Source organism: Triticum aestivum, chromosome 1B (assembly GCF_018294505.1).
Source record: "Triticum aestivum cultivar Chinese Spring chromosome 1B, IWGSC CS RefSeq v2.1, whole genome shotgun sequence".
NCBI classification, from domain to species: Eukaryota; Viridiplantae; Streptophyta; class Magnoliopsida; order Poales; family Poaceae; genus Triticum; species Triticum aestivum.
In genome coordinates, this window is record NC_057795.1 from 452,437,026 (window position 1) to 452,509,114 (window position 72,089).

Here is a 72,089-nt window from a genome sequence, read left to right on the forward strand (position 1 = left end):
CGAGCACCCAGAGGATAACGAATCGATCGAGTATGGTGTGCCGTTCGTGAGGGTCCAGAGCCAGCCGGAGCCACAGGAGTACTCGTTCTCCCACCGCAAGAGGAGGCTGGATGGCGCGACGCCGCTTCCCCGCCATTCTCCATGGTTCCCTCGACACTCGACTCGTTTCAACGGTGGCGTGGTAGGGTTTAAGGTAAGCTTCGCACTAACCTAATCTTCCACCTACTCATGCTTATAGTCAGTGTGACAACTAATGAAAATCATGCTTACAATCAGTCTTCGAGTACTACACCAATCACCCTAAAATAGCTCTGGACCTTTGGGTCAAAGTTGTGACACAATGTACAAATAAAGAAAAATAGATTGGTGCTTCTTTCAGAAAAGAGTACTCCCTAGAAAACTGCCAATATAAGCTACTAGTATTTGGTTAGAGGATTTGTTGCCGAGAAAGGTCCTCCATAGAGAGCGCCACACATCCCACTGGTGGTGGTGGATGCCAATGCGTGCATGGAGCATGGTTGCTATCGGTAATTTTTACTTGGCACACCTTGCACTCTGCATATATGCTGGTTCCATACATACATTTGTGCAGTTCCACCAAAATGCAGCTGAATAACCCTGTTTGCACAAATCATGAAAAAGCATGATTACATTATAGTGGCACTAGTTGATGAAACACAAAAAATAAATAGAAGAAAATATTGCGATAGTATCATAGTATGCCATGCTGCGAGGGAGAGATGGTCCCGGCGACGCCTCATACGGTACGCCTCATACTGGAAATTGCCCCAAGTCTCCCAGATACACTTTCTGCCTGTGATGAACATCAGTGTACAACGGTAGTACAAGGAGGCGCCTTGAGACATTAAAATCTCTATTTTTGTGCAAATCAACTAAAATTAAGCACCCCAGTTTGTAGAAATGATTAAACATTAACAATGGGTCTAGTTGATGAAACATACATTAACAAAGAGAAGCACTTTCTTTATCTACATAGGAAATGAAATGATAGAGAGGACACTCGCTCTATTTTAACTACATTATTACTTCATTTTATCAGTGACACTAGGGTCGAGCAGGTGGCAAACGAGGTGTACCGTGCGTCGCAAGGATGAAGGCCGGGGGTGCTTAGACTGGGATGCTGAAGCTGGCTCTTTTAGTCACCAATATGGATGATTCAATTCATGGGACCTTTTGGTGCAGTTCACCTAAAATGAAGCAATGTCTCGTGAGCTAGCAGTTTCTTCTTCATTTTTTAAGAAAAGGGCTCCAGCCCTGGTTCCATTTCCATCTTAAAACGAAACCCACAGAGCTTCTGCTTCATTAGTTGCAATAAAATTGAGCAACATCAAGGTTGGTTGTGAAGCTCCTGGAATGTTCAACTATAATTTGGATATCATTTGTGCAGTTCAACTAAGATCGAGCGTGAAATGTATATCTCTGTTTGCACAAAAAAGGTGGAAAGGAGGGTGACTAAGAAGTGATGAAACATGCATCAAATGAAAAGAAGCATGTTCCTTATCTAAATAGCAATCCTACAAGGACAGTAGCAATTTCTGAAGTAGCAGCATTGCTAGATCTTAGTGTGGGTATTAGGATTAACTATGACAACCATTAAATACGACATTACTTTAATGGTGCCCTTGCTTCATTTTACCAGCAACATTACATTAACAACTGCTATAGGGTCGGTATTTTGGCGCGGGAGAGTAGGCGGACCAGGACAGTTGCATTTCTAATGAAAAGAAGCAACTTATCTTAATGGGAAATTTAGCAGGACATGTAAAAAAGTGCCATTGATTCATATTACTGGAGGCATTACATTGAAAACAACATTGGTTTAATGTGTCCTTACTTTTAACAGTGCGACAGCTACATTTTACCAGTGGCATTACATAAGAGTGGATCGGGGCAACAAAAATCAGAACAGGATATCTGGGTTGGCCCCATTTTTGTTCGGTATAGCCACCTTATATTGTGTGAGGCTAGCATATCTAGTGTTGGACTTACTCTGTTGACTTGTCCCCCAATCCTCACTTTCTTTCCTTTTTCAACCAATAGATCGGGTTTATATTGAGTTTGTACTGCATTTCCCTTTATTCCCCTATTAGACCTAGAGACCAGTTGGATAGCCAGTCTCTGCTACTTTTCGCCCCCATTATTTCCTCTTTCGACCAATTCCTAGATTCAGGTAACAGATCTTCCCCCACCCCCACCCCCTTTCTTCCTTGTTTGAACCAACTAGTACTAGATTCGAGTGCACGAACTAGTTTTACCTCTTAACCATAAAAATTTAGGTGGTTTTCGAACAACCGATCTATCCTATCTATGAGGGGGCCTCAGAAATAGTAAAAGATACAAATGTAGCGACGTCAGGAGCTTGGGAAGTATAGAAAGGCCGGTTCCGAAGGAAGTTATACCTGAGACTCACCGGGATGTCTCTAGGTGGGCGGCGGGAGGCCGGATCTGCCCACAATACGACAGCAAGGAAGAAGGGGTCAAAGGACCTCCCTCGCCAGCCGTGCTTGGGAGAGAACGGCAAGGCATGCTGATCGGGACGCGCCGACAGTGGGTAAGAGCCATCACCGAGGACGACGGCATGAATGTTACACCTTCTCACCTTTCCCCGCGGAGAGGATCCGGCTGGATCTATGACTAGCGGTGAGCAGAGAGAGAGAGTGTGTGGCCACCGCTGTCGTGTTTAGATCTAGAGAGGACGAGACAGTGTGAAGAGAGCAACACTAGCAAGCAAGCACGGAGGCTCTTGCCTATATAGTGGAGTACTAGTTTTCTTTTGTCTACCGGAGCCGGCTTGACCTCGTCAATGACTATCGAGAAGTCTTCATGCACGTGGCCCGGAGGCGCAGTTGTCGTCATTTTGATCTGAAGCACCGGATTATAACATATAACATGAAAAAATGCCACATGACAAGAAATCATAACCTCACTGCCCAAAGGAGACAACATGAATCCCGACGGACAAACTAGACGAGGATCAAAGCTCAAATTAAAGATAAACTCGTAGAAAAGGGGTCCGTCGATAGATGTCCTAATTAACATAGCTGGCTTGACCTAGATGGCAGCCGAGTAGTCTTCGTGCATGTGCCCCCAATGACTAGCCCAACTCAGTTGTTGCTGTTTAACCCTCGCAGTGATCTGAAGCACATGACACCTAATTTTGCAAGATGACAAGAAACCTTTTTTAGATTTATCACCAGAACTACAGCCCTGTACAACGCAGCCTGCACGATATGTAGACGATAGCCAATCCAGGCGTGTCTGCCGGAGTCTAGTCACATGCATGGACAAACTGATCTTCCGTGTCTTGTAGGGATCATCCAAGAACAAACATAGTACAACACTTCTCTAGTACTATCGCTCATCTCTCTCTTCTATTAAGTCACCCGACTTGCGGGGCCGGGGAGTGTGCCTATGGTTGGTTCTCAATTGCGGTCCCACATGTGTGTGCAAACGCAATATGACGCACGTTCCATTCTGAGAGCAGTGTGCTAGACCGACCGACCATCTGGGGTGCGACGCGAACGTGATGGGCGTGCTGTATACTCCGTACATGTATACTGCCATTTTCTTGAGGCTTTGCTCCATGGCGCAATCCATGGATACAAAATTAGTATACTGTACTATTTAAAAGTCGAGGGCGGGGCTTTTCCTACGCGGTAGGCAGGGTCGTTCCGCCTAGTCGGTTCGACAGAGACGCGAGAAGATGAGGGAGTAGGCTGCTACAAATGTAGGGCTGTGTGATTTGACAGCGAGTTACTGCTAGACAGGTGGGGCCTCATGATTTGACTTGCCATTATCATTTTAACTGTGGTGCTACGACCGACATGAGTCTCCTAATACCTGACCACCTCCATACATGTGCCTCTCCCAATGCTCCACCATGTAGAGGCTGGCTCTTGCATGAGAGCCCACTTCTCCACTTTTTCGTTGCCTCTTTCCTCCACATATGCAAAAATGCCATGTAAAGCGGGCTTATAGCCCACTATTGTACTTACTTGCTCCTACAGGTGCTAAGCTTGCCACATAGGCATAAAGTCTGATGTGGCAAGTTAATTAAGAAGAGAGAGACTAGTTTGCTGACCCAAGGAAGAAACGGTGCTAAGCGCGTGTACCTAGGTGAAAAGATAATTTTGAGTCTATAGCTAATTAAATGAAGCAAACTTAGCAAAAAAACTAAGCACCTATGCATTGGGGACTTGATTGCTAAGCCATTTAATGCCATTAGCACCTCATCTAAGCACCATTTCATTGGAAGAGGTCACTCCTTGGCAAATGCAATAAATACTACGAAGAAAGAGATAGAGAGAAGTAAAAAAAGTACACTTATAGCCAACCTTATAGCTAACCTTGTCGTAGTATGAGTGACTAAGTGATGACTATGTATGACATGCCCACATCACATAGCCTAACGCACCATGTTAAATCTCCAAGGGCGCGACCGCGCGAGCAACGCGACGGTCGTGGTAGGCGCGACCATGATACGGGCTGCTGGCAGCCCTTGGATCTGAGATCGAACGGTCGCATTCTAAGTTGCTGAAAATTTGCAGAATACCCTCCATAATAGGATATTCACCTATAGGTCTAGAATCACGCTATGCAACCGTTTGATCTCAGATCCATGGGCTCTCGGAAGCCCGTATCATGGGAGAATGGAAAGCCACTACCCTGCCATTCGCACGCTGGTAGTTTGCTCCTACTTGTCCCCGCATGTCCTTTAATGTTACAGCGGTTCGCTCCTAGTCGTCTCGTCCTTTCACATTACGGTAGTTCCACTAATCCTAACCCTCCTCCCAAATCCATGGCGTCCCAAATCTCCATGATCAGAGGTGAGTACAACGTTAGAACCATCACCAGCGATGAGTTCGACGTCATCAACACCCGTTCTTCCGCGACAGTGAAAGGATGCCTTGCTCGCTTCAGACGGATGTTCAAAAACTCAAATAATGAGTGGGTCGCTAGGCTAGATGTTGAGTACACCACATTCCTGGGACGAGAGAAGGATCTAAAGGAGGAACAGAGGAAGAAGCCCGCCGTGATCCAGGTTTGCGTGCATGACTTATGCTTGGTCTACCGCATATGCCATGCCGACGTTGAATGCCAGGATTTTAAGAACTTCCTCAAGAGCGACCTAGTCAATTTCGTTACTGTAGGCTTTACGAACGACAAAAGAGTAATGGGTCAGATAGTCCTCGTTTTAGGCAACCCCTTGACCTCCAGAAGAATGGGTTGCTGCCCTCCAGTGGTCAGCCTTCAATGCTAACCCTGGCAGGAACCATGGTTCATCCTTCATACTGTAAACTGGAGAAACCTCATTACACGTTTCATTGTCATGCATGGCAGTGGAATGTACTAGATATAGGCCACATCCACTATGCTGCAATGGATGGCTACCTTTGTTTCAACAACTACAAGGTTTGGATGAACAGCAACAACCAAGTGTGCAGTTCAAGCAAAGAAGTGTCGGCCAAGAGGAAGAGGGACATGGATGAAGTCGAGGACGTGGACGAGGACTCCGAGTAAGGTGGCAGTGTCGTTGCTCATGGTGGTTCTATTGCAGTGTCTACCGAATTAGTTGCATAGTTTAATTTCAAGTGTGCTTACTTTAATTTGAGGGGTGTGTTGTGCTGAGCCCCAGCAGAACTATGTTATGTTTCTTCTCGTTACACTAACTCTTCAGTACGTACATACTAGTATTTCTTACATTTCATCTTTTAGTTGGTATAGTACTACCACTCGTTTGTTCACATTATATACGTACAATATATATGGCCAACATCATATAGCCAGCAGTTTAGTTGTCAAAGAATTTCAGGGTGGTTAGTTTTGTCAAAGAATTCGAGGGTGCTAGTTTTATTTGTGGGATGGGTTGTGCTGGACACCATTATTGTGACTAGCTTTTTTAATAGTACTATATGCATAGGGTCTGTCTAGGACACATCTAGATGTGACATAGTTATGTCACATCTAACTTGATGTTCACTATGTTTGTGAACTATTTTTTTGTCTCAGCTTTTTTTTGTTCTTTGTTGCTGCGTTATTTGTTGGAGGTTAGATGTGACATCCTTAGAAAACATCTAGATGTGAATTAGACAAACTGATATGCATAATTTGGCGACGAGCGCTCTCTATATGTACCACCTTCTTTTAATTTCAAGTTTTGCTCCATGGTGCAATCCATCAATACTACTACTGTACAAAAGTACAAATTTTTTAAAAGGCTAGAGTGTGGGGCAGTCTAGCTTGGTAAGTTTCATGAGAGGCGAGGGCCTTTGTGATTTGACGGCTCATTACTGCTGGAAGGTGGGGCCTTGTGATTTGACTGCTCGTATAAATGTGCCGACGAACTGAGGAGGAGCAAAAAACTGTGCGGTATACTCAAGTTTTCCCTGGAGTAGTACTACGACGAAGGAGCACGAAACACGGTAGCCCAGTGCCATATGGCGATAAAAATGATCTAATTTGCTAGTCATCTCATTGTTAGCATTGTTCTATTCATGCCTCGCTAAGAACGTGACACGTGCGGCGAAACACCCGAAGCAAAAGATGAAACACAGGAGCAAAAGAAGAAGGAAGATTATCACCCCAAATGATCTAATTCACCACGGAGTTGTAACTGCTTCTTCATCGCCTCCACAACCTCCATCTCCTTGCACGTCTCCTCCGCCATCTTCTTAATTCTGTCCATGACGGGGGATTTCTCGATGCGAGCCTTCATCATCTGTTCCACAGCCGCATTACATACCTTGACAGCAGCCGGGTGCTCGATGCGGAGCTTCGCCAACTCCTCCTTCTGTTCCATGACGAGGGACTACAGCATTTTCATCGAGGAACTACTATTCTCATGCAGCTTCTTCCACCCGGCGTTCTTCTCCTTCAACAGGTCGTGCTCGTGGCAGAGCATCGCCTTGTCCTCCTGAAGTTGCAGGATTTCGCCAGTCGCCTTCTTATTGAGCTTCAGCAGCATCACCAAGCCGGCGGTCAACTCCCCCTGCTTATTGAGCTCAGCGGGCATGTCATCGAGGCTCTCCTTCAACAGCTCCACCAAGCCGTGGATGAACTCCTTCTGCTTATTGAGGTGCTTATTGAGCTGATCGGGCATGGCGTCGAGGGATAACGACTCCAGTGCTGCCGACTAGGCATGTTCACCTCCGTGGCTAGGGCGCTCCTGGGAGCCATCGCCTACCCGTAAGAGATCTTTCAAGGTCCCTGCGTGGCGGCGAGCCCTCTCTTTTTTTCGCAGCCTTGGTTGCCGCTCGCTTGTTACGAGTAGTTCTCGGCCTAGAGCTCTGCTCACCGGCTATGGCAAGGACGGACGAAGAAGAAGCACTTATGAGGAGGAAAGGTAGAGTAATTTTCGGTTAGGTAGTTCCCCTTTTTATAACCTAAGTACTAGCACTAGTACTAATACCGGCATAGTGGGAACACGTTCTGGTTTGGTACGTACTAGTAGGTGTGAGCAGGCTTTCGAATGTGATGGGAACAAGGTAAAGATTAATTGATGGTTTTGCTTTCGAGGCCCGAGACGGCTCCCGATGAGTTTAATGGAACATAAATTTCAAGTAGACTACACTGCTCAAATGCTTAAATATTATGTTACTGTCAAAAATTGGCACAAAATATGAAGGAGACCAATGGAAGTACTACTAGCAACCCATGATTTAACTACTCGCATGCGCGTAGTGGAGTAGTAATGTCTTTCTTGACCATCAATGAACTGAACGACTTTATACGCGTCAAATTATCACATGCGGTGGATCTTGGTACAAATTGCGTCCGCCCGTGTACCTGCGTGTGCATGCGAGGGAATGAGTGTGTGCGTGGCGTGAGTGCACATCTTTGCTTCATGCATGTACTGACAGTATGGCTCGGGGAGGACGAGTACATTCTTCTGGAACCAGCAGCACGTCACTGTGATCAATCCACACAAGGAGGTCGCGACAACGCCTCCACATGTGCCACATGGCTTCATGAACTATAAGAAAGACACTGTGTAGCGTGCCATTGGAATTCTAATTTACGTGTTTTGCACATACTCGAAGTACTAGTAAGGTACACGTGCATTGCACGCATTAGATTTTGCAACCAAATTATGAATAAATACCACACTATAGCATGTAAGCTCTGAGTCATATATTCCTGATGTAGACCTTTGTTTAATTCTTATAGTTCATCTCATTCAAAATCAATTATTTTTTATAAAAAAAGCCAGGGCCTCTTGGATTCGTAGGATTTCCAAAACGTGGGAACAGGAAAAACATGGGATTACAGTGAAATGTCGTCTTGAATCCTATAGGATTGTACGAGTGTTTGATTGTGCATAGAAAAAAACGCAGAATACTTTCAAAGAGGTTTGAGTGGATGGGATGTTTCCTATGAAATCTAGTGCAAATGACTCATATGGGAAAATTCCTATGGTTTACAATCCTACGAATCAAACAACCAAGATAGGAAAAATTCCTAAGGATTAGAATCCTCCAAAGTTCCTTTGAGAATCCTTTGAATCAAAGAAGCCCTTAATCTATTATACGATTCATGGAGTTGTGCATTGTAAAGCATAAAGTAAAACAAATAATGGCAATTCAACTAGAAAAAAGTTTGGGCAGTTATGATACAGAAGATTCTAGAACAAAGGAGAATCACTGTTGTTTTGAGGTTTGTGCATTATGATTAAGTTCAACCATGGAGTCTGCTAGATTGTACATGTGGCAAAATCCGGTGGGGGGGCTTGAAGATGGTGCGGGGGGGGGGGGGCGAGGGGGGGGAGACTATGAAGGAGTGCACTAGTGCGAGATCGATATTTAGAGAGAGGGGCGAGAATGTGCGCTGTTGCGCGCAGTGGCGGAGCCATGAAAAATAAATGAGCTAGGAGGCCAAGCATTGCTAATCCTTTATGAGGAGGGCCAATTCATGAACTTAAACCATTTTTACCAGCAATTGTCTAATGATCACATTCATATTAGCCTCGATATATAGTGATGTTAGGGGGGAGGGCCCTTGCTGCCCCTGTCTTCGCCATTATGCGTGCGTCTGAGAGATGAAGCGGAAGGCATGGATGATGAGAGGGGGGCATTGGATATATAATTAATGTGCTTGTATGTGAGGACCCCGACTCAATGCCACATCGATCTAGCATGTAACACCTCATATCACCTTGCGGCCTCACGCACGGTATTCCCACGGGTGTCGCCTTACCTTAACCCGGGACCGTTTGCGCCTTTTGGCACACGTATATGACAGTGTCGCTAGCATCCATATGATAAGGAGCCCGGGCTGACATGGCTAGTCGTAAACCCAAAGTGGCACAGACCTACAGGGACAGGCATCCATGACCCAGCATCGAACGTGTCGGTCATCAGCGAGTGAATCCAGGCTGTAGCACTGGGCTAGCAGGACTCCGGTGAACCGGGCTGTAGCGGGCTAACAGGACTCCGGTATTCATCGCGTGACATTTCCCCGAAGGGACAGACACAGGAACGAAGAAGGACACATGCCGGCCAGCCTAAGTGTTCCGGAGCAGTAGCAAGCTACCATGGCTCAGTGGAAACACTAGGAGACATTTCCCGGTAAGAGAGGCTACTAAGGATAAACAACTAGATAGTCAGATCCCACATATACCAAGCATTTCAACAACATACACACAATATGCTCGATATGTGCAGATACAACATGGCATCACAACATGACTCTACAACTCAAGTAATTAATCAATAGGCTCCGAGGAGCGAGATATTACAAACATGGGTCTCATGACCCAACACTCAGAGCATACAACTCAAAGCACAAGCGGAAGCTATCATGTCTGAGTACAGACATCTATAAATGAAAAGGGCTGAGAAGCCTGACTATCTACCAGATCCTGCCGAGGGCACAAGATCGTAGCTGAGGTAACAAGATAAACGTTGAAGTCCAAGCGGAACTACTAGTGAGACTGAAGTCTCTCTGCAAAAACATAAAATAGGCAAACGTGAGTACAAATGTACCCAGCAAGACTTACATCAGAACTAACTACATATGCATCATTATCAACAAGGGGGTGGAGGAGTTTAACTGCAGCAAGCCAGCTTTGACTCGGTGGCTAACCTGAACTACGACTGCAAGTAACTCTTTTGAGGTGGCGCACACGAGTCCACATATTCACCATATCAATACACCACTATGGATCCGCTCCCGTCTCCCTACGAGAACGCCATCCATAGCACTCACGCTTATCTTGCGTGTTTTAGAGTATCCACTTTCACTTGTCTATGAACTGTACAAGGGGTCCAAGTTTCCATATCCGAGGAATCCGGCTATTCGAATAGATAATGATAACCCTGCAGGGGTGTACTTCTTCACACACGCTTTCGCCACTTATCGCCCTGTACACGTCATGTACCTCGGCAACCTTCAAGCGGAAGCCGGGCGAGGGAGTCGGCCACGACCTGACTAACCGAACAAGTCTCTAGTCCAGGTTTATCGCCTATTCGGGTTCCATCCGCAAGGAGATCCGGCCGGGGTGTCGCTCACGGCCCCAAACGATGTGTGCAGGGTTCCTAGGCCCACCAACCGGGTGCCACTTGGTACACCGTGCCACTGTGCCTAGTCTATCCCAAGCCCACTTGTACCGGGTGCCACTTGGTAGACTACTAACACTACCTACAAACGCCAGAAACTAGTTGCAACTCCTGGACAGAGATCATGTTGATTAATAAGTCGAGAGGGGTCGAGTTACCGGAACCCAATGTGTGGTAGTAACTGGTCATGGATCACAAACACAGAACTCAGTTCCTGAGGACGGCTGCAATGAGACAACCCACCATGTACTCCTACATGGCCTCTCACCGCTACCTTTACCAAATCGTGTTCACACGCTTAGCTCACACACCGTAGGACATGTTCACACACCTCTGATTCATCCCCGGTGAATCAGACCTGACTCAACTCTAAGCAGTAGCAGGCATGACAACAAGCATGAATGAGTAGGCACATCAGGGCTCAAACAACTCCTACTCATGCTAGTGGGTTTCATCTATTTACTGTGGCAATGACAGGTCATGCAAAGGATAAAGGGGTTCAGCTACCGCAGCAAGTATCAAATATGTCGTTGTTGTCCTAATGCAGTAAAAGAGAGCAGGAGCGAGAGAGTGGGATTTTATCGGAATGAACAAGGGGTTTTTGCTTGCCTGGCACTTCTGAAGATAATATAGCTCTTCATCGGTGTCATCGATCACAACGTCGGAACATCGTCTACCGGGAGGGAACAGATACCGACAACAAAGAAGAACACAATCAATGCAATGCAAAAAATGATGCATGCTATGACATGGCAATATGAATGTGTTTTGAGCTAATGCAACTAGCAACAGATTAAATGAAGTTGGTTTGAATACAAGATTCAAATTCAAACTCCATATGTGATTATTCAAATGCCATTTAATTCATTTGTCCTAAACAGTAGTGATAAGTTGTTCTAACATGCATGAAAATGGTACAGATGGATTCCTTGAATTTTTCTGATAATTTTTCATATATAAATTATTTAATTTGGAGTTATGGTTGAATTTCTATGATTTATTGAAGTTTTAGCTATTTTCTCGAATTTCCTGATTATTTTTAAATCCAGAAAATACTTATTGCGTCAGCCCCACGTCACAGTGATGTCAGCAGGGTCAACTGGGCGGCTCGGGTCAAACCTGACGTGTGGGGTCCACACGTCAGTGACTAACTAACTAACCTAATTAATTAATGTTAAATTACTGCTAACTAAAATGTCAGTTGAGTTAATTAGACTTAATTAAAAAGACTAATCTAGGATTAGCTGGGCCAGGGCCCACTTGTCGGCGACCCAGGGGAGGTCAACCCCTGGTCAGCCGAGGCTAATACGCCGGCGGCTCGTCGCCGGCTACAGCAGGCGCGGCGGAGGGCTCGGGTTAGCTCCTCCGGCCACCAAAACGACGGCGGAGAGGCTCTACGAGATGCCCAGGCTCGCGCGCATCCATTGCGGCCAGAGGCAGCAGCTGAGGTGCACTACAGCGACGGCGGCGATGGCAAGTGCGGCGGCCGGAGCTACGGGTTCGAGCGGGGCGAGGCCACAGAGGACGGGAGGGATGGCTAAGGGACTCACCGAGCTCCTAAGGATGCTAGGAGCACGGTGTCGTGCTCGGTTTCGAGCCTTACTGGCTGCAGTGACGGCGGCGACATCGCCGGCGGCGTGGAGTTCTCGGCCAAGACGGGGCTATGGCCTAGAGGTCGAAAGACACCAGGGGAGAAGGGGAAGACGACTCGGGGGCTCACCGTGAGTCCGTTTGGAGGGTCAGTGGGCTCGGGGGCGGCCGGAGTGCAGCGAATCGACGGCGACGATCTCCGGTGGCTGGCGAGGGGAACGGTAGCGCTTGCGGTGTCCAGGGGCTTCCGGCGTCGGGCGGCTCGGTGAGGAGGAAGAGAGGGACGAGGCGGAGCCTCTGGGCTAGTCGGGGGAGCGAGGGAGGCCCGGTGGCCGTGGTTATGGCGAGCGGCGGCGACGGTCGCTCTCGGGTGCGTGCGAGAGAAAGAACAGAGGAGGAGATGGGGACGAGGGAGTGAGCGGGAGGGTTCCAGGGTCGAGGCGGCGCCGAGGAGAAGGTGCGAGGCGTCGTGGTGGCCTCAGGCGAAGCAGACGAGCAGGGTGGTGGCGTGGCGAGCTCGGGCGCGTGCGCCGAGTCTCTCCTCTGCCTACTGGCGCGAGGAGGAAGGCGACAGGGAGGAGGAGGTGGGCTGGGCCGCACAGTGCTGGACCAGCACGGGAGCTGGGCCGGCTCTGGTGGGCTGCACGGGTAAGGCCAGGTAGGCTTTGCTCTTTTTATTTCTTTTTCTGTTCTGTTTATTTATATTTAATTTATTTTGCCACTGTTTTGAATTTTAAAATAATTCAAACAATGCCAAAAACTCCTCTGAATATTTTATATTGCTAGATGGACTTTTCCAAAAGCTTATAAAATATTTAAGGGGTATTTGAAATTATATTCTAATTATATGAATATAATTCAAATTCAAATAGCTAATGATTTAAATTCAAAGTCCCAAAAATAAATCCTTAAAAATGTTCAATATTTTGGTTGGGACCAGAACCCTTGCCAAAAATTACCAAACATTTAAGAAGAACATTTTGGAACAATGAATGAGATTTTAGGGTTTTTGCCCTTCTTTTATTTAGGGTTTATGAGGCTTCCAAATTTCCTCAGTTCAAGTTTCAAAAATTTAAACATGATGCACAGATGGAAGCAAGCATAGGACAGGCCAGAACTAGGGATGTGACAACTCACCCCCATAAACAAGAATCTCGTCTCGAGATTCAAGCGTAGGGTAAGATGAAGGGGAAACGCAACTAGTATAATCTTCACGATCTAGGGTGCACTTCATAGGAACGTTGATTCGATCACCATCATTTTCTTGAAGTCTTGCCTTGAGAACTCCAACTATCATGACAACGAGAGGAAAGGAAAGACCCTAAAAGAATTGTTCTTCTCGAAGGTCGAACAACTCAGGATTAACCCACGGAATGAGACATAACAACATCTCTCGAGCTGAGAGACGAAGTACTAATCCATAGGAATTGGAGTGAAGCAGATGACAAAGGTTCACTAGGTAGACAACAATTCCAGACTCAAGAATGTGGTAAACGATTGTCACGTAGCGAGGAGTTGAGTTGCCATGATACCATAACGATACACCTTAGGGAAGGTGACTCGTAGAGATATCCCCTTAAGTGGCAAAAAGAATTACTTTTGATTCAGAGATCATTGAAACTCTTTAACCAGCCTAAGACAATTCTCGAGCGATCGTTTGGAGGGGGTCGGTAGAATGGCATACTCAAACTTGGATGATGTGGATTACCTTGTTGAAGACAACGTAATGGATGAATTTGCTTACCACCGGAAATGGAAGAGACCCATGGTAGAATGGCACAGTGGCGGTGCAAGATGGGAACAATATGCAAATGCTGGGAATGATTCTGGTAACTGGGGAAGAACCCAACAATAGAGAGTGAGTTCACTGTTTGAAAAGATCATAGCATTGCCGAGGAAACGGAGAGGATCCCCAGTTAGTGCCGAAGATAACACCTAGCGTTTGTGCGTGCTCTCAAGAACTTGAGCATTTCTACAATCATCAAGGTTTTACCAATATCCGTGTCAAGGATCCTGGCAACACAACATACCACCATGATGAACAACGATGGACGATGCAGATGCAAAGGAAGATAACACTTTCTCAGATTTCACCCTTGGCGGGGCCAAGGAAACAAAATCTGGATGATCGACCGAGAGACATTTAGCACTCCGCTTCTAATGTTCTCCTTGATGTGCTAGCGTAATCCATAGATAATTATGATTTGATATATAGAACATCAAGTAAAAGGTCGGACTTCGGGAGCACAAGAATCCATAAGGAATAACTACGGAGGTAAATCCTGCGAAACCCTTATGGGGAGGTGGCCAACTTCTTCGATCAAGATACTATAATAATAGGTCTTTTGGCTTGGTGGTGCTGGCCACGACATCCACTTTACCAGTTATCGGGGGACCAATATTATAGTTCTTGGGGAAATGTTACAACCATCATATCTGCCTGAGATTCAGATCTGGTTGGTGTCAGGATATTCCAGACTCACCAAGTCTAGAAAGAAAAATGAAAGTTTGCAACACAAATCGACGAGATGACGTTGCGAGATTCTCGGGAAATGAACTACGATAGCAAGCTCCAAAACATGAGTTGGTTCTGCTATAAACATGTGAACACGTTGTCCCAGACAAGCATGCCCACATGGTAGGCTTACAATAAAACACTACCGAGTTCTGGTTGGGAACCATCAGAGAGGATATCGAAGTTCTGTGCATGACCTAGGATTAGCACATCAACTCCTTTTCCTGAACAAATCAATCAGTGGCTTGGTGTGCTAGGGAATACATATGGAGTGGAGGTAATTAATCTACCAAACCATAGTATACTTTGCACATGCATGACTGACTTGGGACGATTCCACAGGAAGCAAAACTAACTTTCTCGAACCCACGGCGGCAACTTACATCAAATGCACGTGAATCAAAGAAAGTCACTTCTTTCATCCAGCATATACTTCATGAACGGGGCATGAAGAAAATGCCTATAAAAGTTTCCAACACTAGGTTGATGTTCAACATGAATCATGGGGGAGACAAAATGCTGCTGATGGGCTCAACAACAACTCATCGGAATTTCCATATCACTGGACTTCCACCATCATGTGAACACGGTGATAGCATTGGTCAGATCCAAAAGATATAATGGTGTATGCTCGAGGGATCAACCACGAGTAGGACAACATTACGAACATCGCTGGTTCTAACTTGATTTGACGATAGCCCACACTCAAATCAAAGGATTGATAAGACAATAGGTCCAGCAACTGATCACAGGGACCAATCGATGAAGATATCATCTTTCTTCAACACACACTACACAAGAATATCCCTTTGGAACGAACTAAGTCAGGCAAGCTTTTATCTTCCAACCCTCCAAGTTGTCGTTTAGCTTAACCAGCTAGCTCAGGGATATCTAACACCGATTCTTGGAGAGAAGGTGGTTCACAAGAAACCAACTTGATCACGAGCTCAACATAGCGGTCAGGTGACAACCTGGTAATACTTCTGAGAAGATATTCAGAAAATCACGAACCACCGGTATGTTACCAAGCTCGAGAACAATCTTGCTTTTCAGGGCAAGACGATATGATCAATAGAGCAAGGATTTGAAATAATCCTAACTCATCGATCGAGGAGTGAACCAGGAGAATGGACTAGGTAGCACGATCAATCTTAGAATGATGATTCAATAACCAACACACTAAGAATGAAATTATTGTCCTTTAACTACCCAGCAACGAGGTTGCTAGGCGTATTGATTTCACACATCACAATTCATTTGTCGGTATTGCGGTTGCATCAACACGAAGACCGAGGAATGACTAATGATGGCAAGAAGTATCACTGTACCAAGAGTTCATAGGATGGTGTGCAATTCCTATAACAATCCCGATATAAAGATGGTAATGCTCCAAGGTAGAACAGACCAGAAGCTGGATTGCAACTTGATCTGCGGAATACAATTGCTTTGACCCAATCCTAGATATGGATGAGGTTCTGGAGTTTGTTTCTCCTATTCATCCTGAATGGAATGGCTTGACAGACCACAAGAGCAGTGGCAACGATGAACACGGATGCATAACTACTCCTGAATATCAATTGATATACAAGGGCCAGAAAACAACTAAAGATGGACAACTCAAAGGAACATACGATTTTCTGAGTTGTGGATGCATGGTTTAGCATGTCGAACGAAGTTCAACATATTTCTTCCGGATAACCCATGCAGAAAGGTAGAACTGGCAGAGCCACAATATAGAATGGAGAACCCATCGAGAGCACTCCTGTTGTGATACTTCAGTTCAACGAGGAACTTCTGCCATAAGTAGTTCATGGTATTTGGAAGAAGAAGATACCACAGACTTCAAGGACTATCGCAAAGGTTACTAATAACCTAAAGGAACTAGCAAACACTATCTACATGAAGTAAGTAGAGTGAATCTCGGGTTCAAAACCCAGAAGTGAAATGCCTACTAACTAAGTGGCATCACGGGATGCTTACAAGAATGATGGCCAGAATCATCACACTGGGACACAAATCATGGCTAAATTACTAGATGATCCCCTAAGACACCTAGGGTCATAATACTAGCTCCAACATATATGTCAAGGCAATAAAGTACCTCAACTCACTGATTTGTGTGATTAATCTGACCAAAGGCACCACGGAAACAGGAGGAAGGGATTTGCAAATGCATCCGACTATTTAGAAACCTGGGACGACTCGGACAGCATAACGGCTGTAAATGCTCAGAAAAGATTTGAGACATTCACCAAAATGGTGGCATAACCACTCAGAAGCACAATATCAAGGTTTCGAGATCCAATTAACATACGGAGGTAGGAACTGAACTGAGGCTTAATCCAACAATCTTATAAGTCTACGGATTAGTAACACGTGATCCTGATAGAAAGAAGAGATAGCCTAGTTCTTAATCCCCGTAGGAAAGATAAGATGACTCAGATCAGAAGGGCATAAGGTATAAGGAGTAAAAAGAGCCTTACGTTCCATCCCACAATCAATTCCCTTACATATAACTAAAGCATTTCTAGACTCAACTTCGACCAGTTTGGCTTGGTAATCCTACAGGCAGTCAAGCTCTGATACCAGCACTGTCAGGACCCCGACTCAATGCCACATTGATCTAGCATGTAACACCTCATATCACCTTGCGGCCTCACGCACGGTATTCCCACGGGTGTCGCCTTACCTTAACCCGGGACCGTTTGCGCCTTTTGGCACACGTATATGACAGTGTCGCTAGCATCCATATGATAAGGAGCCCGGGCTGACATGGCTAGTCGTAAACCCAAAGTGGCACAGACCTACAGGGACAGGCATCCATGACCCAGCATCGAACGTGTCGGTCATCAGCGAGTGAATCCAGGCTATAGCACTGGGCTAGCAGGACTCCGGTGAACCGGGCTGTAGCAGGCTAACAGGACTCCGGTATTCATCGCGTGACATTTCCCCGAAGGGACAGACACAGGAACGAAGAAGGACACATGCCGGCCAGCCTAAGTGTTCCGGAGCAGTAGCAAGCTACCATGGCTCAGTGGAAACACTAGGAGACATTTCCCGGTAAGAGAGGCTACTAAGGATAAACAACTAGATAGTCAGATCCCACATATACCAAGCATTTCAACAACATACACACAATATGCTCGATATGTGCAGATACAACATGGCATCACAACATGACTCTACAACTCAAGTAATTAATCAATAGGCTCCGAGGAGCGAGATATTACAAACATGGGTCTCATGACCCAACACTCAGAGCATACAACTCAAAGCACAAGCAGAAGCTATCATGTCTGAGTACAGACATCTATAAATGAAAAGGGCTGAGAAGCCTGACTATCTACCAGATCCTGCCGAGGGCACAAGATCGTAGCTGAGGTAACAAGCTAAATGTCGAAGTCCAAGCGGAACTACTAGTGACACTGAAGTCTCTCTGCAAAAACATAAAATAGGCAAACGTGAGTACAAATGTACCCAGCAAGACTTACATCAGAACTAACTACATATGCATCATTATCAACAAGGGGGTGGAGGAGTTTAACTGCAGCAAGCCAGCTTTGACTCGGTGGCTAACCTGAACTACGACTGCAAGTAACTCTTTTGAGGTGGCGCACACGAGTCCACATATTCACCATATCAATACACCACTATGGATCCGCTCCCGTCTCCCTACGAGAACGCCATCCATAGCACTCACGCTTATCTTGCGTGTTTTAGAGTATCCACTTTCACTTGTCTATGAACTGTACAAGGGGTCCAAGTTTCCATATCCGAGGAATCCGGCTATTCGAATAGATAATGATAACCCTGCAGGGGTGTACTTCTTCACACATGCTTTCACCACTTATCGCCCTGTACACGTCATGTACCTCGGCAACCTTCAAGCGGAAGCCGGGCGAGGGAGTCGGCCACGACCTGACTAACCGAACAAGTCTCTAGTCCAGGTTTATCGCCTATTCGGGTTCCATCCGCAAGGAGATCCGGCCGGGGTGTCGCTCACGGCCCCAAACGATGTGTGCAGGGTTCCCAGGCCCACCAACCGGGTGCCACTTGGTACACCGTGCCACTGTGCCTAGTCTGTCCCAAGCCCACCTGTACCGGGTGCCACTTGGTAGACTACTAACACTACCTACAAACGCCAGAAACTAGTTGCAACTCCTGGACAGAGATCATGTTGATTAATAAGTCGAGAGGGGTCGAGTTACCGGAACCCAATGTGTGGTAGTAACTAGTCATGGATCACAAACACAGAACTCAGTTCCTGAGGACGGCTGCAATGAGACAACCCACCATGTACTCCTACATGGCCTCTCACCGCTACCTTTACCAAATCGTGTTCACACGCTTAGCTCACACACCGTAGGACATGTTCACACACCTCTGATTCATCCCCGATGAATCAGACCTGACTCAACTCTAAGCAGTAGCAGGCATGACAACAAGCATGAATGAGTAGGCACATCAGGGCTCAAACAACTCCTACTCATGCTAGTGGGTTTCATCTATTTACTGTGGCAATGACAGGTCATGCAAAGGATAAAGGGGTTCAGCTACCGCAGCAAGTATCAAATATGTCGTTGTTGTCCTAATGCAGTAAAAGAGAGCAGGAGCGGGAGAGTGGGATTTTATCGGAATGAACAAGGGGGTTTTGCTTGCCTGGCACTTCTGAAGATAATATAGCTCTTCATCGGTGTCATCGATCACAACGTCGGAACATCGTCTACCGGGAGGGAACAGATACCGGCAACAAAGAAGAACACAATCAATGCAATGCACAAAATGATGCATGCTATGACATGGAAATATGAATGTGTTTTGAGCTAATGCAACTAGCAACAGATTAAATGAAGTTGGTTTGAATACAAGATTCAAATTCAAACTCCATATGTGATTATTCAAATGCCATTTAATTCATTTGTCCTAAACAGTAGTGATAAGTTGTTCTAACATGCATTAAAATGGTACAGATGGATTCCTTGAATTTTTCTGATAATTTTTCATATATAAATTATTTAATTTGGAGTTACGGTTGAATTTCTATGATTTATTGAAGTTTTAGCTATTTTCTGGAATTTCCTGATTATTTTTAAATCCAGAAAATACTTATTGCGTCAGCCCCACGTCACAGTGACGTCAGCAGGGTCAACTGGGCGGCTCGGGTCAAACCTGACGTGTGGGGTCCACACGTCAGTGACTAACTAACTAACCTAATTAATTAATGTTAAATTACTGCTAACTAAAATGTCAGTTGAGTTAATTAGACTTAATTAAAAAGACTAATCTAGGATTAGCTGGGCCAGGGCCCACTTGTCGGCGACCCAGGGGAGGTCAACCCCTGGTCAGCCGAGGCTAATACGCCGGCGGCTCGTTGCCGGCTACAGCAGGCGCGGCGGAGGGCTCGGGTTAGCTCCTCCGGCCACCAAAACGACGGCGGAGAGGCTCTACGAGATGCCCAGGCTCGCGCGCATCCATTGCGGCCAGAGGCAGCAGCTGAGGTGCACTACAGCGACTGCGGCGATGGCAAGTGCGGCGGCCGGAGCTACGGGTTCGAGCGGGGCGAGGCCACAGAGGACGGGAGGGATGGCTAAGGGGCTCACCGAGCTCCTGAGGATGCTAGGAGCACGGTGTCGTGCTCGGTTTCGAGCCTTACTGGCTGCAATGACGGCGGCGACATTGCCGGCGGCGTGGAGTTCTCGGCCAAGACGGGGCTATGGCCTAGAGGTCGAAAGAGACTAGGGGAGAAGGGGAAGACGACTCGGGGGCTCACCGTGAGTCCGTTTGGAGGGTCAGTGGGCTCGGGGGCGGCCGGAGTGCAGTGAATCGACGGTGACGATCTCCGGTGGCTGACGAGGGGAACGGTAGCGCTTGCGGTGTCCAGGGGCTTCCGGCGTCGGGAGGCTCGGTGAGGAGGAAGAGAGGGACGAGGCGGAGCCTCTGGGCTAGTCGGGGGAGCGAGGGAGGCCCGGTGGCCATGGTTATGGCGAGCGGCGGCGACGATCGCTCTCGGGTGCGTGCGAGAGAAAGAACAGAGGAGGAGATGGGGACGAGGGAGTGAGCGGGAGGGTTCCAGGGTCGAGGCGGCGCCGAGGAGAAGGCGCGAGGCGTCGTGGTGGCCTCAGGTGAAGCAGACGAGCAGGGTGGTGGCGTGGCGAGCTCGGGCGCGTGCGCCGAGTCTCTCCTCTGCCTACTGGCGCGAGGAGGAAGGCGACAGGGAGGAGGAGGTGGGCTGGGCCGCACAGTGCTGGACCAGCACGGGAGCTGGGCCGGCTCTGGTGGGCTGCACAGGTAAGGCCAGGTAGGCTTTGCTCTTTTTATTTCTTTTTCTGTTCTGTTTATTTATATTTAATTTATTTTGCCACTGTTTTGAATTTTAAAATAATTCAAACAATGCCAAAAACTCCTCTGAATATTTTATATTGCTAGATGGACTTTTCCAAAAGCTTATAAAATATTTCAGGGTTATTTGAAATTATATTCTAATTATATGAATATAATTCAAATTCAAATAGCTAATGATTTAAATTCAAAGTCCCAAAAATAAATCCTTAAAAATGTTCAATATTTTGGTTGGGACCAGAACCCTTGCCAAAAATTACCAAACATTTAAGAAGAACATTTTGGAACAATGAATGAGATTTTAGGGTTTTTGCCCTTCTTTTATTTAGGGTTTATGAGGCTTCCAAATTTCCTCAGTTCAAGTTTCAAAAATTTAAACATGATGCACAGATGGAAGCAAGCATAGGACAGGCCAGAACTAGGGATGTGACATTGTATTAGCTATATATGTAGGGGTTGTTTGGTTCTAGGCCTAGGAGTGCCACACTTTGTTATACAATGTTGCCAAACTTGCCTAAGGTTAGTTCTTCAAAATGAGAGCCACAAGTTGGCAAGCCTAAGGGTATCCTGCCACACTTGTAGTGTGTATGTGATGTGGGATCATAGTGTGGCTTGCCTAAGATGTGGCTTGAACCAAACACACACCTAAGTTGGTCAAATTTGCCTAACCTTAGGTGTGGCAAGCTTTGGCAAACTTAGTTTCAAACCAAACAACCCTGTAATCCTATATAGAGAGGTATAGATTGATCGATGTGGACGTGGGAAAGAGGGTGAGACCTCACTAGATATATAGATGGATTAGTTTGTGTGGAAAACTATGAAAGACCTAACTATATATACACACACACACATAGAGGAACATCGATCGTTGCACATGCACGCGTAAGAGATAAAGAATGCCCGATATGATGGAGAGGGGGGTGTGTGGGTGTATGCCTTCATGGGAGACCGACATGAAGAAAAAGATTGCATGTGTGCGATGGATAATGCCGACTGGTAGTGTGTATGCATGCATGCATGAGAGAAAGTTAGTGGTACAATTATAAAGAGAAGACGACTATGTGGGTGTAAAAGACTAGGTGAGGTCATAATCAATGTAAAGTTGAATTCAAATATTTGAATAAGAGATCATGATGTTTGAAACCCATGCATGCATGAATATAACGGAGATCTGCGCGGTGTGGTTTTGAAACAAGCATGTTGTAATGTATACACATTGAACAAGGTCAGATTGATTTGAATTTGAGATACCGATGGCAGACATCATTTGGCCATATTGCATTCGTGCATGGACACACTATTCTAATTGGAGATGATGGGTGGCTTTCGCATCACATATCTATATCTATACCCCTATGTGTATATATATATATATATATTATATTTTATGTTTTTATATTGTGTGCAGGTAACTTTAACTTTGAAAGATGGTCGTTGGATGAGGCGAATCCGATGGTGCAGAGATGGCAAATTTGAGCACTACTGGCCATTGGATATCATCTAGATTCCACCAGATTTCGCCACATGTACAATCTAGAAGACTCCATGGTTGAACTTAAGCATAATGCACAAACCTCAAAACACAAGCACTTCTTCTTTGTTCTAGAATCTTCCGTATCAGAATTGCCCAAATGTTTTTCTACATGATATGCCATTATTTGTTTTTACTTTATGTCTTACAATGCACAATTCCATGAATCTTAATATAGATTAGCTTTCTTATAAAAACTAGATGATTTTGAATGAAATGAACTATAAGAATTAAATGAACATGTACATCATGCATATATGACTCAAAGCTTACATGCTATAATGTGGTATTTATTTATAATTTGGTTGCCAAATCTCATGCGTGCAATGTACGTGTACCTTACTAGTCTAAATGGTGTTTGTGTGTGTGTTGTGCGTGTTGAGGTGCAAATTGTCTTTTTTGGGGTACATGTTAAGCTTGTTCTCTCGAAATTTCAAGCCGCGCCTTGTTATGCCGAAATTTCAAGCTAGCGTCTCTGTCTATCGTGCTACGAAACTCCCGCCTCTTCAACCCGCGCCTTGTTAACCCGAAATATTTTAGATATATCTTTGTCTTGTTGTGCACCGACAACTCCCTCCATCTCAACCCGCGCGCGAAAACTCCCACCTCCTGTGAATTCCCGACACGCGAAATGCCCATGGTACCCCTGAACCGAAAGAACCGCCTCAAATCGGTGGGGGTACTTTCGTAACTTACCCCACATTTTGGACAAGCGCGTCCCTAAGCCATGGTTCCCCACTCCCATCCCATCCGCCCACCCATTCGTACACCGAGTCCGCGAAAACCCGCGAAGCCCCACTCCCTCCTTCGTCCGCCCCACACCCTCCTTCGTCCGCCACCCAGCCGAAGCCTCTTCCCCGACAACGTCGTCCACAGCAACACGTCGACGTCCCTCATCCACCATACCAGATGAGGATCCATCGTCGATCTCGTCGTCCCGCCGGTTCAGCCACCCCGTCCTCCACCTCCAAGGAGCTGCCCCAATGTTCCCCTCGTCTTTCGCGCCACCTCCATTCCCACACCGTCGTCCTCACGTGCACCACCGAAAGAGCATCATCATCACCGTTTCCTCAGATGAAGCTGCGGTCTAATCGGCTCCACCAAAGAGGTTGTACACTAATCGCCGCATTTTCTTCTTTATTCGATCTCACGGTGCTGTCGGCGCTCGGTCCCGAGCCGACACGGCACGACTCCATCCATGGCGGCGTCACCAGCCACTTCCTCCATGGCGTCGCTCCCTTGGCGGCGACGTCCACATTAGTAGGAACTGCTGCTGCTTTAGCTCTCGCTCGCATTGCTGCTCTGCTCTTGCTCTCGGTCCCCTGCCTGGTCTGCTCTTGCTCTTGCTATTGCTGACGATGCTGCTCTCGCTCTTGCTCTTGCTTGCGATGCTCCTCCGATTTAGCTACACTTCAGTCGACTGGATCGACTTTTGGGTCATTCGGTTTTCAGGGGGTGGGGGGGCTCGCCGGAGTTAAGGAAGAACCAGCCGCAGCGGGGAGGGGGGCTCGCCGGAGAGGTACCCCACTATCTATCTTAGGGTTTAGGGTTTGGGCGGTTATCGCCGGTGGTGGTGGGGCGGTGGCGTGGGGATCGCCAGAGAAAAAGCTCAGCACGGGGGAGGGGCTAGAGGTATGCCCGGGGCGGAGGCAGACCAGTGGTGGGGAGTGTTTTTGGGGCGGGAGGGGCGGCGGACCGCCGGCCACGGGCGGCGGGGGCGGTTTTTTGGCTGGTGGTTGCTGGCAGCTCAGGGGGGTGGACATTGAAGATGAACTGCAGGCCCTTGATTTCGTATCCAACGGCTGCAAAATCGACCGACCAGAGATCAACAAGTTAGTCAACTGACGTGCAGCCTCACGTCTAGTGCGTTCAGTTTTGATAGTAAAATTCAGTTTCGACAGCTAAGTTTAGTTTTAACAATTAAGTTCAGTTTGGACAGTTAAATTCAGTTTCGACAGTTAAGTTCAGAAATGAGCGGCTGATGTATTTTACATCTAGCACTTTGTGGTTATGTATTTTACGTCATCTATTGGAGATACTATTAGAATTCCACTCAGGTTAACGTTGTCTCTCTTGTCCTGCTTTAGCCTCGGCATCATACAACGCACCGGAGTTGCTCCAACGACGAAACCCTCCATCACAGCGGAGTAGTACCTCGGGCTCCATCTCCAGACGCCTAAGATCTTCTTCCCCTCCTCGGACAGCCAAGTCAGCCAGAGCATCCTCACCGGCCAACCCACTCACGCTGAGATCGACATGGCTTCGCCAAAGAGGTTGTACACTTGTTGCATCTCTTTTTTACTCTATATGTTATATATATTGTCCACTGAGCACACGTAGTAACTTGAAATACGATTATTTTATCCTACTATATGACAAGCAGTGAGGTACCACGCAACTTAGCTATCTGTGATGGACTCTCTTGAATGCCATGATAATTTATCTCTGCGCATTTGAGTTGTGCATTTGTCGATGGGCCTGGGAGTTGAGCTAGTAGGGCAGTGGCATGGGTCCAAAGTAATAGAAGTAGCACAAAAACATTTTTTTAGTGTAGGATTTTCCTTGCTCAAGCCTGCCTACTAGAATCGCCAGTGCTTGAGAGGAAAAGTGAATGAAAAACATAGGATTTGGAAAGTTTCCTATGGTACTACTTTTCATGAATTTGGTGCAAAGGAATGGAGCAAAGGAAAACTGTAGGATTTGTTCCTTTAGTGTCTCCTTAAAATAAAAACCATAGGAATTCTAATTTCCACTTGTCCTCCTTTTCATATTCCTATTCACGAAGCACTAGACTAAGAGATAGTAGCATAATAGCATTATAACCGTACATTTTCTTGTGGTTTGACTTAATTTCACTATGCTTCTTTGCATCCTGTGATCTTCCAATTCTTATGAATCAAGCACCTAGATTGGCAGAGATCCCGTGTTTTTAAATTCTCTATTTTGCATGTGCATTCCTATCCTATTCTTGTCTATTTCCTATCCCTGCATTGTTAGAATCCTCAAATTCAAACAAGCCCTTACACAACTACTTCTGTTACAGATATGTGTCGAAGAAAACGTTGTGTTGTTTGTCCTGCTCCTGCGGTGTTGTGTTCCACCCCAGCTTAGATGCTCCAACGATGGAAGGGTTCACCACAGCAGGGATCCGCTCTCCAGACTATCTTTCGCCGCCTCGGATCTTCTTCCCCACCGCCGGCAGCCACGACAACTGCATTACCATCATCAATTGAGCAGATGACCTCGAGGACTACACAGGTCCGTAAGAGAGGTCGCACTCTTCCGTGTCTGCTTACGTTATGCATTGCTTAATATGATGACATGCTACATTATCATCGTGTTCACCTATTAGACTCCGAGTCAGGTCCAAACTAATGCTGAAACTTGAGTTTTTAAATGATTGTGGGGTACATATTGAGGTAGCAATCAGTACTATCTGTCTACTATCTGGTTAATCTCGAGTGTCTACTATGAGTATCATGTTGGGTGCAAACAAAGATTAAAGGAGCCATTATCTGTATTTTTTAACTAAAGCTATTATCTGCCTGTTATCATTGGTTTTGGGTCTATCCACAGTTTGCTACCATCACTCTGGATTTGTGCATGCACTCCTTACATAACCTCACTATGTTTTATTCCTATGCATGCCAGTTATTGTACACAATGGAACTGATCATGTAGAGCAAAAGAGACGAGCCTTGCATTTCAATAAAATTTCATGCAGACGTCGCTCCATGGTGGGCGCAAAGGCAGCGCCCCCTCCACCCATTTCGGATCGTAATCAAGAGGAAGATAATTGTTCCGAGGGGGATTCAGAAGGAGAAGACCACTCCTATTTACCCCATGAGGTCTTCGCGCTAACTTGGCATGCTGATGTTGGTAATATCATGCATATGGTGCCTTGCATTGCTTAGTGTATACATCAAAGATGTCATCTGCTTAGTTTAGACATGCTTTGTGTCAATGCCATCTGTTTAGTTTCTTTATCATATATGTGAATCATGCAATGCCATCTTGTTTAGCCAGGCATCATAGATGTGAATTTTGCAATACCACCCTGGTTAGCCAGTCATCTTATATGTGAATTATATCATGCCATCATTTTTTATAACGTGTTAAATTTGTCAACAATTTTAGTACATTCAATTACTCTTCCTGTGCATGAGCCATTCGGCACGGTCATGAAAAAATCTGGAGTGGAAACAAGGTCTTCAGAGCAGACAATGCTATCTGACGAAGCGCATGTCTTGCTGGTTAGAGATAGCTCCTCGGAGGAGGATTCAGAGACAGATGACCAGTCCTATCCCCCCCCCCCGAGGTGCATGCTCTAACTTGGCAGGGTTATGTTTCTCATATCGTGCATATGGTATCTTGCATTGCTATGTCATTTGCTTAGTTTAGACATGCTTTGTGTGAATGCCACATGTTTAGTGTCTAATTATCATAGTATTTGAATTATGCAATGACATATTGTTGCAAGACATTATATATGTGAATTATGCAATGTTATCTTGTTGCAAGGCATTATATATGTGAATTATGCAATGCCATGCTGTTTAGGCAAGCGTCATATATGTGAATTATATCATGTCGTCCTTTTTTTGTATTTCTCATTGCTTTTGTCGACAATGTTTGTATATTCAACTGCTCTTCCTGTGCATCCGCCATTTGAATTGGTGATGGAGAAATCTCGAGTGAAAACAAGGTCTTCAGAGCAGACAATGCTACCTGCTGAAGCAGATATCTTGCTGGTTACAGATAGCTCTTCAAAGGAGGATTCATAGGCAGATGACCAGTCCTATTATCCCCCTGAGGTGTATGCTCAAACTTGGCAGGGTTATATTACTCATATCATGCATATGTTGTATTGCAATGCTTAGCTTTTACATCATATACACAATATTGAATGCCATCTCCTTAGTTGACACATCATATATGTGATTGCCCTCTGCTCACTTCCTTAGTATATAAATCATATATTCGAATTATATCATGCCATGATGTTTACATAGACAGCATGTATCTGAATTATGGCATGCCAACCCATTTTCTAAAGACATAATATAGTTATATCATCTCATCTTGTTTACATAGTCATCATATTTTAAATTATGTCATTCTATCCATGAATTATATCATGCCATCATGTTCCATCGACGGCATGTGTGTGATTTATGGCATGCCAACCACTTTAATAGACACATCGTATAGTCATATCATGTCATCATGTTTACATAGTCATCATATTTTGAAGTATGTCATTCTATCATGTTTAGTTAGCCATCATACATGTGAAATTGTGTCATGCTATCCTGTTTAATTAGCCATCATATATGTGAAATTATGTCCTGCTATTCTGTTTGGTTAGACAACATAAATGTCAATTATTTCGTGCCTTGTTTTCTTCCCTACTATCCATTGGCCTATCTATCTTACAATATATGTACATTCAATTACTTTTCTTGTTTATCAGCCATTTCAATTGGAGGGGGTGGTGGCAGTATCTGTGGGAGTAAAAACACGGTCTTCAGAAAAGATCGTGCTACCTGTCGATGCAGACAGAAACACGGTTGTACTTGCCCAAGAACCAGCCCCACCACACATAACCCAGACTCATGCAGATTGTACCCCTAGACAGTTGGATAGAGAACTAGCTACACCCCTTCTAACCCCAACCCCAGCAGATAGTAACCCAGTTCCCGTTGACACGGCACCGTCTCCACCACAGAGCACCCAAACACGAGTAGTTAGTAAGGCAACTAAAGTGCCCAAAGCATGAGGACCACCACTCCGAACCCCAAGTCAATGCTTAAAGCAGAAGAAGAACTGTTTTCAGGTCAGGTTCCGTAGCTATCGTTCATACTACTTTGCTCTTGCATCACTGTATTTACTCATACCAACTAATTTCAAATTTGAAGGATGCAATTGAAACTCCAATGGCGCAACAGGTATGTTTTAAACCTGTTTCTTTAACGTGTTTGCTGTTGTAACCTGCTCTATGTTGATTTCAGTTTCAATTGAATAAATAGTTATGTTCTCATGCCATGCACATTACAAGTGTTGCTATTGCTGTGTAGTTTCCCACACTTATATTCTGTCTATGTTGCTTTGTCTTAAATACATATGATTCGAACTGTATCTATCTTGATTTGGCAACATAAACTAGAATGATATAGGCCATACAGTGGCCATACTACATAGATATATGTTTGTTTCATGCTGTTATCCTGTCCACCTTACTACTGAACTGGTTTACCAAAATGTGTTTCATATACTACATTGTAAACCTGTGATGTGTTTGTTTGTTTCTCTTTTAGAACGCGGATAAAATATTGGAGAAGAGTACCCCATTATGCAATGGTAAAGGAAGTAATGCAGATAAGGTTCAAGATAGTGAGACATCCCTGTTATCTCCAAGAAAGCTGATAAAAACTATATTGAAGACACTAAGACAACCCCAAAGTCCTGTCTTGATGTAGTGTTCAAGTTACTGGCTACTACTACTGGCACCAGCTCTTCGAACTCGTTGCCTGAATCAGTTCGGCTTCTTGAGTCTCAACTTCAAGTTGAAAGACATCGATCAGATGTTATGCGACAGGAAGCTGAAGGACTGAGGAAGTCCCTGCAGAATTCAGATGCATACTTTCTGGTGCAATAGCAAGTGCTGGAGGATTTGAGCGCCAAACAAGAGAAAGTTAATAAGCTTGCTAAGCATCTTGCCAGTATTATGGGTACCCAGGATATTGTTTCTAGAGATCTTATGAAGTAGTTTCAGTTCTGGACTTGTTTTGCTGCGGCGTTTATATGCTGCTATGTTCCCTATATTTGCACTGGTGGCGAACTTTGATGACCAGTGGATGTAATATGTGTAATAGTCGTGATAGCCTAGTGTAAGTTGCTTGCTTATTTATTTCCTTATTGTCCTGTTTATTTCTTTGCTTGTAGTCAATGCAGTTATTTTTCCACGGTTTTTCTAGTGGCCGGAATAACCTATTTTTTAAAACTAGGCCACAATAACCATGGGCTACACATTTACTGTAGTTACCATTTCCCTCCTATGGGCCATAGAAACAATGGGAATTCTATGGATCGTAGAAACAATGGGCCTTATACGGGTCATAGACACAATGGGCCTTCTACGGGCCGTATCATCAATGGGCCTTCTACGGGCCATATGATCGTTTAGCCAAACATGGTCCAATAACAGACCGTATTATGGCCGTAAACGGGCTAGAGTTGGAATCGTCTGTTCATGGGCCGACCATAACGGGCCATCATTAATCGGCCGTATTTGATGACGCTATGAAAACGGCCCAATGTATTAACGGGCCACAAACGGGCCGACTGTAACCTCGGGCTGAATTTAGCCCACAAGCAGAAAATGACAGTAGCGGGCCGTAAGTAAACGAATGCTGGAAATGAGCCCAAGAATAAATGGGCCCTGAGAAGGCCGAAAGTTAACATGGGTTGGAAACGGCCCAATGGAATAACGGGCCGTTAATGGGTATAAAGTGATACACTGTTCATTACGGGCCAGTTTCACCATGGACCGTTAATGGGTATAAAGTGGTACACTGTTCATTACGAGCCAGTTTCACCACGGGCCGTTAATGGGCCAAGAGTTACAAAGGGCCTCATATGGGCCGAAAGACGTCATGGGCCATACATGGGCCAGAAGTTAAAACGGGCTGGAATCATATTGGACGGCCCAGATGACGCTACTGGGCCTAATTCGAATAGGTCGTAACGGCCCCTGGGTTAGCGGGCTGTAAGTGGGCTATATGCATGCGAACAGGCTGTTAACAGGCTTTCCATGGGCCGGCCTGCCTCCTTTTGACCAAGTCAAACGGTTCGACCTTTTCACATGAATGGGCCTCTGTTGGGCCGTGCCACGTGTCAACGTATCATAGGCGCCTTCTGTCCAATGAGTGGATGACATCTGTCCCAACAGTGAGCCGACACGTGTTTCCTCCAGCCAATGATGATTTTACACATGGAAACTCCCCATTGGTCGGGGCTGTTAATGGGTCATCGGATCCAAAACTGGACCCGATAGCTTAACGGCGTTCTGTTATGGTGGATGCCACGTGTCGGTCACCCTTGACGAAAGCACATCTATGACGCGCGTTTTATCGTCATGGAAGTGGACACTTCCATGATGATAATTTTGGTAATGTCATGGAACACTTCTACGACAGCACAAGTATGACTATCTTGATTCTGTCATAAAATCGTCATGGATGTACATGCATGACAGAAAACATGACCTACTGTGACAAACATGTATCATCAAGTAAGTGTATTTTTTTGTAGTGTAGGCATATGTGCCTTTTATATCTTTATTTATATGTCGATGACACGCAATGTCGTTCAATATTGGGGTCATATTAAATGCCCAAAGAAAAAAGGAAAAGATTTTACATAAGGGAAATCTACCGCAGGGCCTAAAAATCATAGTTCGGAAAAGAAACTCCAATGATGCCCTGCCGCACATCTGCGGATTTTTTCCTTAGCAGCGAGTCCTTTGAGAGGAGTATTTGATGGTTCGGTACGCGCCCGCCTTAAAAGGGTCTCCTGCGACAAGCATCCTGCAAGTAGAGCTCTTGATGAACCTACGTTTCAAAGAAATAGGATATATGCGGCCCAATTATGGTCAAGCCATGTAATGGAACTATTCCGCAGTGTGCCTCCGGCGCCGCCCAAGTTATTTTTAATGCGTAATTATGTACGCGCGGTACACAAGCCGCGACCTGGTGGGGCAATCAGCGGAGGCCGAACTGCTAATCAAGGTCCGGATCCGTTGACTTATTGCTATTATGAGCGGACCGGACCCATTTGGATACATCGCTCGCTTTGTAGGCCGGTGAATTGTTCGGCTTTATAAGGCCGTTGTACACTTCGGCTGCTGGGTCGCGGTGTGCTCTTCAGTATGGAGTGAGCGCTCCATATTACCATTGATTGTAATAACGCCATGAGGTCCAAGCATTTTGAGCTTCAAGTAAGCATAATGCGGGACTGCCTTGAAGCAGGTGGAAGCAGTTCGTTCGAGCAGTGCATGATAGCCACTGCGGATAGGGACGATGTCAAAGATTGACTCTTCACTGCGAAAGTTATCTTGGCAGCCGAATACTACCTCCAGTGTGATTGAGCCCGTACAACGGGCCTCCACTCCTGGTATCACACCTTTAAAGGTAGTGTTACTAGGCTTGATTCATGATGGGTCGATCCCCATCTTACGGACAGTATCTTGATTAATCAAACTGAGACTGCTTCCTCCGTCCATAAGGACTCTAGTGAGGTGGTATCCGTCAATGATTGGATCAAGGACCAGGGCGGCCGAACCCCCGTGACGGATACTGGTTGGGTGATCCCTGCAATCGAAAGTGATCGGGCAGGCTAACCATGGGTTGAACTTGGGGACGATAGGCTCTACGGCATAGATGTCTCGAAGTGCGTGCTTGCGCTCCCTTTTGGGAATGTGAGTGACGTATATCATGTTCACTATCTTCACCTCGGGAGGAAATTTCTTCTGACCCCTGGTGTTCAGCTAACGGTGCTCATCACCATCTTCGCTTGGAGGCCCTTTTCCCTTGTGTTCGTTATTTAACTTATCGGACTTTTTGAAGACCCAATAGTCCATGTTGGTATGATTTGCAGGCTTATCGGGTGTGCCATGAATCTGGCAGGGTCTCTCAAGAATTTTATCTAAACTAGATGGCCTGTCTTTATTGCCTTTGAACGTTTTCTTCCGCTATCCGGACTTAGAACCGCTGAATCCGGCATTGACTGTTGTATCGTCTGCATTGTTGTTGCTGCTGTTCCGATGTTTGTTTTTATTGCGGCGACATTTACCATTGTCGTCCAGTACCTCGGAGGTGCCGGGGTCGCCTGAGCTATTGCTTCTATGAGTCAACCAGTTGTCTTCGCCCACACAGAAGCGGGTCATGAGTGCCATTAAAGCTGCCATGGTCTTCGGCTTTTCCTGCCCAAGGTGTCGGGCAAGCCATTCGTCATGGACGCTATGCTTAAAGGCCGCTAAGACTTCGGCGTCCGGACAGTCTATGATCTGATTCTTTTTTAGTTAAGAACCGATTCCAAAGCTTACAAGCTGATTCGCTAGGCTGCTGGATTATGTGACTCAAGTTGTCAGCATCCGGTGGCCGGACATAAGTGCCCTGAAAGTTGGCCCTAAAAGCATCCTCCAAGTCTTCCCAGGTTCCAATGGAGTTTCTCGGGAGGATGTTTAGCCAGAGCCATGATAACCCACAAGTATAGGGGATCAATTGTAGCCTCTTTCAATAAGTAAGAGTGTCGAACCCAACGAGGAGCTAAAGGTAGAAAAAATATTCCCTCGAGTTCTATCAACCACCGATACAACTCTACGCACGCTTAACGTTCGCTTTACCTAGAACAAGTATGAAACTAGAAGGACTTTGTAGGTGTTGTTGGATAGATTCCCTCAAGTATGAAGCTAGGGGCTGTTTAGATAAAGAAGCAATAAAGTTAGTATAGCGAGTGTGGAGAAGTGGTGGAAGGAGTTGTGGAATTGTCCCTAAGCAATTGACTACTTTACTAGACCGATAGCAAGTGTTATGTGGGAGAGGCCACTACTAGCATGTCATCCCTGACTTGGAATTCTATGCACTTATGATTGGAACTATTAGCAAGCATCCGCAACTACTAACGTTCATTAAGGTAATACCCAACCATAGCATTAAGATATATTGGTCCCCCTTCAATCCCGTATGCATCAATTTCTATGCTAGGTTCAAGCTTCTGTCACTCTAGCCCTCCAATACATAGTCCTATCAATATACAACTAACCCTATGGTGTGATTCACGCGCGCGCTCATATGATGGGCACCAAAGGACAACAACATAACCACAAGCAAATTAAACCAATCATAGCAATTCACCAATTACCGATAGGACAACGAAAATCTACTCAGACATCATAGGATGGCAACACATCATTGGATAATAATATGAAGCATAAAGCACCATGTTCAAGTAGAGGGTACAACGGGTTGCGGGAGAGTGGACCGATGTAGATAGATGGGGGAAGGTGATGGAGATGTTGGTGAAGATGACGGAGGTATTGGTGTAGATTGCAGTGATGATGATATGTAACTCCGATTGTGGCCTTTCATCGTTTCTTATATTCCCGGAGATCCGTAACTTCGGTTGGGCTGAAATTTTAACACGATTTCTATCCGGATATTAGCTTTCTTGCGGAGAAAGAAGGGCACCAACCGCCATCCGGGGCGGCCACGAGGGCCCAGGGCGCGCCTGACCCCCTGGGGCACGCCCCCTGCCTCATGGCCGTCTCGGGCATCGTCTCGCGTTGATTCTTCTTCCCAAAAATCATAAATATTCCAAAAAAATCTCTGTCAGTTTTTATCCCGTTTGGACTTTGTTTGATATGGGGTTTCTGCAAAACAAAAAACATGCAACAAACAAGAACTGGCACTAGGCACTGGATCAATATGTTAGTCCCAGAAATAGTATAAAAAGTTGCCAAAATTATATGAAAGTTGTAGAATATTGGCATGGAACAATCAAAAATTATAGATACGACGGAGACGTATCAAGGCATGCTAGGCCTTTCAGCTTTAGAGTAAGATATTTGATGGCATGGAGATCGTCTCCTCGAGCCATATGAATGTGGAGAAGAAAATCTTCGATCCAGACGGCTAGATCCGTTGTTCCATCATACTATTCGATATTTATGGGTTTAAACCCTTCCGGAAATTAATGTTCCATAACCTCATTGGTGAAGCATAGGGGGTGTGCAGCCCCTCTGTATCGCGCAATGTCGTGAAGGAGATCGGCTGACATATGAGTTCGGTACTAATCCCGAACATAGTAGTGGTCGTCACGCCGGGCTTCATAGCCATTATCTCGTGCTGGGACATGGCCCCTTGATCCGTAGATTGATCTGGTCTGACCAGCTTAATTGGCTAGGTCACGTTGCAAGTCGTATGTATATCCCGCGGCTACCGTCTCCCTGCCTCTTCGGCGAGGGGGTGCGAGTTGGTATTTGGCTTGATATGTTGTTTTGTCCCATCCACGTGGTGGTCTGCCTGATTGTATTTCGACGGTACTGGTTCAAGGACTTCATCGTCGAATTGAGGCAGCAGCTTGCACCTAGGGTAACTTTTGACAGGTCGCTCTTGGCCGTATTCCTCAGCGGCGAGGACCTTAGTCCACCTTTTATTCAGCGTGTCTTGCTCTTCTTTGAGCTGTTGCTGCTTCTTCTTCAGGCTCCGGGCTGTTGCAATGAGTTGTCTCTTAAAGCGTTCTTGGTTGAGGGGTTCCTCTGGGACAATGAAGTCTTCGTCACTGAAGCTAACCTCCTCTTCGGATTCTGGCATGTAATTGTTGTCCTCCGCATCTTTGTTGTCAGTGTGTCCGGGGCTATATTCACCTTCTTCCCTTTCATCTTGTTCATACGTGGGCTCGACGGGGTATTCGGGATCTCCGGCATCATCCAGAGTCTCATTGTCTCTGGTGTAAATATTATTATCCTTTGCCCGACGCGATCGTGAGCGGCCCCGCTGACGCTGGCGCTTTGGTGGCTTGTCGACAGGTTTGTCCTCATCTGGGCTAGGGTTATCCTTGTCGTTCTTAGGAGTGTCCACCATGTACACATCATAGGTTGAGGTTGCCGTCCAACGCCCTGTGACGGGTGGGGCTTGGCTTGGTTCAGTGTCGGCATCGTTTTCCATGCCTTCGATGTCTTCAGATGCATAGTCCAACATGTCGGTTAAGTCCTCGACTGTGGCTATTAAGTGGGTGGTGGGTGGGGCATAAATTCCCCGCTCTCAGCCCCTAGTCCGAGCTGGGTGCAATTCGGAGGTAAGGCCTCCGTGATGGCGAGAGACTGCATCAGTCCCAATGCTTCGTCTAAGAGCGAAAGTGGGACCGGAAATTGTGGATCCGCCGAGCTGAGTTCGGCGTGGAACGCCTGATCAGGCACACTTAGTGCAGACCTCGGCGGTTCGGGATGGTTTCCTAGAGCCAGGTCTAGGATTGCAGCTGGGTCTTTGGTCACGAGTTCCGCAAGGGGAAGAAATCCGGCGGGGCTGAATGTCCCGTCTTCGGATGATGAGACCTGCCCCGGATCTATGGCCGAGGTAGGTTTTGGTGTTGACCCCTAGATGGGATCTGACAGGGGGTTTGAAGAATCTTCCTAGCAGGTACACAGAGGTGCGGTCGAGGCCATGAACCCGTCGAAGAATAGGTCTCCTATAATGTCGGTGACATAGTTCAGGTTTGCAAACCTGATCTGGTGGCCGGGGTGTAACTATCGACCTGCTCGAGGTGGCCAATTGAGTTGGCACGAAGCACAAAGCCACCGAACACAAAAACTTGTCCAAGAAGAAAGGTCTCCCTGGATGCAGCGTCATTGTTGACAAAGAGGTGAGCCATCGATCCTTCTATTGACGACACAGTGGAGCTCTCAATGAAAGCATCAATGTCGGTGTCAAAACCGGCAGATCTCGGGTAGGGGGGCCCAAGCTATGTGTCTGAGGATCAATAGTAACTATGGAGAAGGGACACAGTGTTTACCCAGGTTCGGGCCCTCTTAATGGAGGTAAAACCCTACTGTTGTTTGATTATATTTGAGGGTATAGGGGTTACAAGAGTTGATCTACCTCGAGATCGATGCGACTAACCCTAGAAAGCTAGCCTAGTAATGTTATCCTCCTGCCTCCGATCTATCCCTCCGGTTTATATAGACACCGGAGTGGCTTAGGGTTGTACAAAGTCGGTTTTGCAGAAAGGAATAATATATCCAGACACCTATACATGCCATCCACGCATGTGAGAGTCCCCACCGGACACGAGAGATGATATTCTTTCTTGTATCTTGACAGCCCATCAGTCTGGCCCACATCAATAGACCAGTCACCCGAGGACCCCCTAATCCAGGACTCCCAAGGAGTGCCCCCAATGCCTCCCCACCTTTATATAGGCGTGGAGGGGGCCGGTGGCTTGCCCTCCAAGTCCCTAGGGTCGTTGGTCAAGGGGGGGAGGAAATCCCTCATTTCTTTCCCCACCAATCGCTATCCCCTTTTTAGGGATCCTGATCTTATCCCTTCGGGATATGATACTCTATTACTTTTAAGGGAGGATCTTGGTGCGCCTAGACCTGGGTTGTGGGGACTTTCCCCACTACCCACGTACATGTGGTTCTCCCATGCAGGTGGGGCTCACTCCGGAACCTTCTAGAACCTTCCCGGTACAATACCAAAAAAACTCAAACTTTTTCCGGAACCCTGATAACAACTTTCCATATATGAATCTTTACCTCCGGACTATTCCGGAGCTCCTCATGACTTAACAGATCCCATCTGGGACTTTGAACAACCATCGGATTTTCCACTATTAATATCTCAATACTACCCTAGCGCTATCGAGCATTAAGCGTGCGACCCTACGGGTTCGGGAATATGCAGACATGACCGAGACTCCTCTCTGGTCAATAACCAATAGCGGGACCTAGATGCCCATATTGGTTCCTAGATATTCAACGAAGATCTTTATTGGTTGAACCATGATGTCAAGGATTCAGCTAATCCCGTATGCAGTTCCCTTTGTCCAACAGTATGTTACTTGCCCAAGATTCGATCGTCAGTATCTCCATACCTAGTTCAATATAATTATCAAAAGTCTCTTTACTCATACCGTAATACAAGATCCAATGGCTAACTCCTTAGTCACATTTCTCGCAAGCTCATTGTGATGTTGTATTACCAAGCGGGCCCTGAGACACCTCTCCGTCATACAGAGTGACAAATTCCAGTCTCGATCCATGCCAACTCAACAGATACCCTCAGAGATATCTGTAGGGCATCTATATAGTCACCCAGTTACGTTGCAACGTTTGATACACATAAGGTACTCCTCCGATGTCAGTGAGTTGCATGATCTCATCGTTTGACATACAGAAAACGATAGCAATAAACTTGATATGGCCATATGGTATGCTTATAGTTTGGGTCTTGTCCATCACATCATTCTCCTAATGATGTGATCCCATTATCAAATGACAACTCATATCTATGACTAGGAGACCATAGCCATCTTTGATCAACGAGCTAGTCCGGCAGAGTCCCACCAGGGACATGTTGTTGTCTATGTATCCACACATGTATTTGAGTTTCCAATCAATACAATTATAGCATGGATAATAAACGATTATCATGAACATGGAAGTATATTAATAACCATTTTATTATTGCCTCTAGGGCATATTTCCAATAGGAATGCCAATATGATAGGACGCCCATTGTCAATATATATATATGATAGGACACCCGAGTGCAGGACTCGCTTTTTAACGAGCGCATACTCATACGTCTCGAACATATCTATAATTTTTGATTGTTTCGTTCTATTATATTATCAGTCTTGTATGTTTTATATGCCATTTTATATCATTTTTGGGAACTTATTAACTCAGTGCCCAGTGTCAGTTCATTTTTTTGTTTATTTCTTTGTTTCACAAAAAAATCATATTAGGCGAAGTTCAAACACGATGAAATTGTACGGTGATTTTTTATGGACCAGAAGAGACTCTAGAAGCTTCGTGGGAAGGTCAGAAGACCTGCAGGTGGGCCACAAGCTCAAGGGGCACGCCCCTAGGGGGACACCACCCACTAGTGCAGTGACATGGTATACAAATAGTTTTTACCCCCTGTACACGACAGAGTTTTAAACCGTTGCCTTGCGTGTTTGTGCGATAGGGGTCCATCCCATACTACCCAGAAACCATCGGTGATAGGTCCTCCGGCCACACACGCGGTACAAAAAGAGCTCGAGTGTGATCGAGCAAGCCATCTCAAACAATTATACATGCCCAATCATTTCCGTTCGTATGTCCATCCCACACAGTGAATCCCACAAACGTTTCCGTTTGTATGTGCATCCAACACATTGAATCCCAGCCAAACTTTTCTGTTCGTATGTACATCACACACAATTTTCCGTTCATGTGCGATTGCGGGAGATAACGTAGACGCTTTCATAGGGCAAGCTATGGGAGATCGTGTTGCCATCCCACACAGTAATTATGGAACAAACTTTTGTGTGGCATACCACATCACACACAGTTTTCTGTATAGCCTCGTTTGTGATACGTGTAACGATCACAGACGCTCTGCCTCGGTTAACCGTTTCCATTGTTAAAGTAAATCACACATGATTCGATTAGAAAAACTGTATGACATTGGGCTATCCATCACACACGCTTTTACTGCTAGAAATGTTTGTAAAATTTCATGGCCCATTTAGCGAGTTTATTAGTTTACTATTAATACCTCCAGTATTAAGAAAATTCACATTTCATACCAAACAGCTATTTACCACTTTCATATCAGGCACGCAAATATATTTTAACATCACAATACGGTAGCTACGAGAATAGAGCACAGTACAACATATAGCTAGTTCACCTTCAGAAGCACAAAGTATGTTGTGCACAATATTAGAACAATATATTCATTTACCTAATTGACTTATGCATGCTCATCCAAATTCGTCTTCTCCACCTATGCTTTCAGTTCAGTAAGAACCTATTTTGCACCGATCAACTGGGAAAGTGCCTCCTCCTTGGCAAACACCATCTTAGCAAAGTCTAATTTAAAAAATCTGAGCTCATTATCCATCTTCCTCTATTTTCCCGTATCTTGAAATATTCTGCAGCGTTGACAACATTTTCTCTAAGCCTATCTCTATTCTCTTCCTCATACATGGTCCAAAGCTTGCTAGGCACATCTTCAAAGATTGTGGCCACTCTCGATCAACCCACTCCAGGTAAGAATACTTTCATACATCCTATAATATTTAAAACTACATTTACAATTGAAGGGAAAATGAGTTTCTAACAACATAGAAAATCGCTACATATATATTTTGAAAAAACTGAATAAACACGTTAAGTATGACATATCTTCTTAAAAAGATCAATGTGCAAATGAATTAATTGCTATTGGGAAAACAGCCAAATTCAGGAATATCAGAAGCTATAATTTACTACACCAATGCTATAAGTTCTTAGTCATGTACTATAATAACAAATTGACCGTTTCATGAGGAAGCTAAATATAACTGCAACAACACAACGACAGTGTTTTAGTGACATCAAGTTAATACTAACATGTATGTGCATGCACAAATTTAATAACATAGAACTAATAGCAATAAGGCCCACCACTATGTAGCAATAAGGCCCTCCACTATGTAGGCCAAAACAGGGGTCAAATCGACCGTTGCTACATTTGGCACCGATGCCCTACACCGCCGAGCTGATGTCAGAGGAAAACTTAAGGGAACCGGAGAACCTAGTTGCTCGGATGCCCAGTTCCTTCATGCCATAAAGTATTAGCATTCTACTACTTGGTTGCTCAGATGTGTGGAGCAAAGTTGGCTACACAAACTGCTGAATGGTGCCAAATAATTTTCTCAGTGCACCGCTGATGAGATGGGAAATTTTTTACATACTAGGTAGAAACTATGACAATGTCTTAATCACGGCCAGATTAACATAGCCGGTGATAGTGTCTGAATCACATCTAACAAATTATTTGTAACAATGAAAGTCGGGCTAAACTTTTATGCACATGCCAAAAACTTCCTCCCACTATCCACAGATTCAAAATCCACAAACTTCATGCATGGAGATTGATGGTGACAACAAGCAGGTAGATCTTTAGCTATCTCGCTCCATTCCTTGTCAATGATGGTCCTAGGGAGCTACAAGAGGAACAAATGGCTCAAATCGACCGCCGGGTTAAAATCCTTGATTCAAATCATAACCCTAAGCCTAGGGGGTGACAGAGAGGAGAGAGGCATACCCGGCTGGTAACATAGTCGTCACCATCGGAGGAACCGCTGGAGAGGTCATTAAAGAAGACCATGGCGTCCACGACAGTCGGATGCGAGATGGCGAGAGCTAGGAAGCAGTTATAGCTTAGGAAGGAAGGAAGGAGAAAACAGGGGAAATGTGGCTCGTGGTTGGGGAGAAAAGGGGGTGGGGAGGGGGAGAGTTAGATATTTCGGCGGTAGGCAAAAAAATTGAAAGGTGGAGGGAAACTTGGCACGCAGTGTCATCGGACACCATTCACTTTGAACAGAATGTGTGCATCACAAATGATTCTTCTGCTTACACTTATGCGATGAGTTCAAATACACAAATTTTGGTCGAAAATTCCCTGGGTACAATGCTAATCCACATCATTGCATAATTTTACATCACTTGCTAATTTGGGCACACAAAAGAGCCCACAACACACAGACCAGGCTTATTAAATCGAGCAATTTTAGTAATTAAACAGAGCTAGTTGACCTAAACATTGCTCTAACAAAAGACCTACGTTATAAACAAATGCTAAGGACACATATTTTTAACAAAGCCGCCGCCGCACCGCCGTATGTATTGCCGGTGTAAGATGAGATGTTTATGACTTGTCCAGGAGACATGCCCCCATTGGTGGACTCCGCATCCCCCGAGCTGAAATTGACTGTGTCATTGTCCTCATCCTCATCCTCAATCTCCCTCAAGGTTGTAGTACTCGTAGCAGTGACAGTGCCAAAGCTCGCGTTGGTACTCCACCGCTGATTCCTCAATGGACATGCACTTCTCTACCTCCTCCTTAATGCTACTTGTGAGCTGCATTGGGATTTCCCCGAACAAGAGGGCATGATGCAGTACAGTAGAGATAAGTATTACCCCCAGTTATGAAACCAAGGTTATCAATCTAGCAGGGGAAGCAAGCAACTCCTCATTAACAACACCTGCACACAAGATCATAAATCTTTGCACCCAATGCGAACGAGGGGTTGTCACTCCCTTGGCAGTTATTTTGAAGGTTAAATTGTGTAGTGCTTAATAGATAGATAGATAGATAGAACAAAAATAAAAAATAAAATATATAAAGTAAAATTGCTGCAAGGTATTTTTTGGATTTTTAATATATCATAAAAGTAGATCTGGGGGCCATAGTTTTCACTAGAGGCTTCTCTCTTGAAGATAGCATACGGTGGGTGAACAAATTACTGTTGGGCAATTGATAGAAAAGCAAATAATTATGATGATATCCAAGACAATGATCGTACATATAGGCATCACGTCCAAGGTAAGTAGACCGACTCCTGCCTATGTCTACTACATCGACCGCTATCCAGCATGCATCTAGAGTAATAAATTCATAAAGAACGGAGTAACGCCTTAAGCAAGATAACATGATGTAGACAAACTAAACTTACACATTAATAAACCTCATATTTTTATCCTTAATAGCAACAATACAATGCGTGTCATGCCCCTTCTATCACTAGGATTGAGCACCACAAGATCGAAGCCATTATGAAGCAGCTCTCCCATTGCAAGAAAAAACACTAGTTGGCCAAACCAAATTAATAGATCAGAGAGAAATATGAAGCTATAACAATCATGCATAAAAGAGTTCAAAGAGAACTCAAATAATATTCATGGATAATCTAATCATAAACTCACAATTCATAGGATCACAACAAACACACCGCAAAAAGTGATAACATCGAATAGAACTCCAAGATAATCGACGAGAACATTGTATAGAAGATCAAAGAGAGAGATGAAGCCATCTAGCTACTAACTATGGACCAGTAAGTCTATGCTAAACTACTCACACATCATCGTAAGGGCGACAAGGTTGATGTAGAGCCCCTCCGTGATTGATCCTCCCCCCAAGTAGAGTGCCAAAGAATGCCTCCAGATGGTATCTCGCAAGAATAGAGACTTGCGGCGGCGGAAAAAGTATTTTTATGACTCCTCTATTGTTTTCCCGATTTTAGAGAAATTATAGAGGTGGAATTAGGTCAAACGAAGCTATATGGGCCCCACGGGCCACCAGGGCGCGCCCTGGTGCCTCGTGGGCTATTTCTCCATCTTTTGGTCCTCTCTCGAAGCTTCTGGGTCTCTTATGTATAGAAAAATATCCAAAACATTTCATGGCATTTCAACTTTGTTTGGTACTGATATTCTGGAAAACCAAAAACAAGCAAAAAATAGTAACTAGCACTCGACACTAAGTTAATAGGATAGTCCCAAAAAATGATATATAATTGCTTGTAAATATATATAAAACATCCCAGATTGATACTATAATAGCATGGAACAATCAAAAATTATAGAAGCGTTGGAGACATATCATGCATCCCCAAGCTTAATTCCTGCTCGTCCTCGAGTAGGTAAATGATAAAAAACAGAATTTTTGATGTGGAATGCTACCTATCATATTCATCATATAATCTTTTCTTTTGTTGCATGGGTATTTTGACTTGAATGATTCAAAACAATAGTCTATAATTTGACATGAAGATATATATACTCAAGCATACTAACAAGCAACCATGTATTTCAAAATATCAATGCTAAAGAAAGTTATCCCTAGCCCATTATGCTCAATCATTGATCCATTCATGAAACACAATCAATATTAGCTACATCCATGCACAAGTATGACAATAGTGTTCCCTAGTTGGTGCTTTATAAGAGAAGATGGAGACTCAAAAAATTGCATAAAAGTAAAATAGATAGGCCCTTCACAGAGGGAAGCAGAGATTTGCAGAGGTGCCATAGTTCAAAGCTTAAGTTAGAGAGATAAAATTATTTTGAGAGACATGCTTTTCCTGTCAACGATATGGCCGAAAGTTCCCAATATCTTCCATGCTAGACACATTATAGGCGGTTCGCAAATAAAAAATAAAGTTCATTTACTTTCCATCATTCTTTCACAATCCATGGCTAGCCGTATCCACGGGTGCCTTCCATACCAACAAGTTTCAAGGAATTTATTATTCTCACCATTTTTTTTCATTTAGGGACTGGGCATCACAATTACCTGCCACTCTCTCGTGCAATGACAAGTGAATAAACGCTCATCGTGAGAATAACCCACCTAGCATGGAAAATATTGATCACCCCCTACCACCACATGAGTGGTACGGGCATACAAAATGGAAATTTATTTTGAATAATTGGAGTTGGCACATGCAAATTTACTTGGAACCGCATGGAAATACTGCATATAGGTAGATATGGTAGACTCAATTGGCACAACTTTGGTTTTAAGGGGTTGGATGCACAAGCAGTATCTCTGCTTAGTACAAATGAAGGCTAGCAAATAGATTGAGAAGCGACCAACCAAAAAAACGAAAACGGTCATAAACATGCATTGAACATAACTAACACTAAATAATGTACCATAAGTAGGATGTAATATCGTTGCATAACTATTGGCTTTATGTGCATGCATAGGGAATCACAAACCATAACACCTATATTCTTACTAAAACACAATTAGTCACTAATATGACTCACATATTATCATCTCCATATCGCAAAACTATTGCAAGGAATCAAACTTATCATATCTGATGAATCCATATGAAAGTTTTTAGTGTATCCTTCTTGAATATTCATCATATTGGGACCAAATTCATATCTTGTGCAAATTACCATTGCTATTATAAACTCTCAAAAAGATATAAGTGAAGCATGAGAGTGCAAATATTTCTTCAAAATATAATCACCGCTGTGTAAAAAATATTTAATTGGAGTACTAGAGCAACTTCCTAGGTCAAAAGATATAAGTGAAGCACAGAGAGTATTCAAATCATGATAAATGTGTGTCTCTCTCAAATAGGTGTGTTCAGAAAAGATGATTGCGACAAATTAAAAAGCAACAAAGCAAATACTCATATGATACACGACGCTCCAAGCAAAACTCATATCATGTGATTGATGAACAAAAATATAGCTGCAAGTAATATTACCAATGGTCGGTAGAAGAAAGAGGGGAGTCCTTGAACATACCTTGGGGTGCCTCGGCATACCCAAGCTTAGGCTCTTGTCACTCCTTATTCCTTCATCCATCGTGATCTCACTCAAAACTTGAAAACTTTAGCACACAAAACTCAACAAAACCTTCGTGAGATCCGTTAGTATAAGAAAACAAATCGCTACTTTAAGTGTTATTGCAAACCCATTCATATTTTATTTTTGCATTATACCTACTATATTCTAACTTCTCCATGGCTTATACCCCCTGATACAATCCATAGTCCATTGATGTCTGCTAGAACTACGTCGGTGTTTCCCCAAAGACAACGGGATGATGTAGCACAACGACGGTAGGTATTTCCCTTAGTGATGAGACCAAGGTTATTGCACCAGTAGATGAACCACGCAACACAGCGTAAACAGCTCCTGCACACAAATGATAAATACTCGCGACCCGACGTGTTAAAGGGTTGTCAATCCCTTTCAGGTAACGGCGCCACAAAGCACGTTGACGAGAGAAAGTTGTAGTAGATTGGATAAATAGATCGCAAATGAAATAAACTGCAGCAAAGTATTTCTTTATTTTTGGTTTAATAGATCTGAAAATAAAATCAAATTAAAATAGAACGTGATGGCAAATATATAAAGACGAGAACCGAGGGGCATAGGTTTCACTAGTGGCTTCTCTCGAGGAAAATAGCAAACGGTGGGAAAAGAATTAGTGTTGGGCAATTGATAGAACTTCAAATAATCATGACGATATCCAGGCAATGATCATTATATAGGCATCACGTCCAAGATTAGTAGACCGACTCTTTCCTGCATATACAACTATTACTCCACACATCGACCGCTATCAGCCATGCATCTAGTGTCTTAAGTTCATGGAAAAACAGAGTAATGCAATAAGAACGATGACATGATGTAGACAAGATCTATTTATGTATAAATAGACCCCATCTTGTTATCCTTAATAGCAACGATACATACATGTCGTTTCCCCTTCTGTCACTGGGATCAAGCACCGTAAGATCGAACCCATCACAAAGCACCTCTTCCCATTGCAAGATAAATAGATCAAGTTGGCCAAACAAAACCCAAAATATCAGAGAAGGGATATGAGGATATAATCAATCATGCATATAAGAGATCAAAGAAGACTCAAATAACTTTCATGGATATAAACATATATCTGATCATAAACTCAAAGCTCATCGAATCTCAACAAACACATCACAAAAAGACTTACATCATATGGATCTCCAAGAGACCATTGTATTGAGAATCAAGAGAGAGAGAGAGAGAGAGAGAGAGACAGAGAGGAAGCCATCTAGCTACTAACTACGGACCCGTAGGTCTACAATGAACTACTCACGCATCATCAGAGAGGAACCAATGGACATGATGAACCCCTCCGTGATGGTGTCTAGATTGGATCTGGTGTTTTTGGAACTTGCAGCAACTGGAATTGATTTTCGTCAACTCCCCTAGGGTTTCTGGAATACTGGGGTATTTATAGAGCAAAGAAGTGGTGCGGGAGGCCACCGAGGTGGACATAACCCACCTGGGCGCGCCTGGCCCCCCAGGCGCGCCCTGGTCGGTTGTGCCCCCCTCGGGGCACCCCTCTGGTACTTCTACGGCCCATCTTGTGTCTTCTGGTCCAGGAAAAATCCGAAAAAAGTTTTGCTGCGTTTGGACTCCGTTTGGTATTGATTTCCTGCTATGTAAAAACAAGCAGAAAACAGCAACTGGCATTGCGCCCTATGTCAATAGGTTAGTACAAAAAATGATATAAAATGATTGTAAAACATCCAAGAATGATAATATAATAGCATGAAACAATAAAAAATTATAGATATGTTGGAGACGTATCAACATCCTCAAGCTTAATTCATGCTCATCCTCGAGTAGGTAAATGATAAAAATAGAATTTTTGATGTGGAATGGTGCCTAACATGTTCATCACATATTCTTTTCTTTGTAGCATGGACATTTGGACTTTTATATATGGTTCAAAGCAATAGTCTAGTTTTGACATGAAGACTTTAATACTCAAGCATATCAACAAGCAACCATGTCTTTCAAAATACCAAGACTAAAGCAAGTTATCCTAGCCCATTATGCTCAATCATTTATCCATTCATGAAACGCACTTGAATACTAGCTATGCCCAATGCTCAAGTACGATCATAGTGCCCCTTAGAACTTAGTTGGTGCTTATAAGAGAAGATGGAGACTCATGTAAAAATAAAAATTGCATAAAGTAAAAGAAATGCCCTTCATGGAGGGAAGTGGGAATTTGTAAAGGTGCCAGAGCTCAAAGCGAAAATTGAGAGATAAAAACATTTTGGGAGGCATACTTTTCCCACCAACGAAAACAATTTGGAGTTCCCAACACTTTCCATGCTAGATATATCATAGGCGGTTCCCAAACAGAAAATCAAGTTTATTCCTTTTCCCACCATACTTTCACTTTCTATGGATAGTTGTATCCACGGGTGCCCTCCATACCAACACTTTCCAAGGAATTTATTATTTGACAACATAAAGTAAATTCATTTTTTCATTTCAGGACTGGGCATCCCTAATACCTTTGTCGTACTCTCGTGCAATGACAAGTAAATAAACACTCATCGTGAGAATAACGCATCTAGCATGGAAAACATCGGCCACCCCTCACCGCCTTGCGAGTGGTACGAGCACACAAAAGAGAAATTTATTTTGAAAATTAGAGATGGCACATACAAATTTGCTTAGAACTGCACAAAAATACCGCATATAGGTAGCTATAGTGGACTCATATGGCAAAATTGGTTTAATGGGTTTTGGATGCACAAGTAGTGATCATACTTAGTGCAAATGAAGGCTAGCAAAAAGATTGAGAAGCGTCCAACCAAGAAATGAAAAATCTTGTAAGCGAGCATTAAGCATAACTAACACAGAACAATGCACCAAAAGTAGGATGTAATTTTATTGCATAACTATTGACTTTTGTGCTTGCATAGGGAGTCACAAACCTTAACACCAATATTCTTACTAAAGCATAATTACTCATCAACATGGCTCACATATCATATTGTCATATCTCAAAACCATTACAAAGAACCAAGTTTATTTTGTCCAATGATCTTCATGAAAGTTTTTATTATATCCTCCCTGGATATCTATCACTTTGGGACTAATTTCATATGTTGCTTTAATAAGCTCAAAGAAATATAAGTGAAGAACATGAGCATAGTATTTCTTTCTCTCAAAATAATCTAAGTGAAGCGAGAGAGAATTTCTTAAAAAATTTACTAACTCTCAAATAAATCTAAGTGAAGCATGAGAGCATTTCTTCAAAAATAACAAAGCACACTGTGCTCAAAAATATATAAGTGAAGCACTAGAGCAAGTCCAAGGCTCTAAAGATTTAAGTGAAGCATAGGAGAAATCATAGCATAATTTTTTTGGCTCTCTCAAAAAGGTGTGTCCAGCAAGGATTCAAGACTTAAAATAAAAAGCAAAACAAGCAAAGACTCATATCATACAAGACGCTCCAAGCAAAACTCATAATATGTGACGAATAAAAATATAGTTCCAAGTAAAATACCGAAATACCGATGGTTGTTAGAAGAAAGAGGGGACACTACTAAGGAAAACCTTATACACAGAGGTATAGTAGTAGCGCTGGTTAGGAAAGAGCTCTACTGCTACTTAGTAGTAGCGCGTGTCAATAAAGCACGCTACAGATATGGTTATAGCAGTAGCGCATCTGCAGGAAAAAGGGCTACTACTATAATTCTCACATTGTTGCCGGTAGGCTAGGAATAGTAGTAGCGATGCCGCAAAAAACACGCTACTGCTAAGTACCTTGTAGTAATGCATTTCCGGTATAGAGTGCTACTGCTAAAAATAAAAATAAAATGGAAACAAAATAGAAAAGTAAATGAAAAAAGAAGTACAAAAAGGATAAATGGAAAAAAAGAAAAATTCAAGATAAACAAAAGAAAAAGCAAAATAAAGGAGAAAGGCATAGCAGTAGCGCGTTTTGGTAGAAAGCGCTATAGCTCACTTAGCTATAGCGCTTTTTGCCAAAATGCGCTACTGCTATTTTGACTTAACCCCGCGCGGGCTCAAAATTTTGTGAAGTCCTTTCCCCCTCTCCCCCAACTCCTCTATCGCTGTCGTCAATCGCCCTGCCCGATTGAGCATGCTTTCGACCTAGCCGCTGCCGCCTGTGGCTGCCCTCGACCTCACCGTCGCACCCTCGACCTCACCGCCGCCGCCCGAGCCCGCCCAGCACCGCCGCCGCCCGAGCCCGCCCAGGACCGCCGCCGCCCAAGCCCGAGACTGCCCTCGTTGCCGACCGTAATGCTCTCCCTATCCTCTCCCCTACCCTACTATCTCTCTGCTAGGGCAATTCATATGTTGTTGTTGTGATGATGTTCATATGAACCCTAGGTGTTCATATGAACCCTAGATTTGTTTAGGGCAGTAGGCATTTTTTAGCATGTAGGAAAAATGATTAGCAATTTTTTAGGAAATTAGCTAGGCAATTTTTTATGAAAATGCCTAAACAGTAATTCCATTTAGCTTTAAATTAATAGAGGGTATATAAATAATAGTAGCATTTCGCTTTAAATTAACAGACGCTATAAACAAAAAAAGTTAGCTATAAAAAATTATTTGGACTATGGACCTGAATCTAGTCCAAATTTCATTCAAATGAAATTTAAATTATTTGGACTATGGACCTGAATATTTTCGAAGAAATTGGGTGTAGGTACTAAGGTCTTGCTGTGGAAATTTTGGTGAGGTTAGAAGGGTTAGAGAAAATAGAGTTCCTTTACAATTTCTAATAAGGTCAAGTATTGTTGGAATATTTGCTCTAAAACAATTTGGATGAAAAGAAAATAATGTGTGTGTGTGTGTGTTTGTGTGTGTGTGTGTGTGTGAGAGAGAGAGAGAGAGAGGAATAGCTAGAACCGAATTTGGGTTCTGTCCTATGCAGAGAAGTGTTTAGTGAGGTCATTTTGCAAAGGGTTTTGGTTTTTGAAAAGACCACTATTTTTCAAGGAAAAGAATTTAGGCAAGTTTTATTTTAAATATGATCCCTTCCTAGACTTTTAGCTTTAGATAGAAAACAAAAGTATTTAGCTATAAATAAAAAACAGTAGCTATGGCCTTTAGCTATAAACAAAAAACAAAAAAATTTCTTTTCAAAAACTTGGTTAAAGTAATTGTTGATATGTAAACAAAAACAAGATTGATGTTATATGATATATGTCATTGATGTTCATTTGCATATTCGATTATTGTTGATTATATCTTTTCATTGAAGTGGTCATGTTGTATGCAAATTCCTCAATAGTGTTTGCTTATGTTATATGCAACATGGAAGTGGTTCGATTGTGCCCAAGTGGCATTTTGTTGTTTCGAGGGAATGAAGATGAGTGGCCTATGTTTTCCCGGAATGTTGATTCATTTCCATTCCGGCAAATTTCAGGTGCTCGATTTGTCCACTTTTTAGCATGAATTTCGGCATGACTTGTGCGACAAACTAGGACATATCGAGTGCCCGGGATTTGTCGCACCGGGAAGGAATGAACGTTCCTGCAAAACATAGGCCTTTTTATGTCATTATTCATTTTATTAGGTCTAGAATTAATTGACTAGATTTAATCATAGGAGACATGGCTAGCAATGATGAAGGACAGGGTTCTGGTGATTGCAACGTCTACGAGGCGGCAGACACTTATTTCAACCTTCTCGACAAGCAACAGTTGTTCCAGGGCCCACCTATCACATCCGAGACCGACACCGAGACTGGCGCCGAGACTGGCGTTGAGACCCAGACCGGCACCACGACTGGTATAGAACCGAAACCGAAGAGGAGATGTCGACGCCCAAACTAACTCCTCACTACTAGACTAGTGGTCACGAAGGTGGACAATGGCAATTTTGAGCCAAAACAGCCTGTGGAAGCACACGCGTGCTACGACAATCAAATAGGCTGCATCGTACGGACAACCACCACCACCAACGATGAGAAACTAAAGAAGATACGAAATATGAAGCACTCCCTCCTAATGAAGCTGCACCAGGTATTCTTGTTTCCGGGCTAGGATGAAATCAAATATATTGATCCAGATAAAGACCCGGCAATGAAGAAGATAAACAAACGCGCCATGAGCAAGTTCAGCGATTCGTTGGCCGCCTGGAAAGTAAGGTTGAAAGCAAGGATCATCGACAAAAAGGAACCCTAGTCCGAGATTATAAAGGATAATCTGATAATTATGGAAGAGCAGTTTGAAATATTCAAGGCGGCTTGCATTGCCGAAGCTGCCAAAGAAAAGTCGGAGTACATAAAGGGGCTTCAAGAGAGGAACATGAGAAAGGCAGCGATAGTGAAGCCAAAGGAACAATTGTTCCACAGGCGGCCGATCCCCCCTGACGTCTTCAAGGTTTCCGTGGCCAGTGTCAAACCGGGCCACGAGAATTTGGCTCTGCCGGATTTCGGGTTCCGGCAGACCCTTGAGGTTCGAACTCTGGGGTGTGCACGAAGATCTTTCCCCTACCAGCTCGCATTTCGAAGGCTTGCAAGGAATCTAAACTAGAAAGAAGAGCACACAAGGGACACGAGGTTTATACTAGTTCAGGCCACCATTGTGGTGTAATACCCTACTCCAGTGTGTGGTGTGGTGGATTGCCTCAGGGGCTGATGATGAACAATACAAGGGAAGAACAGCCTCGCGAGGGGCTGTTCTTGAGCTGGTGCGATGAACTTCTTGGGTGAGTTCAGTTGCCTCTCTCTCTCTCTCTCTCTCTCTCTCTCTCTCTCTCTCTTGTTTATGCGCAATCTCCATCCCCCCTCTCTACGGTGGTGGCTAGTCCTATTTATAGAGGGAGGCCCTGGGCCTCTTCCCAAATAATGAGCGGGAAGGGCGCCAACAATTGGCCATTTTGAAGGGGAACATCTGGTACACTTATCCTGACTAAAGTTGGTCTTCGACTGCCAAAGACTCTAGCGGTGACGCCGTCCTGGGCTCCACGATGACTTCCATCCTGCCGCTCTGCTGGTCTTGGTCTTGTTGCACCGAAACGGTAACCTTTGCATGATGCCTTGGTCTGTGCTTGCCCCCTTTGCAACAAAGGGGAAACAAGGACACTGCACAGGCCGGCGCCCGCCTGGTCTCGACCGTCATGGCTTGCGTCACGGGCTCCTCGCGAGGTGCCCTGCCTTCATCTCTCCACCTCCTCGCGAGCCTGCCTGATGAGGCTGTGCCTGAGGAAGCATCCTGTCGTCCGCCCCGCGAGGCTTGGCCCCTCGCGAGGGTCTTGAGCTTGAACTGATGAAGCTGGGATGCACTGGGCCTTCACTTGAGCTACGCCGCAGGCCGCAGGCAGGCAAGTCTGGAGACCCCCGTTCCCAGAACGCCGACAGTAGCCCCCGGGCCGAAGGCGCACCCAGACTTGACTTAGCAGAGAAGCGAAGGGGCAAGTGCAAAGCGCCGCGGGCCCCAATAGCCTGTGGCCTTGGGCGCCGCGTGGCGATTGATTGGACGTGGGCGTCCCCGCTTCCCCACGACGCCTCGGCAACCGTCCATCTGACAAAAAGAGGTGCCCGGGCCAGACTTACTTGCTTCGCTCTTGTTCGCCTTGCTCCAGATCCCCTTTCTCGCTCTTGTCCTTCTTGCTCCCGGAATCCTCCAGATCTATCTCAATCCCTCCCATCCGGCAAGCCATGGCGCCTCGCAAGACCCCGACCGAGGCCTGGTATTTGCCGACTCTGGATCCCCCGAACATGTCGGAGAAGAATCTCGCCGTCATGCGCCTGATGACGGTGGCGCAGGGCAACGAGGGGGCGACTATGCTCAAGGCCGGCTCCACCCAGCCTGAAGGCAAGGGGAGTACCTTGTACCCGCTCTTTGTGAGTGCCATCATCGCCGGTTTGGTGCCTCCTTTTTTCGAGTTCTTCCTCACTGTTCTTCGCCAATACAACTTGCAAGCTCTGCACCTCCACCCAACTCTGTTCTTCTCCTGGCGATTTTCGCCTACTATTGTGAGGCTCACGTTGGGGTAATGTCCTCAGTGGCCTTGCTGCGTCATTACTTCTCCCTCCGAGTTTCTGGTGCCCACATCATCGCATGTGCGAGCTTCATCGCATATTCCAACTCCAATGCCATCTCGAAGCCCGGGAAGAGAATCGATGGCTTCCAGAGCAAGTGGGTCATGGTGGATGTTGGGCGCATCCACCCTCGTCTGGTGCTGCCTACGGGGCAGCCCAAGGCCGTTGACGCGTGGTCCCGCGTGAAGCTGGTGCTGAAGAGGATGAACGCGGACCTGAGGTCAGGTAACTTGGGGGCGGCGAAGCTGACCGGGGCTACGCTCCTGAGGGAGTTCCTGGAGCACCGGGTGGCTCCACTCCGGGAGCACTCGCTCCCATTGTGGAGGCTTGGGGAAGCAGATGTTGCCCTTCGCCTAAGCTCTGAGGCCCTGGCCGACAAAGATCTGGTCGCGGCTCTCCACTCCTTGGTTGGGGGAGACGTGGCGAGCCCGGAGGGCGCTTCTGTCCCCCTGTTCCTTCGCGATGACTGGGAGCGGGTGGTGAACTCCATGCCCACCTTCAACGGGGAGGGGCTGGTGCCTACAGAAGCTCCTGTGGATCTAGCGGCGTTGGCACTGGTGAACGTGTCCTCCGATGACTCCAGCGGGAGTGAGGAGGAAGAAGAGGAGGAGGAATAAGAGCCTGACTCTGAGGCGACCGGCGAGGAGTCGGGGGAGTCATTTCCTTGGCGCAGGTCCCGCGCCCTCCGCTCCATGTCGGACGCCGATGAGGCCGGTGCCAGGCAAAGCGGGGAGAACTCTCCCTTGATCCCGAGGAAGGGCAGGTCGAGGCTGGTTCCCCTAGGGTCTGCTCTGGTCCCCGGGCGGTCTGAGGCTAGCTCCGGCCCTCCTGTCGCGCCTTCTGCTTCCGAGCCTCCCAAGGTTGACCCCAGCTGTAGGCTCTTGGGCTTCAAGTTTGGCCGGAGGCTGCTTGAGTCCTCGAACGATGACCAGTAAGTGCTCGATTCGTGTTTTTCTCTGTTTCTGTCACCACGGCTTGACGTCTGCATCCTTTTGGCCAGGCTGGCGCCTGCAGCAAAAAGGCTGAAAGGGTCCTCGGAGATCCTGCTTGGGGCGAGTTCATCTGTCGGGGCAACGCCTTCACCTACGGAGAAAGGAGGCAGCAAGGCTCGCGCCTCTCCTACCCAATCATCCTCGCGAGGTCAGCAGGGACGCTCCAGCGAGGAGTTAGTCCCCGTGGCCCCGCTGACTCTAGAGGTGCCTGCGCTTGATGTTGTCGCCGAGATGGCTGAGGCTCAGAAGGCCCCAATGTCGGATGCTGTGATCACGCCACCGTCTTCCCCTCCTACTCCACCGACTGCCGTTTCTTCGACTCCTTCCACTGTCTTGGATCGTGCCGCTGCTGAGCTGGGCCGGCTTCGAGAAGATCTCCAGGGCGCTGACCCCCGCCTGGTGGCCGGGCGCCTGGAGTTGGCCTCTGGCTGGGTCCGCTCTGACGCCTTCGTCCGAGCAGCGCTGAGCCAGACCGCGACGACCTTTGATGAGGAGAAGATGGCCACCTCCCAAGCCAAGGCCGCTCGCGAGGCTGCCTTGGGTGACGCTGCTGATGCCCGAGGACGCTGCAAGACATTGGAGGACGAGCTGCAAGGTCTGCGTGACGAGCTTGCCAAGGAGGTCCGTAACCGCGAAGAGAAGGAGAAGGAGATGAAAACTCGAGAAGCTGTCGTCAGGGACTGGGATGTCAAGCTTGCTGAGCGTCGTGGCCGGTTGGAGACGCTGGAGCAGGCGCTGAAGGCGGAGAGGATCGAGCTAGATGGCAAGGCAAAGGTTCTGGCTGAGGATCGGGTGGCCTTCGCCAAGCTGTAGGAGAAAGGTCACGCCGCGCTGAAGACGCTTTATGATGGCGGCTTAGAGAAGCCGTTGGTTGGCGCAGAGGGCGGCCCCGCTATCAATGTCAAAACCGGCGGATCTCGGGTAGGGGGTCCCGAACTGTGCTTCTAGGCGGATGGTAACAGGAGACAAGAGACACAATGTTTTACCCAGGTTTGGGCCCTCTTGATGGAGGTAAAACCCTATGTCCTGCTTGATTGATATTGATGATGTGGGTATTACAAGAGTAGATCTACCATGAGATCAAGGAGGCTAAACCCTAGAAGCTAGCCTATGGTATGATTGTTGTTCGTCCTACGGACTAAAGCCATCTGGTTTATATAGACATCGGAGAGGGCTAGGGTTACACAGAGTCGGTTACAATGGTAGGAGATCTACATATCCGTATCGCCAAGCTTGTCTTCCACGCCAAGGAAAGTCCCATCCGGACACGGGACGAAGTCTTCAATCTTGTATCTTCATAGTCTTGGAGTCCGGCCGATGATGATAGTCCGGCTATCCGGACACCCCCTAGTCTAGGACTCCCTCAGTAGCCCCCGAACCAGGCTTCAATGACGACGAGTCCGGCGCGCATGTTGTCTTCGGCATTGCAAGGCGGGTTCTCCTCCATGTTCCATGTGTTAGCCGAATAGTGTCTGGTTTCTTCATAAATGTTGCGCTCCTTGGCTTCCACGTCCAATAATGGCCCTCTTCCACGTGTTGTATGAATGTGAAAAGCTAGGGTATTTTTATGTTTTACCCCCCTAGCTGCGCGAATAATCTGCCTATAAGAGAGGCGTGGATCCAGATCCAAATCACACCATCCTCCTTTTGCAAGTATTCATTGAAGCGCATCTGACAAGAATCCATTCCAACATGGATAGTCGACACGGCTCCTCTTCCCGCGCTCCTAGTCCTCAGCCAAGAGATTGGAGGAGATGCTTAGTCCCGCATAGCGAGTTAGTGACACTCCAAGCCGAGGGATACCTTCCCCCAGCCTTTATGGTTCCGGTTCGAGCCGGACTGGCCACCTACAAGGGCGGGAAGCAGGCGGAGAGCGTCCCCAATCCCTCCAAAGGAGAGCGGGTATGCTTCTTCCCCTACTTAATAAGGGGACTCGGATTTCCCATACATCCGTTTCTCCGGGGGCTCCTGGAGTTCTACGGACTCCAACTTCACCACCTCACACCTGCCTCCATTTTGCACATCGCGGGCTTTGTAGCTATTTGCGAGCTGTTCTTGGGCATTGAGCCCCATTTTGCGCTGTGGAAGAGACTGTTTTGCCTCGTACCCCGTTCTCACGAGGGGACGATATATCAAGTGGGCAGAGCCAAAATATGGCGCATCGCCGGGACCGGATATCTATCCGAAACCCCGAAGAAGGCGTCCGAAGACTGGCCTTCGGAGTTGTTCTATATGGAAGACGCCCCGCTGCCGGATCTAGTTCGGATCGGCCTCTCGGAGTTTAGCAGCGCTTCTCTGAAGAAACGCCTGAGCTGGCGCCCGCGGAGCCCTCAACGGGAAGATGATAGGAGCGTCCACTATCTGATGGGCCGGATACGGTTACTGGCCCATTCTGGATTAACCATGATTGGAGTCATGGCCACATGCATTATGCGAGGGGTGCAGCCTCTCCAATATAGGGGCCACCCCATGTGGGATTTCAACAGGGAGAATGACGCCACCCGTCATGGCCGCAAGGGGCCGGGATCGGCCGCCGATCTGGTGAAGATCCTGTCCGGCTTGTACAAGGGGGAGAAGGAGGACTTCCTCTGCACGAGTCCATTGAATGGATTCTCCATGAATAACCCTCGGAGCTGGGTAAGCGGACGTTTATATATCTGATTCGTGCTTTCAAAGATAAGTGTCTTACTTTATGATTTCGACGCAGGAACTGCGCCGGGATGTGGAGGGCATAGAAAGCCCGACTCCACAACCCTAGGATCCGGGAAGATCCCCTGATCCAGCTGCCGGAGAGGATCCTGACATAATGGTGGAACTGATTGATGGGGTGTTCCACCAGCTCAGCATAGACAATGCTCTAGTCGCCATTACGGCTGACTACCCCGGTTTAACCCCGGCTTCCCAGGTGAGCACGACCGAAGTCCTGACACTGTTACCTATTTAATGCTTATTTCTGACAACCGTGTACCAACGGTGCTTCGTAGGAGGTGCCTTTACGGCAGGAAGCCGAGCTCGCGGAGACCGACCAACCAAGGTCAGTGCGGCCCAGCAGGCGGAAGAGGAGTGCGGCGCGAATTGAAACGTCGCCGCAAAGGTATGGCGCACCATTGTCCTTTAAGGGAAAGACTCCTGGGAGGTATATTAATGCTCGTGATTCTTCCAGGAGAAAGAGCGCTCGCCGGACTGAGTCCGGAGAGGTTGCCAACCAAGCCTCCGCCAGCCAAGCTCCAACGCCTGGTCCGGAGAGGGAGGCGGGCGCAAGGCGCGAGCCGGATGCTCCTCCAACGGAGGATGCCGACAGGTTGTCCGCCACCAGGTCTGAGGTGGAGAGCGCCATGAATCACAGGCGCCGTCGGACAGTTCTTCGTGACGCGTGTTTCTCCCCAGAGGCGTTGAATGCCTTTAATGCGGGAGACGCGCACCTCCGTGCTGCTCAAGATGGTTTAACCAGAGCCACGGAGTAGTATGTAAAAGACATACGGGTGAGGAATTTTAATAGTTATATATGCCAGTAGCCCCCGAGACTTAAAATAGTTAAACTAACTGATTTAAGGATCATTTGTTATGCAGGATCTAACAGAGAAGAATACCCACCTGTCCCAGGAGCTTCAAGAATGCAAGGCCCAAATTGAGGCCGCACTAGCCGCTGTCGGGGGAGCCACAGAGACCCCCTCTGGTAATTCATATTACGAAAAGAGAAATAGTTTATGAAGTGCGGCGTGTGTATAGTCTGACAATAATATTGCAGAGGGTGCCGGACTAGATCCGGACAAGCAACATCTGCTGCGCCAGCTGAAGGCCGGCGAGAATGTGCTTATGAGGGTGCAGCAGGAGAGGAACAAACTCCAAGATGCCAACACCCAGCTGGGCGAAGAACTAAAAGATGTTCGGGTCCAGCTGTCTAACTTCGTCATGGCATTTATAGTAAGTGCTTGAGCAAACTCTTTTGAAAAGAAGAGTTCAGCGAGGAAGTCGATTGACAGAAATGTGTTTGTAGGTGTGCTCACGGGTCGTCCGGCGGAGGAGATGCCTGGTTCGACGGGAGACCCTCTTCCCGAGCTGCTGCAACTGCACGAACATGTTCGGCAGGTGATGAGCGGCGTCGTTCAGGCCTTATGGCCTTCCTTCTCCCTACTCGGGGGTCTTGGAGGGCTTGCTGAGAAGCTTCAGGGAGTACGGCGGCGTCTCCGTCTGTGGAAGATATCATCCTACCGTCAAGGCGCCAGGGAGGCCTGGGCCATGGTGAAGATGCGGTACCCGAAGGCTGATCCAAACCACATGGCCGAGGTCGGACCTGCGGGGCCCGATGGGAAGGAGATCCCTGTGAGCCTGATGTACGGCCAAGTAGAGTTGGCCGCGAAATATTCCCAACAAGACTGTAAATTAGACAGCCTGTTAGATGGGATTGAAGAGGAGTACAATCAGTCAGTTTGACGATGTAATTTAAAGTGACATGTAAAATTCCTTCTAGCCGGATTGTAGATCGTTTGTCTTTGCAGACCTTTTCGCTTCAACCTCGGGACCCAACAGTCCGGAGTGTGTCCGAATACCCTTACGGTTATAAAAAGAAACCGGGGCATGCATGGAGGCAAGGCGTAGGGGTCATGAGTGCTTTATCAGACAAGTGCCCAACTAGCTATGTTATATTACATGGTTAGTAAGAAACATCTTCTAGGGAGAATAGTTCCGTTAGGGGTTCCTTTCCCTGGGAGGCATGCCCTAAAGTGCATGACCGGACTGCGAAAAGAGCAGAAAAATCATCTGGGGGCAGATAAATAAATAAGTAATAAATCATCTTTCAGGTCACCGACCGAATATTCCCTTAAGAACGCTAGCCTTCGGCTTCACCCAGTCTGAGGTACACATCCGGCTGACCCGGCAGTAACAATCGCAGAGGTGCTCCCTTTACCTCCTAGCCGAACAAACTGGAACGTAGGGGTAAGCACAGGAGCCAGGCAACCCGGCTTGGCCAAAACTTAAGTCATATCGATGCATATAATGGTGAGTAAAAGGTACATGCGGAAGTATGACGCATGTGTTGGGCATGAAGCCCATATAAATAAGCTTCTGTTAAAGAAGCCCCCAGGTATAATGAGTGCGAGTAGCACATCGAGTGGGTGCGAACAAAGCGCAGATCAGCCCTCAAGAGGCTTGTACTGAAAGAGGGAGGAAAAAGGAGGGAAAACAAAGACAGCGAAAAAATATGAAAGGTGGACGGAGGAAGGAGATGAACTCTGAGTCCGGCGCTAGGCGTAGAATCTTCGGAGACGGGCTGCGTTCCATGGGTTTGGCTCGAGTCGATTGTTAGATGTGTTGCGTAGACAGTATGCACCGCCGGTAAGGACTTGGTCGATGATGAAGGGACCTTCCCACTTGGGCTTAAGTTTGTCCTTTTTCTTGTCCGGCAGGCGTAGAACTAGCTCGCCAACATTGTAAGTTTTGGCCCGTACTTCTCTGCTTTGATATCTTCGAGCCTGCTGCTGATAGAATGCGGAACGGGATTTTGCCACGTCGCGCTCCTGCTCTAAGGCGTCCAAACTGTCCTGCCGATCCAACTCGGCTTCTCTTTTATCGTACATGCGCACGCGAGGTGAGTCATGAATTATATCGTAGGGAAAAACTGCCTCGGCGCCGTATACCATAAAAAATGGTGTGAATCCGGTAGTGCGGTTTGGCGTGGTCCGCAGCCCCCAGAGTACAGAGTCGAGCTCCTCTACCCAGTGTGTGTTAGATTCCGTGAGGGACCGCACTAATCTGGGTTTAACGCCGCTCATGATTAGACCATTTGCTCGTTGCACTTGACCGTTAGTTTGAGGGTGGTAGACTGAAGCGTAGTCGAGCTTGATGCCCATGTTTTTGCACCAGAGTTTAACCTCATCGGCCATGAAATTCGTGCCGTTATCAGTGATGATGCTGTGGGGGACGCCAAAACGGTGTACTACCCCGGATATGAAGTCTATCATAGGTCCGGATTCTGCCGTTTTAACCAGCTTGGCCTCTATCCATTTGGTGAATTTGTCCACCATGACCAATAAGTATTTGTGCTTGTGGGTTCCCCCTTTAAGGGGTCCAACCATGTCAAGCCCCCAGACCGCAAACGGACAAGTGATGGGTATAGTTTTGAGGGCGGTGGGTGGCATGTGGCTTTGATTAGCAAAGAGATGGCAACCAACGCATCATTGGACTAAGTCCTGAGCATCTGCCCGGGCTGTCGGCCAATAAAATCCTATACGGAAGGCCTTGCCTACAAGGGCCCGGGCTGCAGCGTGGGGCCCGCCGAGTCCAGCGTGAATTTCAGCTAGGAGATTTCGCCCTTCCTCTTCGGAGATACACCTTTGAAGGACTCCGGTTGTGCTTTTCTTATAAAGTTCTCCCTCATGGACCTTGTAGGCTTTAGATCGCCGAACTATGCAGCGGGCCTCATTTAGGTCTTCGGGAAGTTCCTGCCTGATTAAGTAGGCTAGGAATGGCTCCATCCACGGGGCAATTACTGCCATTATTTCGTGGGCTGAAGGTGTTATTTCCTTGGCTGAGCCACCGATTGTGTCAGAATGTTCTGTGTTGGGTGGTGCAGTTGGTTCTGGGTTGTGATTTCCGGACTCCTCTTCCCATAATACGGATGGCTTAAAGAGCCGTTCTAGGAAGATGTTTGGAGGGACGGCGTCGCGTTTTGCGCCGATGCGTGCCGACACGTCTGCAGCCTGGTTATTATCCCGGGCTACATGGTGGAATTCGAGTCCTTCGAACCGGGCTAACATTTTTAGGACGGCGTTACGGTAGGCTGCCATTTTCGGATCCTTGGCGTCAAAGTCTCCATTTACTTGGGATATTGCGAGGTTTGAATCCCCGCGCACCTCTAGGCGTTGAATGCCCATGGAGATTGCCATCCGGAGGCCATGTAGAAGGGCCTTGTATTCGGCTGCATTGTTGGAGTCTGTGTACATTATTTGAAGTACGTATTGGACTGTGTCTCCGGTTGGGGACGTCAAGACGACGCCAGCCCCCAAGCCAGCCAACATTTTGGAGCCGTCGAAATGCATGATCCAATTGGAGTATGCGCCGTACTCTTTAGGGAGTTTGGCTTCGGTCCATTCGGCGATGAAGTCAGCCAAAACTTGCGACTTTATAGCTCGCCGTGGTTTGTAGGTTATGTCAAATGGTAAGAGCTCAATGGCCCATTTTGCAATCCTGTCCGTCGCGTCGCGATTATTTATAATATCGTTGAGAGGTACTTCGGAGGCCACCGTTATGGAACACTCTTGAAAGTAGTGTCGCAGCTTCCGGGATGCCATGAACACCGCATACGCTATCTTTTGATAATGTGGGTACCGGGATTTGCATGGAGTTAAGACAGTGGGTACGTAGTACACTGGTTTTTGAAGAGGGAATTTTTGCCCTTGTGTTTCTCGTTCGACGACGAGTACGGCGCTGACAACTTGATGTGTTGCTGCGATATATAATAACATAGGTTCACCCAAGTTGGGTGCGGCCAGGACCGGATTTGTTGCCAATATGGCCTTAATTTCTTCGAGTCTGGCCGTGGCAGCATCCGTCTATTAAAAGTGTTCGGTGCACCGGAGGAGGCGATAGAGGGGCAGCACTTTTTCTCCCAAATGGGAGATGAAGCGGCTTAGGGCCGCCACGCATCCCGTCAATTTTTGTATTTGTTTGAGGTCTTTTGGGATATCCAATTGTGACAGAGCCCGGATCCTGGCTGGGTTTGCTTCAATTCCTCTACCGGATACGATGAAGCCCAAGAGCTTTCCGGCTGGTACGCCGAAAACACATTTTTCCGGGTTGAGCTTAATGTCGTATGCTTGGAGGTTGTCGAATGTAAGCCTCAAATCGTCTATTAGAGTTTCGACGTGTTCGGTCTTGATGACCACATCGTCTACGTACGCCTCCACTGTTTTGCCTAGCTGGGTGCCAGACATGTCTGAATCATGCGCTGATATGTTGCGCCGACGTTTTTGAGTCCGAAGGGCATTGTGTTGAAGCAGAATGGTCCGTATGGAGTAATGAATGCCGTTGCGGCCTGGTCTTTTTCCGCCATCTTGATTTTATGGTATCCAGAGTATGCGTCGAGGAAGCACAATGAGTCGTGTCCTGCGGTAGCGTCGATGATTTGGTCGATGCGAGGGAGAGGGAAAGGGTCCTTTGGACAGGCCTTGTTAAGGTCTTTGAAATCGACACAAAGGCGCCAGGATTTGTCCTTTTTTGGTACCATTACCAGGTTGGCTAGCCAGTCCAGATGTTTTATATCTCTAATGAATCCGGCTTCTAAGAGTTTGGCTAGCTCCTCTCCCATTGCCTATCTTTTGGGTTCGGAAAATCGCCGAAGAGCCTGTTTGACTGGCTTGAATCCTTTTAGGATATTTAGGCTTTGTTCTGCCAGCCTGCGTGGGATTCCTGGCATGTCTGAAGGGTGCCAGGCAAAAATGTCCCAATTTTCCCGAAGGAATTCTCGTAGTGTGGCTTCTACATCAGGATTTAATTGTGCCCCAATGGAGGCCGTCTTTGTAGGGTCCGTTGGATGGACCTGGATTTTGACTATTTCGTCTGCTGGTTTGGAAGAGGTGGACTTAGACCTCTTATCGAGTATCACATCGTCCCTATCCACCGTGGAGCACAGTGCAGTGAGTTCCTCTGCCGCTAGGGCTTCGGATAATGCCTCTAGGGCCAGTGCGGCTGTCTTATTTTCAGCGCGGAGTGTTATATCTGGATCACTGACAAGAGTGATTATTCCATTGGGCCCGGGCATTTTGAGCTTCATGTACCCGTAATGGGGTATATCTTGGAAGATTGTGAATGCCTCTCGCCCTAACAAGGCGTGATATCCGCTGCCGAATGGGGCCACTTGGAACGTGACCTCTTCGGACCTGTAATTGTCCGGCGAGCCGAACACTACGTCTAGTGTGATTTTTCCTATGCAGCGTACTTCTCGACTAGGGATTATTCCTCTGAAGGTTGTGCTGCTTCGCTCAATGCGGCTCCAGTCAATTTCCATTTTTTGGAGGGTTTCCTCGTAGATGAGGTTTAATCCGCTGCCGCCATCCATGAGTACCTTGGTAAGACGAAAGCTGTCCACTATCGGACTGAGGACCAATGCGGCTGGTGCTCGAGCTATTCGGAATTTAGGTTCGTCGCTGGCATTGAAGGTGATAGCCGTGTCGCTCCATGGATTTGTTGTTGCTACTTGGTAGACTTCGGCAAGGCTGCGGATTGTTCGTTTCCGCATGTTATTTGATGCGAAAGTCTCGAAGACTGTTAATACCGTACCGGTATTGTTGGGCTGGTTGCTCGGGGCTAGAAGGCCTTCGCCACTTTTGGCCACCTGCCGTAGTATCCAACATGCTCGAAGGCTATGTGTTGGAGTGGCACCCTCCATACTGTGGATTTTACAGGGTCCGTTGAGCCATCCCTCCAGTACGGTTCCATGCCCTTTAGGGGGTTTTTGCTTTTTGGTTTTTAACCCAGGTGCTTGAGTATGACGCACCCTTTTATTTCAAACTAGGGTTGTATTCAGGGCCGGATTGTCCCAAAACCTGGTTTCGGTTTTCCAGGCACTCTCCATCGCACAGTATTTTTGTACTATGGTCGCCAGATCGGCGAAGCGTGTAACTTCGCGACGACTTATGGCGTTCATGATTCCCTTGTCCGTGCAATTGTTGCAGAAAATTGAGATTGCGCTTTCCTCACGGCAGTCTTTTATCCTGTCCATGACCAGGAGGAATCTGGCCCAGTAGTGATGTACTGTTTCATCGGGCTCTTGCCGTATTTGAGATAGATCGCTTATGTTTGGGTGGGCAGGCGGAATTAAATTTGGAACCCCGCCCGATCTGAGGCTTAAAGGCCGAGAAGTTTCCGGATTTGGGAGCTTGGATTGCTGGATGTTATCCAACAAATCTGGTCCGATGCCTGACTTTAGGTTCAGTACTTGATTGACATCCGTCCCTCCGCGGGAATCCGGCATGAAGGGATCGGGAATCCGGACATAACTGGTCTTTAACATAGAGGAAGAGTCATCGCGTTGTTCCTCTACCACGACAACGTGGTGGGTAGCCTGGGGAGAATTAATTTCTCTCAGATCGGTTTTAAGCCCAATCTGATCGTAGTCCATGGCGACTCCCAGGGCGGCGATGCGATCCAAGAGCTCATTTACGGAGGAGAGCTCCATCGGATCTAGCTGCTCGGTGAATTCCGAGTTGACGTGAAGATCGCTTTTGATGACTCGAGAGGTCATTGTCGGAGCGGCGGCCGAACATGCGGTCATAAGAAAACCGCGTAGCCGGATAGTTTGGCCGGGGGCCAAAGCTCCCTTGACGACGGCGCCGTCTTTAAAGACGGGAAAAGGCATCCCGCCTGATTGCGACGGCACAGAGGAACTCTCAATGAAAGCACTAATGTCGATGTCAAAACCGGCGGATCTCGGGTAGGGGGTCTCGAACTGTGCGTCTAGGAGGATGGTAACAGGAGACAAGGGACGATGTTTTACCCAGGTTCGGGCCCTCTTGATGGAGGTAAAACCCTATGTCCTGCTTGATTGATATTGATGATGTGGGTATTACAAGAGTAGATCTACCACGAGATCAAGGAGGCTAAACCCTAGAAGCTAGCCTATGGTATGATTGTTGTTCGTCCTACGGACTAAAGCCATCCGGTTTATATAGACACCGGAGAGGGCTAGGGTTACACAGAGTCGGTTACAATGGTAGGAGATCTACATATCCGTATCGCCAAGCTTGTCTTCCATGCCAAGGAAAGTCCCATCCGGACACGGGACGAAGTCTTCAATCTTGTATCTTCATAGTCTTGGAGTCCGGCCGATGATGATAGTCCGGCTATCCGGACACCCCCTAGTCCAGGACTCCCTCACCCGCCGAGCTACTTCCCTTCCTATTCCGCGCGCTCGAAGATGTCGCAAACGGCCTTGGCCCCACGGCCGAGGCCGAGGCGCGTGTCCTGTCTTCTGCAGCGCTGATGCGTGTCCTCAGCCACGTCTACCTTCGCGACCCCAACGTTGACCTCAACAGCCTGCTAGAGCCTGTGAGCGGCAACCTTGCCGCTGCTGCTGAGGCCGTGAAAGGCCGAGTTGAAGCTTTGTTGGGGAGGTTCCGCGCCTTCAGCACCTTTCCCGGGCGCGATGCCGCTAGCTCCGCGGCCTGAGGAGGTGGAGCCACCCAGCGTGATTCCACCATAGGTGGCGGCGCCACTGGCAAGTGATCCCTTCATGGCTTCTGTCCTGTTTTAATTCCTGCAACATGCACCATGCCTCATGGAGGCGTTTAAACTGACGTTTGGCATTGTGAAAACAATCTATGGCTTGTAATATTTGCCTTTGAATTCCTTAGGATTTGCGTTTCTCCTTCCTATCCGCTTGTGTTCTACGTCGGCAGAGCCCAGCCCCACGCATACCTCAGCTGCCATTAGCCCCGACCAGAAACCAGGACGGGACCAAGGAGTGAGGGGCTACGTGACCAGTTAGGCTCCTGAGTCGCGATGCTCAGGAGTCCCCCTTGACACGCGAAAAGCAAGTAGGAAAGGGAGACATAGGAGTGGATTTGTCGTTCTATGTCGGCAGGGCCCGGCCCCGCGCATACCTCAGCCGCCGTTAGCCCCGACCGGAAACCAGGACAGGGCTAAGGAGTGAGGGGCTACGTGACTAGTTAAGCTCCTGAGTCGCGATGCTCAGGAGTCCCCCCTGACGCTCAAACGGTCTTCGTACCTTGGCTCCGCTCGGGGAGTGGCGCGCGATGAACCAGGCCCGAGGGGCCTGGCTAGGTGGCATGCGCCCGGGTGTAGCCCGGACGTAGCCCCCATGTCCAGCCCCCTCACGTGGCGCTCCCGAGTGGAGGCGTTACGGTAGGGCCGGACATTGAGCTCTGGGCTCCCTGAGGTTGATGCATCCGTGGGCCACCCTCAGTTGTTTATGACCAGCACGGAGCATAGCGCTTCCGTATGTGTACGGGCATAGCCGCTCCTCGGCAGTGTTGTCAGCCAGCACGGAGCATGGTGCTTCCACTGGTACATGGGAGGGGGGCCCCCTCCGGGAGTAGCCCCCGGGGCATGTACAGCCCCGCCCTGACACGTGGCTGGCACGGTAGGGCTTGACGAGGTGTATCTGGGCACCCATGAGCCAGCGCGAGACTCATGGGGCCCTACCTCAAGGCGGGTTGCGCCTGGCTCTGGGCCTTGTTTGTGGTGTGCTCCTGCAAGATTGATTAGATGCCAACGCTCTACGTCCTCAGGTCCCGGCCCTCGAGCGAGCTCAGCCGTCTCTGGTATGCCAGGTCACGATGTCGTGGACAAGGCCAGGATGTGAGTGCTGGAGAGCCAGTAAGAGCCCGTGAGTCATGATGCTCAGGTGCCCCCTTTTAACGTGCAAGAGGATAGCATGAAGGAAAAAAGGGCGCCTCTAGAGGCATCAGGTAATAATCATGACGGGCCAAATACACGACCTAGATAGATGCGAGAGCGATACACGCCACTGGGTCAGGCCCGAGCGGCTTGGGGATAATGCAGCCCGAGGGGCGCCCCCAACAAGGTAAGCAAAGAACATGATCAAAACGGATACATGCCGCAGGGACGGACCCACGCGAGCTGGGAATGATGCATCCCTATGGGCGCTCCCAGCTGAAAATGGAACTTTGAAAGATGTCGTCTGATACGGTTGAAGATGAAGGGGTGCTGAAGTAGCTGACGACACGTGATGTGGAAGCCGATCCTTACGAGCCCCCAGGGCCCAGAGTCTCGGGAGGCTCCGGGGGCGCAGGAGGCTCTTCAAGGACCATCTCCATCTCCGCCAGGACTGCGTGATGCCTGACTTCCTGAGCCTCCAGAATGCTCCTTAGCAGGCGCTGATGAGTGGCGACCATGTTTGGCAGGCCGAAAGGCATGCAAACGTAGCTGTGATGTGGACCCTCGCAACGCCCCACGCGCGAAGGCCAGAGGCGCTCCTGAGACGTGGCTCGATTGAGCCCTGACACGTCGATGTAGACGCGTAGCCCGCCGTCCTCGCCTGGATGGGGGCTGCAGCGGGTAGGCGACGGCTGCCGCGCATGACTCTTGACTCCTGTAGCTCCTGAGTGTTTCTCGCGATGAACTCCTGAGGGTTTGGCCCTCCTTGCCTCATACCTTCCTGAGGGAAACGCACCTTGAAGCATGCCTCCAAGTGGTGCCCAAGCGCCTTCCTCGTGACCTTGGCAAAGTCGGCGGCTTTCCAAGAAAGAGCCCCCGAGCCCTGCCCGAGGAGGGCCCCGGGCACGCCTTCCTATGCGACAGAGGGTGGTGCCCCCTGAACAGGCACGAATCCTGACGCAACGCCTCCGGAGGTACCCGCCTCATGATGGCTTGGGCCAGGCGAAGCCTTCTTCTTCTTAGCGACCGCCTCGGGAAGTCTCCCGCTCCTGTTATTTGGGTCTTCGATTGTCGCGGCTTGGAAGGCACGCTCAAGAGAACACACTGCATCCCTTTCCTCACAAGGTACTGTGATGACTCCACCGCTTCCTGGCATCTTGAGGACATTGTAGCCATGGTGAGTCACTGCCATGAACTTGGCCAGGGCTGGGTACCCGAGGATGGCATTGTACGGTAGGCGAATGTGGGCGACGTCGAAGTCAATGAGCTTGGTGCGGTAGTTGTTGCGCTGCCCGAAGGTGACTGGAAGGCGAACCTACCCTATCGAAACAGTGGAACCATCAGTGACTCCTGAGAAAGGCTTGGTCGGCTGAAGCTAATCATATGGCACTTGGAGATTGTTCAATGTCTCGACGGACAGGACGTTGAGTCCTGCTCCACCATCGATGAGGGTCCTGGTGACTTGCACATTGCTGATGACTGGGGAACAAAGCATTGGGAGGACTCCGGCCGTTGTTGCGCACTTGAGCTGATCCGCTGAGCTGAACGTGATAGCGCACGCAGACCATCTAAGAGGACGCGTGGCCTCAAGCTTGGGGAGGACTGCATTCACCTCGCGAGCAAACTGCTTGAAGTTGCGCTGTGAGGCTGGGGACTGGGCGCCGCCCAGGATGAAAGCGATTGCGTGCGACTCCTGGAAGCCCCCAGCCCCCTCGTCCTGATGCTGGTCTTCATTCCTCCTTGGCGGTGGTGGCAGAGGTGGGAGGCCTGCGTTGCCGTGTGGGTGATCCTCACGGGGCTGATCCCTCCAACCTCCCTCGCGAGGCTGGTCCTGCCAACGGTCCTCGCGAGGTCGGTCACGCCACCCTTGGCGAGGGCCACGGTCCTCCCATCGTCCTCCACCTCTTCCTCCTCCTCGGCCATAGCCTCGATCGTTGCACTCGGGGCGTCGGCCGATACGCCCATCTCGTATGGCCCTGAGCTCCTGACATTCATTGGTGTTGTGGGTGTGGAGGTCATGGTACATGCAGTACCGGCTACCCTTGGATGACTCAGGCTGATCCCTGCCTCGCTTGGTGTCTGGCTCTGCTGCGAGCACAGCAGCTCCCTTACGCTTCACGTCCTTGACCTTTGGCTTCTTATCTTCTAGATCGGCAGCTGGAAGCTCGAGGAGGGAGAGGCGCCCTTCCTCAGCCCTGGCGCACTTGGTCGCCAAGTTGAACAGCTCCAGGGATGTGCACGGGTCTTCATGGATTGCTAGCTCCTCTTTCATCTTGATGTCACGCACGCCATCGGAGAAGGCTGAGATGATGGCTTCCTCAGTCACCCTGGGATCTTGAGGCGAGCGTTGTTGAAGCGCTGGATGTACTTCTGCAGGGTCTCTCCTGGTTGTTGCTTGATGCGGCGCAGGTCACTCATGGCCGGGGGCCGGTCGCGAGTGCCTTGGAAGTTGGCGATGAAGCGAGTGCGCATCTCATCCCAGGAGGAGATCGTGCCAGGAGCCAGGTTCAGGAGCCAGGTGTGGGCACCATCCTTGAGCGCCATGGGAACCAATTCGCCATGACCTTTTCATCCCCGTTGGCGGCTTCGATGCCCAGCTCGTAGAGCTGCAGGAACTCTGCGGGGTCTGCAATGTCGTCGTAGCATGGGGAAAGATCTGGCTTGAACTTTCCCGGCCAGGCCACGCTGTACAGCTCGGCGGTGAAGGCACGACAGCCTGCAGTGGCCACAGGAGGCCTTTGGTGATGAAGGGCTTGATCTTGGAGGTCTCCGTGCACTGCCGCCAGGAGCAGCGCGGGGTCTTGGCGTGCTGGAGCAGGAGCATGGTCATGATGTGCCGGTGCAGGGAGCACGCGAGCACCTTCTTGGGGGCGAGGGATTTCTTGGCAACTCCTTTCTTGTCGTGCAGGCACCGGACGCGGTGGGTCTCGTCCTGGGGCGCCGCGCCTTGGAGCCAAGGCGCCTTCTTGGGGAGGAGGTGGCGGAGGCACCTCTTGATCCACACCTCCTTTGCAGGATGGAGGGCGAGGCAGCGAGAGAGATAGCATAGGAGAGCCCCTTGCAGCGCTGACAAGCTCGGTGATGTGGGCGAGCCAGTCCTCGTAGAGGTCGTCGACGGGACGGTAGTGCAGGAGCTCATGCGCCAGGAGCAGCACAGCATGCGCATCCATGGGGGCGCGACGGGGTGGGACAACGAACCGGCTAGAGTCAGCGACAGGGTGGCGGTGCGGCCCTCCCGCCGCACCGAAGGATGCAGGGACGAGGCATGCTGCTCGTTCCCCGCTGGGCCGGTGGCAGCGTCAGCGGCAGGTGACGGGGAACGACGGGGACGTCCACCGACGGGCGCCGTCTAGGCGACGCGGGTGGCGAGAGCAGCCCGACGCTCGGCGCGAGCCCGGCGAGCGTCAGCCATGGATACGACGGAAGATCACACGTGATCAGCGGAAGAAAGATTCTGGCGCACCCCTACCTGGCACGCCAAATGTCGAATTTCGGGTTCCAGCAGACCCTTGAGGTTCGACTCTAGGGTGCGCACAAAGATCTTTCCCCTACCAGCTCGCGTTTCGAAGGCTTTCAAGGAATCTAGACTAGAAAGAAGAGCACTGTCACGCCCAATATGCGATACTATCCTAAAGAGACTCGAAGATCCCACCAAGGATAGAACCGCATATTGAAACGCTTTGCAAGGTGGATATCATTACATCAACATTACATAATAGATGGGGATACATACAAGAGGCATACAATGCCACACGAATACATCACAATACATAAGAGCATCATCCGACTACGGATGAAACACAAACAGAAACTCAAACGACATCCACCATGCTAGCCCAGGCTGCCGACCTGGAACCTATCCCCTGATCAAAGAAGAAGTAGAAGAAGAACTCCAAAACAAGTAAACATCGCTCTCGCATCAAGATCATCGCACAACCTGTACCTACAACTGTTGTTGTAGTAATCTGTGAGTCACGAGGACTCAGCAATCCCATTACCATGGGTATCAAGACTAGCAAAGCTTAATGGGAAAGGAAGGGGTAAAGTGGTGGGGTTGCAGCAGCGACTAAGCATGATATGGTGGCTAACATACGCAAATAAGAGCGAGAAGAGAGCAAGCGAAACGGTCTAGCAATGATCAAGAAGTGATCCTGAACTCCTACTTACGTCAATCATAACCCAAAACCGTGTTCACTTCCTGGACTCCGCCGAGAAAAGACCATCACGGCTACACACGCGGTTGATGCATTTTAATTCGGATCTGGTGTCAAGTTATCTACAACTGGACATTAACAAATTCCCATCTGCCTATAACCGCAGGCACAGCTTTCGAAAGTTTATACCCTGCAGGGGTGTCCCAACTTAGCCCATAATAAGCTCTCGCGATCAACGTAAGATATACCTTCTCCCAGGAAGACCCGATCAGACTCGGAATCCCGGTTTACAAGACATTTCGACGATGGTAAAACAAGACCAGCAAAGCCGCCCGATGCGCCGACAATCCCGATAGGAGCTGCACATATCTCATTCTCAGGGCAACACCGGATGAGACATCCTACGAGTAAAACCAGACCTCGAGTTTCCCCGAGGGGGCCCCGCAGTCTACTCAGTTCAGACCAACACTTAGACAAGCATTGGTCCAGGGGGGGCTAAAATAAAGATGACCCTCGAGAGAGCGACTCCCAAGGGAAAAGTAGGTGGTGGTGAGGCAAATGGTAAAACCAATGTTGGGCCTTGCTGGAGGAGTTTTATTCAAAGCAAACTGTCAAGGGGGTCCCATAAATCACCCAACCGCGTAAGGAACGCAAAATCTGGGAACATAACACCGGTATGACGGAAACTAGGGCGGCAAGAGTGGAACAAAACACCAGGCATAAGGCCGAGTCTTCCACCCTTTACCAAGTATATAGATGCATTAATAATAATATAAGAGATATTGTGATATCCCAACATAATCCTATCCACAATGGAGCAAGCTTCAACTTCACCTGCAACTAATAATGCTACAAGAGGGGCTGAGCAAAGCGGTAACATAGCCAAACAACGGTTTGCTAGGAAGGGTGTCAAAGGTTAGAGGTTCATGGCAATTTGGGGAGGCTTGAAGAACAGGTGATAGGTAGCGCAGCATAGCGATAGAACGAAGCAACTAGCATAGCAATGATAGTAGTGAGATCCAGGGTAGCGGTCATCTTGCCTGAAATCCCGCTAGGAAGAAGAACGAGTCCATGAAGAAGATGAAGTCATGAAGACGAACCAAGCGTAGACGAATGAATCCTCACGATCGCAGCGATACGGGAACTATCGAGAAGAAGCACACAACATGGTAAACACACCACACAAGAACAAGACATGATGCTCAACCAAGTATGATGCATAACAAAGCTACATGAAGCTACTCATGGCAAGAGATGATGCAAACAAGAGCAACACATCAAGGCAAGTTTACATGAGGCCGGGAACAACATATAACAATTCCGGTAAGTCCTCATATGCAAATTTCAAAGTCGGTCCAGATCTGAATAAACCTTATGTTCAAGTTGTTAAACAACAAGTTAAGATGCACCAAGTTGATATACACGAGATTCTAGTCAAGTTACATATAAAGTTCATTTAATTCGGAGCTACGGCCTAGAAGATATGAGCAAAACAAGTTAAACATGGCATTGATGCAAAATGCATTCAAACATCAAGCAAACACACCAAAACAAGGATGCAACATGATAATATGAATCTACATGCAATTCTAACCAAGTTTCATATGGAGCACAATCAAAACGGAGCAACGGTTCAACACACACACATTATACAAGATATGGCAACAATCTGTCAAAAACAGCAACTAGGCATATTGCAAGCACCAAAATAACATGCTACAGCATCTCAACATGAAAACAAAAGACATGGGCATGATGTACAGGTAAAGCATAACAAAACATGAACACTGAGCTATCTCCAGAAATCACTAGAACATGCTCAAACACACATGGCAAGATTGCAAATAATATCAGTTCAGACTTTGCAGAAAATAACATCAGGTTGCAATGTTCAGAGCTATCAAATAACATGTTACAGGAATTATCGTGGCAAACAAAGGCATGGCATGATACTACTAAATGCATAGAACAAAAGTCCCTTACTGACCATGAGCCAAAAAGGACCAGAAGATATGATGGCACCCATGTAAACATGGCAAGTTATATTACAGATTCAAACATGGCAGGAACAACAATAAGAAGGCATGTTGGTGAT